The sequence below is a fragment of the Onychomys torridus genome, chromosome 5 (genome assembly GCF_903995425.1).
Source record: "Onychomys torridus chromosome 5, mOncTor1.1, whole genome shotgun sequence".
NCBI classification, from domain to species: Eukaryota; Metazoa; Chordata; class Mammalia; order Rodentia; family Cricetidae; genus Onychomys; species Onychomys torridus.
The window spans coordinates 92,046,407-92,107,807 of record NC_050447.1 but is presented as its reverse complement, the minus strand read 5'-3'; the positions used below and the strand labels follow the sequence as shown (position 1 = coordinate 92,107,807).

At 42.8% G+C, this 61,401-nt stretch overlaps 2 protein-coding genes across 9 annotated transcripts; one reads left to right on the top strand and one right to left on the bottom strand.

The window, feature by feature from the left end:
• Positions 1-909: 909 nt before the first annotated feature.
• On the bottom strand, positions 910-25,926 carry Taf5l (TATA-box binding protein associated factor 5 like). 4 transcript variants are annotated; one of them, XM_036187850.1, is made up of 5 exons: positions 25,669-25,926; positions 14,372-14,516; positions 9,833-9,937; positions 4,766-5,490; positions 910-2,747 (listed from the first exon to the last, which is right to left on the bottom strand). In XM_036187850.1, exons 2-5 carry the CDS (start codon positions 14,511-14,513, stop codon positions 1,950-1,952), a joined length of 1,770 nt encoding a protein of 589 aa, XP_036043743.1. In that variant the 5' UTR covers positions 14,514-14,516; positions 25,669-25,926; the 3' UTR covers positions 910-1,949. The 4 variants fall into 4 exon arrangements, with proteins under 4 accessions (XP_036043743.1, XP_036043744.1, XP_036043741.1 ...); XM_036187851.1 differs by lacking the exon at positions 25,669-25,926 and adding an exon at positions 25,309-25,587; XM_036187848.1 differs by having other exon boundaries at positions 941-2,747; positions 4,766-5,493.
• Urb2 (URB2 ribosome biogenesis homolog) lies at positions 25,684-57,261 on the top strand. 5 transcript variants are annotated; one of them, XM_036187842.1, is made up of 10 exons: positions 25,684-26,168; positions 28,031-28,167; positions 30,057-30,233; positions 32,392-35,719; positions 37,696-37,856; positions 45,067-45,177; positions 47,624-47,866; positions 51,767-51,854; positions 54,715-54,854; positions 56,903-57,261. In XM_036187842.1, exons 2-10 carry the CDS (start codon positions 28,042-28,044, stop codon positions 57,098-57,100), a joined length of 4,572 nt encoding a protein of 1,523 aa, XP_036043735.1. In that variant the 5' UTR covers positions 25,684-26,168; positions 28,031-28,041; the 3' UTR covers positions 57,101-57,261. The 5 variants fall into 5 exon arrangements, with proteins under 5 accessions (XP_036043735.1, XP_036043739.1, XP_036043740.1 ...); XM_036187846.1 differs by lacking the exon at positions 56,903-57,261 and adding an exon at positions 52,705-52,803 and having other exon boundaries at positions 54,715-54,776; XM_036187847.1 differs by lacking the exon at positions 56,903-57,261 and adding an exon at positions 52,705-52,784 and having other exon boundaries at positions 54,715-54,769.
• The last annotated feature ends 4,140 nt before the right edge of the window (positions 57,262-61,401 follow it).

Below are 61,401 nucleotides of genomic sequence, written 5' to 3'. Positions count from 1 at the left end.
CCAACCCTCTTTAAATTCTGAACCTTTAATACTTTACCTATAAAGAATTAAAGTCAATCTATTTTACCTTTAGGATTACTTACTGGTTTTTTTTTTTGTTTTGGTTTGTTGTTGTTTGTTTGAAGACAGGATCTTACGTAGTCCAGGTTAGTCTCAAATTCCTGATCTTCCCAAGTGCTGGGACTATAGGCCACCATACCCATCATCTTGGAATTGTCTGTCAACTTATTTTTGGTTTGAGACAGGTTTCTCTGTGCAACTGCCCTGGCTGTCCTGGAATCTGCTCTATAGACCAGGTTGGCCTGAAACTCAGAGATCCTCCTACAACTGCCTCCCGAATGCTGGGATTAAAGGCGTGTGCTACCACTGCCTGGTCCAACAACTTATTATTAATATAGCTTTTAGACCTCTTATAGTTTACAATGGGACTTCTTTTTTTTTATTTTTTATTTCTTCTCTCTCTCTTTTTTCTTTTGAAACAGTGTCACATACCATGTATACCCTTGGTTAGCCTGGAACTCACTATATAAACCAGGCTAGCCTCAATTTCATAAGAGATCCACTTTAATCCGCCTCTCAAGTGTTGGGATTAAAGGCGTGCAACAACATGTTCAGCTACAATGGGATTTTTTTTTTTTAAAGGAAGTTAAAGTTGGACCCTCCTAAATAGATATTCATCTCTCGTCAGCAGCCAGCAACATTGGATGTGTTACTGCTGTAGATAATCCAACTGGATGCCACGAAGAACATGATGAAAAGTAAATTGAACAGAATACAAGAATAGAAGAATATACCACCACGCCAGCTTTGTGGCTGATCTGGTCTATGCTCTGGCCACTACTCTGAAAAAAGGTAAGACATACCCTTCCAGGACCAGTGTATAAATGAGATGCCACACTTTTTTTTTTGGAAACTAAATACATTTTAATAGAAAACAAAATACAAAATAACTCTTTCCAGAAAACAGAAATATTAAATCCTTTTCCACACATCAGAACTTCCTTTGTCCTTAGAGCATGGTTTGATACTCGTGAGTGTGCACTCATGATTCATTCCTGTGTTCACTATACTGGTACTGCAGTGAGGGGTGGAAGCAGATCATTGAGGGAGAAAAAGACACCAAAAAAGCCACCTCTCAGAATAAACAGTCATCTGGAAATCCAGCTTTCTTACGTCTATCTTGTGACTTATTCAAAATTAGTCTTGATCATAATTTTGTTGATGGCGCTAGGATGGAAGCGTGGCCAACTGGCTCAGGTGCTGAGGCCCACCCTCTGCCCACCACAGTCTTTCCTTCCAGGGTGGAGAAGTCCCGACAGTGCAGCCAACAAAACAATCTTTCTCCCCCACCATCACTCCAAGAGCCCAATGTTCAGTTAAGCTACCTGCCTGCTTGCAGAAGCACATTATATGGTGCCCCTTCCTCCTGATACACCAGGCTACCAAAGTCTGAATTCCCTGAACCTCAAAATTCCAAGTATCATAGCCAGTGCCAGGAGTCAAACCTGCAGATAAAAGCAGAGACATCTCTGCCAGTGCTAGGTTTCCTCTTCTCAATAATAATTATTAATTATAATAATAATAAAATCCTGGTTCTATCATTATGGAAAAGAAAGACTGCTAGACCATCCCTTCTTTTCCTAGTTCCTGTCCCCACTTCCCTCGAGGGGTAACCACAGGAGACACTGTCTGCAGTTGCTGCAGGGAAGTTCTGCAACTGTCCAGTAACCCTACTGGGGAGAGACAGCTGCAAAAGCAAGGTGCCTGCACAGAGCCAGGAGGCCTCAAGTCTGAGCATCCGGTTCACAACTGGAGTCTAGTGCACCAGGGCTGTGTTGGGTGAGTGTGGGGAAGGGGAGGGCTCTTTTGCAATCACTGATTCAGTTTTAGCAAGTCCTGGACTGCGACCAGTCTTCCAGCCCCACCCAGTCTGCCACCTGAATAAAAACTTAATGTTCTTGATTTTCTTGTGTGATTCCAGTCACCAGGAGGAGGTTGCAGGCCATGAACTGTACACTCAGGACGTTGCTCATCTGTCCGGTGTACACGCCCACGAGCTCACCCGAAGAGCCATCAGCAGGTGTGTTACAGCACGTGCTTCTGATGTCCCAGACACGCACAGAGTTGTCCATGGAGGCAGAGGCAACCAGACCGCTGTCTGGGCTAAAGGCCAGACTGGTGATACTGTCTGTGTGGCCTCTCAGTTCTTTAAAAAGCGTCCCAGAGGCCAAGTCCCACAGCTTTAACCGCTGGTCCTCACCAGCAGATGCCAAGTACTTACCGTTGGGAGAAAAGGCAAGGGAAAGCACGGGACCTCGGTGACCTGTGAAAAGCCGCACTGAGTTCCCCTGCTGGGCACTCCAGAGCCGGACAGTTTTGTCAGTGGAACCTGTAGCCAAGTAGTTTGAGTTGGGGTGGAATTTGACACAGTCCACGTCAGCCAGGTGTCCTGCATATATCCTCAGTGGGTACGTCCGATCAAAAGACCACAGCCTTGCGGTACGGTCATGGGACCCACTGGCAAAATACAGGCTATAGGGGCTGATGTCCACGTCCCACACAGGGTAGGCATGTCCCTGATACAGAACAGTGTTGGTGAAGCTCCCCAGGTCCCAGTACCTGATGGACATATCTTCAGAACAAGAGAGTAGCCCCGAGCTGTCTGCGAGGAACCGAGTGCTGTATACTGGGCCACAGTGTCCCCGAAGGATCTTCATCTCTGTGCCTGTATTATCTTCCTCATTCTCCTGGAACATGGTTGGTGGGGTGGTAAAACACACAAGAAAATATTCAGTGGTCTCACAAAGAATGGAAGCCCAAGAGAGGAAAAGGAGAGAATGGGGCCTGTCTGGAAGCAGTACCTGTCAGAGGGCATGCCCTTCATGGCCGCTTACAATGCCCAACCATAGGCCACATTGAATTAAGATAAATACTTTTTGAATGAGGATCTGACTGAAAGGCAAGCCTATAGGACATCCACTACTAATTCTGATCATTTCTATTCCATTTAATGAAACCTAGAGATAAGTCTGGTAGTATACATCTGTCATCACAGTACCGATCCTGAGTTCAAAGACCAGCTGAGACCAAATGAGAGCCTGCTTTAGAGGAATCTGAAGGACTTGAGCCAAAATAAAACCTAATTGCACAGGAACTTTAAACCAGAGTATATAGCTACCAAGTGATCAAGAACACAGATAGGTGGATATAGTGACTTATGTCTGCAATGCCAGTACTTAGTACCACCATCAAGATTTTGATATTACAAAGCCAGGTGGTGGTGGTGCACGCCTGTAATCCCAGCACTTGGGAGGCAGAGGTAGGTGGATCTCTGTGAGTTCGAGGCCAGCCTGGTCTACAGAGTGAGTTCCAGGACAGGCTCCAAAGCTACAGAGAAACCCTGTCTCAAACCCCCTCCCCCCCAAAAAAGATTTTGATATTACAGAGACTTGGGTGGGGGTGGGACAAAACAAAGGAAAAGGATAGGAAGATGGAGAGTCTCCAACATGTCTTCTGACTGAGAACGACAGCAAGGCGTGGTGGTGCACACCTTTGAATCTAGCACTCAGGAGGCAGGGGCAGGTAGATTTCTGGGTTTGAGGACAGCCTGGGCTACACAGAGTGAGAGAGTGAGGAGGGGGAGCCAAGTGATTCATGTCACTTTTGGAAAATTTTTTTTCTTACATGGAAATAAAGACAAGTCCACAGCAGTACTTGGAGAGAAAGTGTGCTCCCATAGCCCTTTCCCAAAAGGCTGCAGCTATGTATAAATCCATTTCTCCTCCACTCCCTCACAGGGGAGCTCCTGACCACTATAGCTGTGATTCTTCACTACAATGGGTTAACACTAGAAGACAATCGAGATTTTTTGACACTCAGCTTTGCTGGTTTCTGCATAGGAAAAACACCTTTTTAGTAGGCGTTGTTTCTTCTTCTAGAAAACTACTAAGTCAAAGCAAAATAATTGCTTCCAATGTGTATGAAACTTGAGTGAGTTAAGCACTGGTGTCTGTCTGAAATTACTCAAAAAGGCTACTGCAGACACTTCAAATTAGAAATGCAAAAGCATTTCGGGGCTCAAGAGAAGCTGATCACGAAGACTGTCTCTCCCAGCCCAAGTTTTTATACAGTAGTGACTGGTGACCGGAACTCAGGCCACTGTGCTTGCACCTTTCATGGCCATCCCAGAATAACAGCCACTCCACCTGACAACAGGTTGCTGCATTGATTGAGGAGACACCAGTTCTACAACCCATGTCCCTTTTCAAAGTGGGGCGGAGACCACTCTTGGCACACAGAGCTAGGACAGGTGCTAGCCTCACTAGTGTACTTTATGTTGGACAAGGCCGTGAAATAGCCCAGATTTCTGCAGGGGAAGACAACAGTCACTACTGTTTAAATGTAGACTCCTAACTAGCAATCCTGTTTCTCACTATGTGAACCTGCACAGTGCACATTTGAGTGCACACAACAACAGACATGTAATATAATCCCTAAGTCATTATCAGCTGAAGATCTGTTAGGCTCAATGTGCCACCTGCTTTTCAGACAGCGGTAAACACTGTCTACTCATAAATAATGCTGAGAGTTGGGAGAAGGGCTTTAATGTGTTTTTATCAGGCATGAGCCAGACTCAATGGCTCTATCATTTGGCACAAGTCCAGCTTTGGCTGCTTAGCAAGGGACTACAGAGTACTGTTTGGTGGACAGGTCAAGAGCACTCTAATAGCAAGGAGATACAAGAAAGAGTAAGTGGCATCCCTACCTCCTCTTCCAGAGTGTCACAAGCTAGACGGATACGAGATGTGTCCACTTGGTGGGGCTCTGATTTCAGCTTTTTGGACCGCAAGCTCCAGAGCTTTATGCAGGAGTTGTCAAACCCAGCAGCCAGAAGTTTGCTATCAGAGGAGATCTCTGCAGTATTCAGCAGCTGCTCTGTGTTATAGAAGGCATAGAAGCAGATGGTGGTGAGGGAGGGAGGTCCATCCTTGACCCTCTTGATACTCTCCTGCAAGACTTCCAGGGCAGCCTCATTTTGCAGAATTGGATTGGGCACATCTGGTGGCTCCAAGCCGCTGCTCTCACTTCGGGAGGAGCCACCACTGGCATACAGCTGATAGTCTGTCCTCTTGGCAGGCTGAACATCCAGGTGAATGTGCACGGCAAGCACCTTGCACAGGGCAGTGTTGTTATCGCTTTGGAGGTAGCGGATAAGGTAGTTGTAGCTGTCTTCCTGGAGACGGACCACGTACTTGTTGTCCAGGAATGCACGAAGCTGGAAGTTTGACAGAATGTCCTGGATGGTCTGTGTGGTTTGCAGCTGCTCAATGATGTCCTTCTGACTTGCATTCTGTAGGAACATTCCATGGAAGCGGCTATAGAAGCTTTCCACTGTGCTCTTGGGGCCACTCTGGACCAGGTTGAGGTGGAGGTAGACAAAGAGGGGGTAGAGGAGAGGCATAACTTCATGGCTGTGCTGGGAGTCAGAATCTGCTATGAGAAACAGCAAAAACTCACTCAGTGACCCGAGAAACAAGAGGGTCCCCCTAGAGCCAGCTGCCCAATACTTCCTGTCCACAGAATCTAGAGTTCTAGTCTCCCCAATCAAACAAGAAACAGCAGACTCTGAGGTTCAGTAACGGTTGGGGGGATTTGGCCATGCCTCGTGCAGCTGCAGTTATGCCTATAGTCCAGCATCTTCCCCATGATTTCTCAAGTCAGAAACCCCTGCCTCTGAGGATCCTTAGACGGGTTCTAGGCAGACTGCATTTTTCACAAAAGCTTTCATCTTGATAAGCTTCAAGCTAGGAACACAAGTATGTTTAAAATCTTCCGGGTGGCAAGCCAGGGGTGGTGGCTCATGCCTTGAATTCCAACACTTGGAAGGCAGGTGGATCTCTGTGTTTGAGGCCAACTTGATCTATATAGCTCCAGATTCGTCAGGGATACACTGTAAAAGCCTGTCTCAAAAAAAATCTTCTGAATGGCACTTAGCCTTGGTTCTGTGAGCACTGTAGCCAAGAGTAAATCAAAGCTCATTGGCTATCCAGGCTGATGTGTCCTATGTCATGATGACAATATGCATTTAAAGCTTTGACTTTTTTGGTGAAAAATATGAAACTTCCCTTTCATGGTGATAAATTACAAATAAGATTTATAATTTGTTGCTGAGACCACTTTAATGTCATGAAACTTTGATAAAGAATGCTAAGTCAGGCTTTAACTGTCGCCAGTGGATGAGCAGAGGTGCATACAACATCTAGGTATGTGTGCAAGTGAGTACAGAGTGTCTAGGAGTAGGGCTCTGCAGAACAGTGTGAGTGGAAAAGGGCAGCCACCTCATGGCACAAGTACCACACTACAGAGCCAGGCCCACTCGCTCAGAGCCACAGTAATGTTTAAATACTTGAGGGCAGCAGAGATTAGTCTTAGCAAAATCCACCTGTTAACAGCCACCATGAACTTGAACTTTACTGCTTTTTTTGGGTTTTGCTTGTCCTTTATTGTAATAGAGTTTGAATTTTATACAGAAACTGAAAGGTTTTATATTTAGTGTAACGTTTGCTTAGTGCAAAGCAAGCCCAGTACTTTTGTTCTGCTAGCCTATTTTTTTTAATGAAAATGAGCTATTCCATAGCAGAACCTAGGTAGATACTAAGATGCAATCATGAAAATGTGCACCGCATAAACTCCAACAGTCCCAACTCAATGTGAGAAGGCTTCACTGATAAAGTAGCCTGGTCTGTGATAAAATTATTAAGAAATTATTCTATAACTTTGTGACTAAAAACTACATATTGTTACTGGGTCATCCCAAGATCATTTATCATGGAGCAGACCACATTCAGAACAAGAGCACACAGAATTCCCTTCCATGACACAATTATATGTGTGTGGCTGAATTGTGCCCGGCTTCCTCACTGGACAGGATCTTCCACAAAGGCAACAGTTGTGTCAGAAATCACATCACCACCGAGCCAGTGCTTAACCTAAGTATATGCTGAATAAATGCAAGGCAGGCTGGAAGAAGTTCCCTACTATAAAGGCAAGAAAACTCCATCGCAGAGCAATAGATATAACCATTTAAAAACTTAATAAACCAAAGCTAGTTAAGAATAACCTTCAGTATTTCCACATACTTGCTTACTACAATACCTTATCATAAAGGCTCTGAATTCCTGATGTTCCTGGCTCTACCTCCCAAGTGTTAGGATTCTAGCATTGGACCACCCACCCAGCTCTATTCTGAGATATAATGGAGTCTATTCTTTCAGTTTAAACATAATGGATGCTTTTTACTAAATCTTTACTTTCTGTAATAGTGTGACCCTCCCCCTAAAACACTAGACCATGCAAACATAGGTTTATTATGGGAGTCAAACAACAGGGTGGCTCTACACACAGAATGGATGGAGACTTACTTTATTTTCATCTGTCTCCTCATATGCATCTTTGTCATTAGATTAACACAAGGACTATTCACTTGAGAAGAAAATTATTTTAAAATTTATAAAGTTTTTATCTATATTTGTGTGTGCAAGTATGTGCATGCATGCAAGCTAAATCTGTGTGGGTGTCCATGGAGGCCAGAGACAGGTCTTGAATTCCTTGGGGCTGGGTTATAGGCAGCTATGAGCTGCCCAAAGTGGGTACTGGGAATCAAACTTGGTTCCTATGGAGAATAGTAAAGGCTTTTAACTGCTTGCTGAGCAAGCCATCTCTCCAGCACCCAAAGTATTTATTTATTTATTTATTTATTTTTGTTAATCACTGGGTTTTTATTTTTTTAAACACAGCTTTTAAATATTTTTTAAATGATTTTTAAAATTTTACGTGTATGGGTGTTTTGCCTGCATGTATGTCTGGGTACCATGAGAGTGCCTGGTGCCTTCAGAGGCCAGAAGAGGGTACCCCCTGGAACCGGAGTTACATATGGTTGCTGGCTAGTTTGTGGGTGCTAGGATCTGAACCTGGGTCCTCTGGTAGAGCAGCCAGTGCTCTTAACCCCTGAGCCATCTCTCCAGCCCCTAATACAGTTTTTGAAAATAATATTTGTTTTGTATGCATGTATCAGGCAGGGTACATGTACAGAGGCCAGAAGACAACAGGCAGTTGGTTTTCTCCTGATACCAATGTGGGTCTCAGGGATTGAGCTCAGGTTGTCAGGTTTCTAATAAACCATCTCTCTAGCCTTTTATTGGTTTGTTCTAACATAGGGTCTCATGTAGCATTGGCTCACCTCAAATTTGCTATGAGGATGTCCTCAAACTGTCCTTGATGTTCCCGCTTTCCAAGTACTAAGGTGCCACCATTCTTGGATAAGTTCAAATTATATATATTTTTTGTTTTTTTGAGACAGAGTTTCTCTGTAGCTTTGAAGCCTGTCCTGGAACTTGTTTTGTAGACCAAGCTGGCCTTGAACTCAAAGAGATCTGCCTGTCTCTGCCTCCCTAGTGCTGGAGTTAAAGGTGTGTGCCACCACCACCTGGCTATTTATATATTTTTTGAGACAGGGTTTCACTATGTAACCCTGGCTGGCTTGGAACTCATCATGTAATCCAGGCTGGCCCCAAACTCACAGAAATCCATCTGTCTCTGCTTCCTGAATGCTGAGATTAGAAGTGTGTGCCACTAAACCATTATCTACTAATTAGTCTCCATCCTTCCAGGGTAGAGAGTTTGTTTTATTTCTTATAAGGTGTTTACAGAAGTGATTCAATAAGACTGATTAGTATTCACAATCAACATGGTTCTTACTGCAGCTCCTCAATTTTAAATTAATACTGGCCATCTCAGGACCAGAAAACATGATTTGATTTAGCTGTCCAAACCTCTTCACCTCATATTCAAGGATAATGAGGTTCCTAAATGGGGTAAATGGCTCTTTTTTTTTTTTTTTTTTTCTCTGAGACAGGGTTTCTCTGCTTAACAGCTCTGGCTGTCCTAGAACTCATTTTGTAGACCAGGCTGGTCTTGAACCCACAAGAGATCTGCCTGTGTCTGCCTCTCAAGTGCTGGGATAGAGGCTTGCGCCACCATCAGCGTGCTAAATGGCCCTTAATTAATTTTTTTGGTTTTTCAAGACAGGGTTTCTCTGTGTAGCTTTAGAGCCCTGTCCTGAAACTTACTCTGTAGACCAAGCTGGCCGTGAATTCAGAGATTCACCTGCCTCTGCCTCCTGAGTGCTGGGATTAAAGGCAAGCGCCACCACTGTCCGGCTAAAAGGCTCTTCTTAAGCGACTGTTTTTTAAAAACTCACATTAATATATTAAGAAGAAGCAAATGGAACATATAGTCATTGATTTTGTGTCTCTGTGGTCATTGTATCTATGGTATGCCTAAATTGACAACAGCTAAATTCTTCACTCAACTCATGAGCACTACTCTGAAAGACAATGTACACTTCAAACTCATTTCATTTAAAGGATGCTTTTCTCCATGGCTGACTTGGCTTTCATTTATTCAGAAGTCATAAGCCAAAAGCCACAAACAGTGAATAGGACACACAGAGTTCTCTCTATCCTTAAACTTCAACCTCAAGATCTAACTCTCATAGAGACTCTGTATACAAGAACTAGTTAAAAGTGTGGTGGCGCACACCTTTAATCACAGGACTTAGGAGGCAGAGGAAGGTGGATCTCCGAGTTTGAAGCTAGCTTAGTCTACAAAGCAAGTTTCAGGACAGCCAGGATTATACAGAAACACTTGTCTTGAAATAAGAAACAACCAACAAACAAACAAGTACCTGACTCTCTAGAACCTAACACTATGCTTGTAATACAAGAGGTTCTGAGGGACGTCTACATTATTTGGTTTCTTAAAAAGAACTTACCAGTAAGAAAGCTTCTCAGTCGTCCAAACTGTACTTCATATTGCTGGGGTTCTGCCTGGCAAGGAGCTGCAGACACCGCATTGGCACAACCAGATTCTGATTGGACTAAAGAGGAAGACACACAAGACAGAGGCAGGAAGGCAGTTACTATCTACCATGCGGCAGGATGGACAGAGGGCAGACTGGTAACACTTGTCTGTCTTCCTTCTCTCCTGAGACTCCACAAAACTAAGACAGAAGAATGAAAAACTAGAAAGCACAGGATAAATTAAGTGAAGAGAGGATAGGCACATACTATTCCTGAGATTTATCTGGAAATGTCTAACCTATGTTGACATGTTACAATGTGCTATGGCTTGGGTTGGTCAATCTGAGAGGTCATGCCTTCCAGTTCAGAGAAACAGTCTCCACTTGTTTCTGATCATGCCTTCTAATTTTCTAATTCCCAATTTCAAAGTTGGATCATCTGAAAATCATTATCTTTTCTCTACTCTTCATCTTTCTGCTTTACTAATAGGAAGGTTTCTTTAACTTTCAATCCCCCCCAGCCCCCCCCCCCCCCCACACACTTTTAAGACAGGTTCTCTGTGTAGCAGCTCTAGCTGTCCTGGTACTTGCTCTATAGATCAGGTTGGCCTCAAACTCAGAGATCCCCATGCCTCTGCCTCCTAAGTGCTGGGATTAAAGCCGTGTGCCACCACGCCTGGTCTAACTTTTAACCCTTTGTTGATTTTTTTCCTTTTTTTATTTTTTCCTTATTTTTTTCCAAAGGAGGAAAGAGTTATTTTGGCACACATTCCTTTGTAACACCACACAGAAGAAAGGACAGCAGAACTTTGCCAAGACAAGGTAGGACAGCCCTTTAGAATATCCTGCTTCACAGAAAAGTCTGTCAGAGGGAAGCCCCAACATTACAGAGGAACCTTGGGTGACTACCCAGGCAGCCAGCTGTTTGTCATTTCTCACATTTTTTTTTGGAAGTCGCTTGCTTGCACTTCCTGCTTACTCAGGTAATACTGTTTCCTTCTTGGGTCTTTGATGGAGTTGAAGACTTTACAGTTATAGTTTTCCTTGTTACCAGATTCAGAAAAGAAATTTACTAAAGAGGTATAAAGTATATAAGGTTGAGAGACATTAAAAGATAGTTTTAGTAATGCAAGTTAGAATACAAAGTGGATTAGATACAACCTTTTGGACTCACCAAGATAGGATAAATAATGGAGTATTTTCTATGAATTTGTCAAATGTTAATGGACTAGACATTATTGATGTATTTATTGCCTGTATATATTATATATAATTTCTCTTAGTTATAGCCTTTTTTAAAATTTTAGACAAAAAAGGGGAAATGTGATATTTTGTTTGTGCTCTAACAAATAAATCTTGCTTGGAGATCTGAGTACAGAGCTAGCCACTAGGGGCCAGGCAGTGGTGGCACACACCTTTAATCCCAACACTTGAGAAGAGGAAGCAGAAAGTGATATGGCTGGGTGGAGAGAGGAAGTGATAAGGTAGGGTGGAGACAGGAGCTCAGCCCTTTCAAGTCTGAGGATTCCTAGAGGTAAGAAGTCTTTCTATTCTGGGGAAAAAAAAAAAAAAGTCTTTCTAGTGGCTGGATGCTCTGCTTCTTTGATCTTTCAGCATTTACCCTGATAGCTGGCTCTGGGTTTTTATTATTAAGCAGGTTTTTATTATTAAGACCAACTAGCATTCACAACACAGGTCATTATGTAGTCCCAGCTGACCTGGGAATCTCAATCTTTCTGCTCCTTGTGCTAGAATTATCGTAGCATGCCATCACACTTGGCCTGAGGTTATGCTTCCTAAAAAAGAAACTCAAGCTTTCTGCACTACCCATTGAAGAGTCTGCACCATATTGTTTTGATTCCTATTTAACTTAAAGGCAGACTTTCAGTGTCCAGAACCCTTGGTGCTCTGCAAATGGAGAAGGTTGTCCTCAAATTCCTTGCAGCAGGTACTCATTTGGGTGGCACCAACGTGACTTCCACATGGAAGCCAGGGGCCAAGGGCTAAGGTGTCATTTCCACAGTGACCTGAAGAAAATGCTGCATCTAGCCATGAGAATGTGGATGGAGAATGGTAACGAACACAGTAGAACTGAAGGAATCAAACATGGTGACAGAAAAGGGGGTGTGAAGAAGAGTTCCTGCCCTCTAGCAGAATTCAGATGGCGAAAGCAGCAGGTGTTCTCCCTCCCCTTCATCTGTCAAATCCCTTCAGATTCCTGCTATCCTCTGACTATGCTGGTTCTTGACTGGTGTATCTAATCTAAACTGGACCCTTTAACTAGACTTAGCGCCCAATCACTGTTCTGAACTCTATCTCCAGATGTCTCAGGTCCTCCTTTAACCTGACAGTAAACAGCTCATTCCTTCTGCTACTGGCCAACCTGACCATAAGCTAGGGAGTGCAGCAGAATATTACTTTAAGGTATGTTACTTTTGTTTATGCTGCGTTTGTTTAACTCTATGATGCTGTGTTACTTTGCCTGTCTAAAACACCTGTTGGGCTAATAAAGAGCTGGCCAATAGCAAGGCAGGAGAAAGGATAGGGGGACTGGCAGGCAGAGAGAATGTATAGAAGGAGAAAACTGGGAGGAGAGAGCAGAGATCTAGGAGTGAGAGAAGGGGAAGACATTGGGGCCAGCCACCCCACTACAAAACCAGCAAGCCACGGAGTAAGAGTGAGATTTATGGAAGTAAGAGAACAGGAAAAGTACAGAGGCAAAAGGTGGAGGGGATACTTTAAGATAAGGAAAGCTGGCTAGGAACTAAGCCAAGCTAAGGACAGGCATTCACAATTAAGAATAAGCCCCATATTTGGGAGTTGGGTGGCAGGCCCCCTCCAAAAAGACCAAAAACTCCTAACAACAAGGGAGTACCAGGCCATTCTACTCCCTGACCCTAAGGTATCCGTCAAAGCTCAGCACACCATGGTTCTCTACAGCTGTATTATAGTATGTATTCCCAGCATCTGGAATCTTAGCAAGTTCTAGGGTTGTAACCATCTGCCTAAAGCAGATGTGCAATGAAAACCTGCAGAGCAAAGACCAATGATTCAGATCTTTCATGAATCAGAAAATCCAGGATTCAATAGCACGATCAGCCCACTTCAACTTCTCTCTGTTCCTGCTGGCCTCTGGAAAAGCCACTGCATCTAAACTGCAGAGTGATGTCTGGAGATCCATCAGTAGTACTCCCTTGTTTTCCCACAAACAGAGTTATTGCCCAGGGTCCCATGGATGCACAGCAATAGGAGCTATGAGCCCTACACTAGAGACGGGGAGATAACTGCTCACCCGGCTATCTCTGAGGAGCTGAAACAGACAACAGCCAGCTATCCCTTAAAGGAACATGGAGGTAGACTTCTGACAGCTTCTGTTATCCCTCCATGAAGCCAAGACTCTCATTTCAAGGACGTCCTCAGGTTTCAAACATTCCATCACTTTCTCCATAGCAAAGGCAGTCTACCCTAAAGCAAAACAGGCCACTGACTGACAGTGCTGTGGAAAGGAACCAAGGAATCTGCTGCTGCTAGGATGGAGCAGTGGCAGTATGTTCAAGGAAAGCAGAAGTCCAGGGACAAAGAGGGGAGAAGAAGCCACTTTGGGTATGTGAAGGAGGGCCAGAGCTGGGTCATGCCAACAACGAGAACTCCACACCACACAGCCATTAGCGTGTCCTTTCACAATCATCCAATTTAGTGAAATATATCAAATCACCAGCATTAGAAAATCAGCTAGGCATGGTGGAATATACCTGAGGCTTGCTGAGAGTTAAGGCCAGATCAGGCCTTGTGAGAACGCATTTCATAAATACCAGAGGGAGATGAAAGGACAGAAAAAGTGTATTACATAAACCCTGAACTCAAAAAACAGCTAGGTGATAACCTCTGCATATGGTAACAATGATTTGATATTCCTGATGGAGTCACCCTTCCTTCCTTCCTTTTTAAAATCCCCCTATGGCTGTTTAAGATGGTCTTACTCTGTAGCCTAGTCTAGCCTGGACCTCACTCTATAGCCCAAACTGGTCCTAAATTTATGGCAACCCTCCTATTTTGGCCTCCCAAGTGCTGGGATTAAAGGTCTGAGCTGAGCCATTATGTCCAGTTTTGAAATATTGATTTCAAAACAAATCTTAAAAATTTTAGAAGTACTTATGATACCAGTATTTCTGACCATTAATCCTACAGTATGCAACCACCTTATAGACCTACCTGACTTCTATGAGCAAAGTTCTATGCTAGAAGAGAGAATCTATTACTTAAGAGTCTTGTAAGGTAAAAAAAGTTACACATACCATCAGGTACATATAAAACAATCTGGATGCTGAGGAAGGAAATATGGCTCTAGCCAGGGGTCCAAAAGGCTCAGAAGTCCAGCTCTGACGGACAGGAAAGGCCTAGAGGCCAGAGACCCAAAGAGTTGCTCACTGAGGCGGGGTAGCCTACCCTTTGCTGAGAACCTATTTAGATACTGACAGATCCTGTTCTAGGCTAGTCACAGGATCCTGGTACCTGTGAGGTTGGCTGCCATCTCCTCAGGGGTCTGTGATAGTCTCAGGCCTTGCTTCAAGGGGCCTTCTGAGTCCACGTACTGCCGACGTCTGAGGTAGCAGGCCACTGCCACCTGAACCTGCTCCGTGCGCACTCGTTTCATGACCTGTGGAGAAGAGACACAGGAAGCAGACTGTAAGGGATGGCAGAGGTATCACACAGCTGGAAAGATGGATACTGAAGTGACCCAAGAAGACACAAGTCTGGGTTCCCTAATTCTGAGCCTGCTATTCTCTTCCATTTTAGCTATTTTTCCAAAGGGCACATCGCCAGCTCCTTTGATGGAAAACAGAAACAGCATGGGTAACACATCCCACAGATTACTCCCCAAAACACTGTCATTCATTCAGCCAGCCCCACCAACCTTTTCATTAGTGCTCCTCGCGTCAAGCAGGCAGGCCTAGCTGAATTTCAGGCTATTCTACTGCTCTGTCAGAGAGCTATTCCTTAGTGTAAGATCAAAGGCCTGAGAAACCCAGACACTGGGTAAGCAGATGCTGACAAGGTAAGACCCTGGTAACAGGAGGTATTTTGTGTGTCTCTGGGGATGAAACCCAGAGCCTTGCACAAGTTAGGTATAAGCACTCTACCATTGAGCTGTATCTCCCCGAACCTATAGTTGATTTGATTTTTCTTTCTCCCTCCCACGCACCCCCCCCTCTCTCAAGGGTCTCACCGTGTAGTGATGGCTGGCCTATAACTTGATCTGTAGTCCAGCCTGGCCTTAAACTCAGAGATCCACCTTCCTCTGCCTCCCAAGTGCTGGGATTAAAGGTTTGTGCCACCATACTCAGCCCATATTTCTTAACAGTCAAAAAGAGGTGGCACCCTACTGGGCATAGTGGCACCTTAATCCTAGCACTTGGGAAGCAGAGGCTGGAGGCTCTCTGAGTTCCAGGCCAGCCTGGTCTTCAGAGGGAGTTCCAGGCCAGCCTGGGCTACACAGAGAAATTCTGTCTTGAAAAAAAAAAATCTTTTAAGAAACGCTTTAATTTTTTTTAATTAATTAAAAATATGTATGAGTGTGCTGCCTGAATGTATTATCTACACACCACTTTTATGTCAGGTACCCATAGGGACCAGAAAAGAACACTGGATGCCCTAGAGTACAGATGGCTGTGAGCTACCTCATGGGTGCTGGGAATCAAACCCAGTCCTCTGGAAGAGCATCCAGTTCTCTTAACTGTGGAGCCATCTCTCCAGCTGTTATCTTTTTCCTTAAATGCTTTTCAAGACTTTATCTCTAACTGTTATCCATCTGCAATTCCTTTAAGTGTATTATGCATGAACAGCCAAGTACATTTTCCCCGGTTATTTGGCTAAGACACTGCTTCCAGAGTATTTGTGAATGTCTTTTTCCTTCTAAACTGACTTGTGAGATACTCTGAAGACCAACCCTCCAATTTCTTGAAAGTCACATAGCAAGAACACATTAGGCTGGAGTCACAGAGACAAAAGTCTATGTATGTCACAGACAAAATGTTACTGACCCTATAAACTATGAGACAGAGTTATGCTGTCCATGAATTTCATTCCTGGATTACTACAAAGAACCCAAGACATTTGCCAGAAAGGAGGGGTGATAGCTATAAAGACAAGGCTGAAATCTGGTCATGTAACAAAGCAGGAATAAATTCCCAATACTGACATTCCTTTTCATGATGGTTTATTATTCTTTCAGTGTATTGATGAGCTATTTTAATTAAGCTTTTCATTTTTTTATTTTGTTTTTCAAGACAGGATTTTTCTGTGTACCTTTGGAGCCTGTCCTGGAACTTGCTCTGTAGACCAGGCTGGCCTCGAACTCACAGAGATCTGCCTGCCTCTGCCTCCCGAGTACTGGGATTAAAGGTAAGCTTCTTTTTTTTTTTTTTTTTTTTATTGCTAGCACAAGGGCTCTGATACTTTGAGAGACACTTTTCCCGTCCATTAATGAGGCCAAAATCGTTTCTCTGTGGCCACTATTCAATATCATCATTCATTCTGACTGTATCAGTGACTCTCTATGGCTCATCTAGCTCTACAAAAATCCTGGCAGTGTGTGTATGTGTAAATATAAGTAACCTCAGCCCCGGAAATTCTGGTTTGGAAGGGGGGAAATCAAAACACATACAGCAGCTGTGACTCTATGATCCTTTCCAAGTGTGGCTCAATCAGAACAGTCAGGATACCCAGCCTTGCCTACATTGTATTATATATACCTGCTGCTGCTGTTTTCCAGAGTGCCTAGTTTCAAACCCTACTAAACTAGTCCAATTCTACACTTTAAAAATGAAGACCTTTTCAGATTTTCCCACTGTGAGCTTTCAGTGACATGGGACTATGGACATGTACCCATGTGAATTCACAAGTATTCCCATCAATTCTATTTTTTTTTAATTGCCCCCAAGACAGGGTTTCTCTGTGAGCCCTGGCTGTCCTGGAACTCACTCTCTAAACCAGGCTGGCCTTGAACTCAGAGAGCCACCTGCCCCTGTCTCCTGAGTGCTGGGATTAAAGGCGAGTACCACCAACACCTCGCTCCAATCAAGCCCTTCTGACAGGGAAAAAAGTACTGCCTGTGAGACACAAGACAAGTGACTGGAGAACAGACCAAGAGATGAGTGTTCCTGATACAGGACAATACATATGTGTCCACAGATGAGAAGAGATGCTAAAGCTGTGAAGAAAACCAATGTCAAGGGTGGCGCCCTGAATTTGTAATCCTAGCACATGAGGGGGTGAAGGTAGGAGGATCACAGGAGGTAAGTCAGCTTCTGGGCCAAAGAACTCAAGGTAAGAATTCAGCAGGAACTGTGTTTATAGCCTACATGGAACACTAATAACACAATCATGATCCAACCAGCTTAGCTGGTTCTATTCTAATTTTTTTTTTTTTTTTTTTTTTGTCGGAGCTGAGGACCGAACGCAGGGTCTTGTACTTGCTAGGCAAGCGCTCTACCACTGAGCTAAATCCCCAACCCCGCCAGTTCTATTCTGATGCACATATTTCAAGCAAAATAATGAAATAATGTCTCAGAGCAATTGGATTTCCATGGTAAAATATCCATAAATGGACATGGCGGGGGTGGGTGGAAGGGTTCCTTAAAATAGAACCAAGTCTCTTAAGACCCAGATATAAGACTTACACTGCAATTTTGAGATACCTGCTCAGTTTTCCATAGATCATAATAAAACACTAATAAAATAAAAAGGGCTTGTTTATATAATTATACAATCCTTAGTTAAAATTTCAAGACTTCTCAATTTTCTATTCACACAAACCTGATGCCAAATACCCTTCTCTTCCTGCATCTTTTTTTTTTTTTTTTGGAGCAGAGGATCGAACCCAGGGCCTTGCGCTTGCTAGACAAGCGCTCTACCACTGAGCTAAATCTTCCTTTATCTTAATGGTTGCTTCTGTTCACTAACACTCAGCAAAGTTGCAATGCAAAATCTTACATGATCACTCCAAGTAATCGTCAGGAAGGACAAACTGCACTTCCCTAAAATGAGAATGTTGGAGCAAGGCCTGGTAAACCTGGTCCATCATTATACACTGCATCTCAGCCTTACCCACTTAAGGTCAAATATAGTGGGTAGAGAACATACTGAATCTACTAAGACAAGACAAGTAGTAACTACTCAGCTCTGTGAGATGCCGACTAAGACAAGATAAGTAGTAACTACTCAGCTCTGTGAGATGCCAACATACTACTATATAGACATAATCCATTCCTTTAAAATGGAAGCTTCAAGTAGAATAAGTTTAAAGTAAGTCCAAGGAAGCTAACTTCTACACAGTCCTTGAATTAGTTCCATAAAAGTTGCTGACCATGGCCAGCCAGTTTTGGGGGTATGGAGAGCTGAGTATTTTTTTCTAACTGTGAACCTATTAAAAAAAGTATTTTTCTCTAATTGTGATTTTATGCTTTAAAAAGCCTGGAAGTTTACACTTTTTGTTTGAGATGTCATATAAAGTACTTGTTAAGGAACACAATCTAATTTAGTCCCCCCTTTTGTTTTGTTTGGTTTTGTTTTTTGTTAGGGTCTCATGCAGACCAAGTTGACTCTATATTCTCTGAAGATGACCTTGAACTCAGCCTCTCCTGGCCTATCTCTCAAGTACTGGAATAACAGGTATGTGCCATCACATGGAGCAAGAGCTCTATCTAGAGGTCATCTAAGTGTATATGCAACGCCCTGAGAGTATATTCAATTAGCTTTGTGGAAAAAAAAAAAGTCAAAGTTGAAAAATAATTGAGGCACACTATGTAGTCTCAGCCAGGTCTCATACAATTTAAAAACCTTAGACTCTTTCCTTGAGACTATGTTTCATATATCCCAGGCTGACTCCAAACTCACTCTATGTAGCCCTGAGTAGAATCTTGAACTCCTGATCCTATCTCTACCTCCAAGTATGACCGCCTTTCAAAGTGATTCTTTGCTCAGACATTGCAATACACTTCTACAGTAGTTGTGCTTTCTCCCAAGGTGTCCCTAAGAAATAAAAGATCTTGTAAATGAGGCTATAGCCAGGGCTCAGGATGAAATGGAAGGACCTGGAGTTTTGGTGGTGTTATCTACATAAATTCATACTTAGGAAACACAACACCCAACAGACAACATCAGTAACTATTTTTTTGGGCTGGAGAGATGGCTCAGAGGTACTCTTCTAGATGAACAAGGTTCAATTCCTAGAACCCACAAGTCAGTTCACAACTGTCTGTAATTCTAGTCTCTGGGGGCTCTGCCACCCTTTTCTGGCTTTTAAGGGCACTGCATGCATGTGGTATGCAGACCTCATACACATAAAATCTCAAAAGAAAAAAAAAAAGCTGATTTCTCCATCACCATCTTCAAGATTTCAATGTCTTCTCTGGTCAACTAGCTTTGTTTATAACATACTAACCTAGAGATTCTACATCGGTCTCCTTTCCCAGCTCACTGACCCTGCCCAGCCTCACTGAGCTGCAGAGAAAGATTGTGACTCCTCACCTCTTATTAATGCAAATTATGTTTCCCTTCTCCTTTATGGTCCCATGACTGGGCTAGATATTGCTAACTCACCTTTTGAGATACCCTATAACCATGGCATGTCTCAAAACTGGAGCAATCCTCCTACCTCAGCTTCCTCCTAGGCAACTTAATGGTGCTAATTATTAGCCATCATTAAAGCAAGAAACCTAGTTACACTCTTAAGATACCGTGGCCCCTTTAAGAAATCTCTAATTCGTAGCCGGGCGTTGGTGGCGCATGCCTTTAATCCCAGCACTCAGGAGGCAGCGGGAGGTGGATCTCTGTGAGTTCAAGGCCAGCCTGGTCTACAGATCAAGATCCAGGAAAGGAGCAAAGCTGCACAGAGAAACCCTGTCTCGAAAAAACAAAAAAAAAAAAAAAAAAGAAATATCTCTAATTCCTATTTTAAATGAATTCTTTCTAAATAGAATCATTCTTTCTTTCTGCTGACAGCACAAAGCACTTTTCAATGGGACTATCTCAATATCCACCTACCCCTGAGTTCTCTTGTTCCAATGCGGGCTGTCCATGCTTACCACTACTATTCCCCAGATGGGAGTCTACCTTGGACAGTGTTTTTTTTCTTTTTCTTTTGAGACAGGGTCTCACACCATAGTCCTAGCTGGTCTAGCACTTGCTTTGTAGACCATGTAGCCCTTGAACTCAAAAAGATCTACCTCTGGGTGGTGGAATTAAAGATGTGTGCCACCAAGAGCCGGGCGGTGGTGGCTCACGCCTTTAATCCCAGCAGAGGCAGGTGGATCTCTATAAATTCAAGGCCAGCCTGGGCTACAGAGCGAGTTCCAGGAAAGGCTCCAAAGCTACAGAGAAACCCTGTCTTGAAAAACAAAACAAACAAACAAAAACCCCAAAACCCCACCAACTAACCAACCAAAGACTGTAGCAGGAATCTTAGGTGGTCTTATTAATAAGATCAAACCTGAGCCAGGTATTGGGGTGAAAGCTGGAAGATCAGAGAAGCAGAACAAGCCATAGCTCCCTGACCTCGCCAGTTCCTCAGCTGATCAATTATGTTTCTTCAGGCTGGAAGCCTTTGAGTCCTCATCCCAATGGGTCTCAGCTGAACTGCTGCTCAAAAGCCTGAAAGCTTAACCAGCCAAATGCTTCTAGTTTCTGGCCCTCACACCTTATATACCTTTCTGCTTTCTACCATCACTCCCTGGGATTAAAGGTGTGATTCACCAAGCTTGGCTGTATCCCTGAATAGATCTGTATCCTTGAACAGATGGATATCTGCCTCTGGAATGCTAGGATTAAAGGCGTGTGCTACCACTGCCTATCCTCTATGTTTAATAGTGTGGCTGCTCTGTCTCTGACCCCAGATAAGTTTATTAGGGTGCACAATATTTTGGGGAACACAATACCACCACTATGCTCAGTGGGAGGGTTTTCCTTAACTTTTAAACTGACATGAAAAAGGGGGGGGTGTCACTAGGTGTGATGGTGCATGCCTGTAATTCCAGTCCTAGGGAAGCTAAGGCAAACTGCACTGAGGCCAGTGTGGGATACAGACATAGGCCAGCCAAGGGTAGAGTGAGACCATTTTTTTACAATGGGGGAGAAAAAAAAAAGTGATGCGCGAAATAGCTGGTGATGATGCCCTTTAATTCCAGCATTCAGGAGGCAGAGGCAGGTGGATCTATGCACAGCCTGATCTACATAGCAAGTTCTAGAACAGTCAGGGCTAAAGACCATGTCTCATACAGAAAGGGAAAAAAAAAAAAGCAATGAAGGGCAGAAGAAACAGATAGGAGTATTTCCATATTCTGCATTATAAAGACACATATACTTCATATTGTAAAAAGGAATCAGTGTACAATGTTATTAATGCTTAGTTTGTTCTGAGTTAACCCCTCCCAGCTCAGATGCTTCCTGGAGTACAAAGTTGACATTAGCAGAAATTAACTTGACTCCACATATCAAGAAGTAACACCCATAATAAGAGAAGAGGGAAGGGACAGTAAGAGAAACACAGGCATCATTAAGTCTTAGAAACGTGGCTGACCAAAGGGTCAAGACTGAGCTCTGGAGTGACTGATGCTTTGTGTCCCCAACACACTCTTCTTAATCTGCTGGTTGGAGATGAGATTTAAGACAGACTATGAAACCTCAGAATATGAATCTTTGTCTTCTCAGATTGTTAACACACTAAATAAGGCTACATTAAGATTCAATTCCTATCCTGCTTACTGGCTTCTGAAAGGACAGGTAACATGAGCTATATTATGACTTAAAAAAAGTTAGAGTGGTGCTGTCTAGTTTCTGCTTGGACTTATTTTAGGCTTATGACCTTTTGTGATTTCTAGGATCCAAGAAAGCCACATGTATTTTATTTCCACTTTAATACTGTTTTTCTAGCATGGGAAAAAAAAGACCTATATTATTGTGGTGACTTTTCTACTGCTGTGAAGAGAAATCGTGACCAAGGCCAGCATTTATTGGGGGCTTGCTTACTGTTTCAGAGGATGAGTCTGTGGCTCGATGCTGAGGAGCAGCAGACAGAAGAGCAAGGACGGCACTGGAGCAGTAGCTGAGAGCTTGCACCGTACCCCCAAGGTGGAGGCAGAGAGACTGGGTCTGGCATGGGCTTTTGAAACCTCAAGACCTACCCTCAGTGACACACCTCCTTCAAAAAGCCACACCTCCTAGTCCTTCCCCAAACAATTACACCCAGGGACCAATCATTCACATACATAAACCATGCTGGATATGGTTAATCTGGCTTGTGGTGATGCACACTTTTAGTCCCAGCACTCAGGAGGCAGGCCAACCTGGTCTATCTACATAGAGAGTTCCAGGACAGCCAAGACTATGTAGAGAGACCCTGTCTCAACAACAATAACAAATACACAAAACTCATGAGTCTACGGGGCCATCCTCATTCAAACCACCACATATATAAAACTTCATTGACATACATAAAAGGGCATGCCAATACATATATCAAATTGTGGTACAATTTTGCTCCAACTATTTATACACATCTTAAAACAACAGTATCTATGATCAACAAAACCACTATGGATTATCAAATTTTATTTTCAAGCTGGACATCTTGAAGCGCTGAGGAGGCACAGATGGGAACACTGTTGCAAGTGAGTTCCAGGCCAGCCAAAGATACAGTAAGACCCTGACTCAAAAAAAGCCAAAATAAGTAAGACATGTAATTGACTTTCCTTATCTACCAAGTCACCACAGACAACCTTATAAATTTTTCTTTGGGGAGGGAGTAGTGGAGGGGAAGCAATAGAGATTATTAAACATAAGGCTTCCCATATACTAGGCAAGCATTCTACCATCAAGCTATCCTGGGTCCTTACAGCACTTCTTGAATTTTCAAATCCATCCAGCTTCTTTCCAAGCTATCATGTTTTTTTCAAGATAGGGTTTCTCTGGGAAGCCTTGACTGTCCTGGAACTTGATCTGTAGACCAGGCTGGCCTCGAACTCAGAGATCTGCCTGTCCGCTTCCCGAGTACTGGGATTAAAGGTGTGTGCCACCACAGCCGGCCAATAAGCATTTTTTCATTCATCAGCTACAATATTTTTTTTCTTGAGTCCGAATCCTTGCTATGTAGCCCACGATGGCCTAAACTCTGTACACAGCCAGCCTGATCCTGAACTTTCTAACCTCCTGCCACTGCCTCTATTATACTTGGATCACAAGAATGAATCACTATCTCCCGATGATTTTCTGTGCATTACGTGTGATCTGTACCTGTGCTCTCAGACATGGCCCCAGCAATCATCGGTCAATATTTTTTGTGTTGTCGTTCTTTTATTAACTGATTTGATGAGACTGAATGAAAGTCCTAAACCAGCACCTCTGGGCTTGCTTCAGCCTGGTATGCCCTCCTAAAATCATCTTGGTGTTGGAGAAACAACCAAATGTGCCTGGTGCAGAGACCATAACATGGAATGACACCCTCTAATCACAGGGAGACTTCTCAGAGAAACCAGCCTTCTGCCCTGGTACATGGCGTTCACTAAAATATGGCTTTTAGGAAAGAACACTGTCCAGAATAACCTATAGTTTCTTCTTGCCTTGTCTGAGTGTCCTCTAGGCTTTGAAATTTAGATTAAAAAGTCTATCTGTACTAAGCTAGATACAGAAGTAGGGATGGCCTTCTCTACTTCAACCTAACACCACTCTACTGTAGGCATTCTTCCCAAAAAGTCAATGTGATACACTCATTTAAAACCTACTGCTGCTGGGCCCTCGGGAGGCAGAGGCAGAGGCAGGCGGATCTCTGTGAGTTCAAGGCCAACCTGGGTTACACAGTGAGTTCCAGGACAGGCTCCAAAGCTACACAGAGAAACCCTGTCTTGGAAAAAACAAACAAACAAAAAAAAACAAAAACAAGCAAACAAAAAACTTACTGTTGTCACTGGTGTGAAGGATAAAAAAAATAAAACCCAACTGTGTCATTTTGAGGTTGCTCTGAGCTGCCTCTGTTTACACACTTGAACCGACTTTCAGTTCTCACTTTACTGGGGCTCCACAGGCATTTTCGTCTTGTATGAAGGCTTTGGCCAATCCCTCTCTAATGGCTGGAGGCACCCTCACAAACGCTCACCCTGGCTTGAACAATCTTGATGTTCGGTCTGGCTATCTGTTCCTGCCATGGCTTCCTCATCCTTGCCTTTCCACCTGCTGAGCCTGGGGCGCCATCATAGTGTAAGTCCTATTACTGAGGTTCCCCGCTACCATCATTGATACCTAGCGTTGGGTTTCTCTGTGTAACAGCCTTGGCTGTCCTGGATCTCGCTCTGCCTGTGCCTCCCAAGTGCTGGGCTTAAAGGCGTACCACCACCTGGCTGCTAGACAATGTCATAACTACTTCCCACATACTATCTGCTTTTACGCTCACAACTCTATTAGGCAGGCAGGTAGTATTTTTCAGTTGGAAGAACTGAGGCCCAGAGTAGTCAGACATCTTGCACAAAGTCATGTAGCTCCTGGATGAGAACTCAGTCATCTGGATGCAGTGTCTGAACCTGCACTCTTTACAGCAAGCACCCCACAATCCACTGACCCCACACTGGATGCCTAGGGAGAGTAGAAGGGCAAACACTCAAAGGCGCTTGCTCTGAGAATAAGCGCCTGAAGTTAAGCACTCAGAGGCTGATGGCTATGTGGAAGGCTGGAAACGTGACTTCAAGTCCTGTGAATGACCAGTGCCGGTATCAGACAAGATGAAGCTACAACTCAGAAAAATGTCTTTCGCAGATTCTTACAGAGTGCACAAATAACGAAAACAATCAGTTACTGAGCAGTCAGGAGAGGCCTTCACTTCTCCGTACACTCAAATCTCGTAGTTGGAAAGGACTGTCCCAAAACACAGGAACCTAATTTGTTATTGATGGCAAAAATACTGAAGGTACGAGCTGACTTCGGTTTTTCTGGTTTAATATTCGCTTTATAATCCATAAAACAAGGTTCACATGTGTGCGAATATATATTTAGTTCAAGTCTCACTCCGTAGCTCGGTCTGGCCCAGAACTCCCTTAGTACACCAGACTGGCCAAAAACTTGCAGCAATCTTTCTGCCTCAGCCTACAGAGTGCGCCGCCACTACCATTTGAGTCTAGTCTTCAACCACCACCCCATTTTACAGGAGGAGAAACGGAGGCAGCTAACGAGCTACACGGTTGCAATCCTAGTCTCCGCGGTCACCAACTTCATCCGTGACATTCAGCCCCTCTGAGCTTCAGTAGCCAAGAAGTCTTTAACCTGGAGTAGGCGGACTCCCTACTTCACTTTCCAGTAGGGCCCGCCAGGCTTGGAACGGGTCTCGGGACCCCCGATCCCGACTCCCGGGAACCCCCTGAAGCCATCCACCTGCGAGTCCGGGGTCCGAGCAGAGGACTGGGACTCACCTCTCGACGCCGGAGCCACAGCGCCTGCGAGGTCCGCGGGGCGGCGACTCACGGCGGCAGCTGCGAGCCTGCCGTCTGCTGCCCACTTCCGCCGAGCGCCCTCGTGAGCTCGCGGCGGGCTGCGCGCGAGGGCGCCCGGCGGGGGCCGCGGGGTCTCCGGGAGCGTGCAGCCGGGGCCGCCACGTGCGGGGTCGCTCGGGGCCGCGCGCGGAGGTCGGGCCTGCGCAGGTAACCCGCGCGCCCGCGCCCACGCGCACCCGCGCCCCCGCGCGCGGGAGGCGCGGGGCCGCCCGCCCGAAGCCCCCCCCCCGCGTCCCCTCCCCCCTCCCCCTCCTTTCCCCGCGCCCCGCCCGCACTCACTGAACATCCCAGGCGGCTCCCGCTGCCCCGCCGCCGCCCGGCACCGGCCGCTTCCGTATCGGTTGCCCGCCGGAAGACTTCGTACCGCGGCCGGCTAGCCGGGTCCCCGCGCCCTACGTCCTACCGCGCCCGCGGTTCTTGGTGGCCGCCCCATGACCGCCTGACGGAGCGGGCACGCCGGGCTAGGCTTGCGGACGCGCGACGCCGCGGCCAGGGCGCACTCGGCGCTCCGCTAGCGATGTCTGCGTGACGCCCCTCCCCGCCCCGAGCCGTTGGCGTCAACGTCTGCCGGAAGCGCCTCCCTCACGTGTGGCTAGTTGCTGTGGAGGTCCCAGGTGAACGCCGGGTGGAGTTTGTTTTTTTTTTTTTTTGGCCTTGAAAGGGCACTTGGCCAGATCCCAGACACCAGCCCCAGCTGGAGGGAACCCCGCGGGAGAGACTGGATCCGAGGAAGCCCTGCCTGAGGGATTTCCTGCCATCAGAGGGATCCCCAGACTGAGGTAATCCCTCCGGAGGGTTCTCCCCACTGGGGGAGCCCTGCTGAAGAGGAGAGCTCGGACCTGAAGGAGCTCCTCTTAGGAGAACCCTGATCTGAGAACCTACTTTAGAGAGCCCCGATCTAAGGGATCTTAGGACTTGACAGCCAGAGAACCCCGATCCGAGGTAGTAGGCTTTGATGCTATCCATCGAAAACCTTGAAAACATTTTATGTGTGTGACTGTTTTGCCCGTACGTATCTATGTACGCCTGCAGAGGCTAGAAGAGGGCGTCAGGTCTGGAACCGGAGTTACCGGTGATTGTGAGCCACAAGGTGGGGTGTGGGAGTCGAACCTAGATTCTCTGGAAAAGCGGTAATCTTAACCGCTGAGCCATCGCTCCAGGCTCTAGAGCATGGTTCTCAACCTTCCTAAGGCGACCAAAGCTTTAATACAGTTGTTATGTTCCTCATGTTGTAATGACTCCCCAAGCATCAAGTTACTTCATTGATACTTCATAACCATAATTTCCCTTGCTGTTACGATAACGGAAAGAGCTGATATACGAGCCTATGTGTGTGTGTGGGGGGGGGGGGGGTCGGGACCCGCAAGTTGAGAAGTCGCTGCCTTAGATCCTCAAGAGGAATTTTGAGGGCGACAGCGACAGCAGGAAGGGATGCTTCTCCCTTCTGAAGGCAGGAAGTAAGTTCTCCACATCGGACATTCTCGCCTTCACACAGCAGGATGGTGAATGTTTATATTTTTTGAGCTAATTTGTTTAACGAAAATGACAACTTTTTATGACTTTTAAGAAACTCAAAAGCTTTGTCTGGGTTTCATAGTAGTTGTAAAGTTGTTAATGTATATGCTTTCCCTTTGTTGCTTAGGATTTTATTTTTACAGTTTTTTAATCATGTGTATGTTTTGTCTAATGTAGCTCTGCGTGTGTAAGAAGTTACTTGTTACAGTAGAATAATACTATACCTGTTATAGTGGCATTTTTATTGAAATTAAATGCTTTATTTATTTAGGTAGTTAGTTAGGAGCCTGGGGAAGTTAGAAGATGCAGAATTCCCATATAGACAGTTGTGAGCTGCCTTGTGGGTTCTAGGAACTGAACTCAAGTCCTCTATAAAAATAACAAGTGCTCTTAACTGCTGAACCATTTCCTCAGCCACAACACTTGATTTCTTTTTCCCTTGAAGAAACATTACTTCCTTCAAGTACTGTATCGCTTTTTTATTTGCTTAATTAATAAAGCTAATCCTGATACACAATACATTTTAGAAGCTATGTGCTGAAACTTCTTTCGATCTTCAATCATGTATGGTGACTATCATTCTGTGAGTAATTTACACATTCTGATTTTGCTTTATTGAATACCTGTATATTCTAAGTGTGTGATGTGTAATCACAGCAGGAGTATTTATAATCATCTGCCTGCTTTTGCTGAAATCCAGGTTCAAATTAAATATAAACACACACACACACACACACACACACACACACACACACACACAACTGAGACAGCATCTCACTATGTATTCTTGGCTGGCATCGAACTCCCAGAGACCTGCCTGCCTCCTCTGCTTCCCAATTGTGCCCAAATATAAGGTATATAGTGAGGGATTGGAGAGACGGCTCAGCAGTTAAGAGCACTGACTGCTCTTGCAGAGGAACTGGGTTCATTTTCTAGCACCTATGTGGCAGCTAGCTACAACTGTTTGTACTCCAGTCTCAAAGGATCTCTTCTTACCTTCTTGGGCTCTTGCATGCATACACTTAAGCAATACACGTAAGTATTTTTAAAAAGATAGTGTTCATTTTCTGATGCCTGTTTTGTAAGGTCTTATTATAATACTATTTTCCCTTCTTTTTGATTGTAGAAGACGTAACTATGGCTGCTGTTTATTCTGGCATTTCCTTTAAACTTAAAAGCAAGACAACTTCCTGGGAAGATAAACTAAAACTAGCTCACTTTGCTTGGATTTCCCATCAGTGCTTTCTACCAAATAAAGAACAAGTAAGTTTAGTGTAAAACTTAGATTTTTATGATCTCAAATCAACTTGGATATTGACATTTATTTAAAAGATTAGAAAACAAGTTAGGGAGGAAACTTCATTGGGAGTTACAAGTAATGTCAGTGAAAAAATAGTGAGATCTTTCAGTTTGCTAGGTTGAAGGTTGGGAACTTGGAGAGTGTTTGTTTTTTTATGAGGCCAAGCTAGAAATAGAGAGGTAACAAGTATAATGTTGTTCTATTAGTATTTCTTAAGCTTTTGTGGCTAAAAATTAGGTAATTGAAACAGTAGTAGAATGACAAGCTCATGGAGTTGGGTTGACATACATCCCAATGCTGGTTTTAAAGGAGGCTCCTCGAGATGTATCAAAACTGTATTATAATTGTTAGAGTAGTTAGTTATGAGATGTAGTGTGTAGAACAGTTGACCTGCTAGTGTCCATACCTACGACACATTTGAATCAGCTTAGCAGCTTGTTAGTTCACTGATAAGCACTGCACACTATGAAACAAAAGGGTAATCCTGGCAGGCTTGATCAAGACCCAAGATGTCCTTATCCTTTTTCCTTTTAACATCAGTCAGCCTTCATACATATTGACAATTCTGGAGAGTAAAACTGAGTTGGGGCTTGGGCAGAATAAGTGTAATTCAGTGTCATAGTATTTGCCAAGCTTGCCTGGAGCCCTGGGTTCCAGCATCATCATCCAAAACAACGGTATCACAGACATGCACACAGTTTTGAGAGCTGAGGACTCACCTTTTCTCAGTGTTTTGTGCTTGAGTAAACATGTTGTAATAATGGAACCTGCGTGTGTACAACCCTCTTTCTCAGAAAGCCCTCGTGCATCTGTTTGCTTATGTCTCCTGAGAGATAGATTTAGAAGGTACCCTGCCTGTGTCTTGGGAAAATCAGGACACATATCCTAGTGTTCTGACTCCTATTCCTTTTCTCCCTTTCTTCCTTTTCTTCCTTTCTTTCTTCCTAACTTTCTTTTCTTTTCTTTTGTTTTTTTTGGTTTTTTGAGACAGGGTTTATCGGTAAAACTTTTGCGCCTTTCCTGGAACTTGCTCTATAGACCAGGCTGGCCTCAAACTCACAGAGAACTGCCTGGCTCTGCCTCCCAAATGCTGGGATTAAAGGTGTGCACCACCACCACCTGGCCCTTTTCCTTTTCTTTACTGATCCCTCATTACCATTTTGATTTGCATATGTGATTTCTTCTGTGGTCATTGTGGACATTTTTTGTGTTCCTCTTAGAAAAGGCCATTGAATAATGTTAATTTCACTGAAATTTTTCATTGACTCCATACTAAGACAACATTGTTTTTCCTTTTTTATTCCTTAATAACATTTCAAGATTTCAAAATATATATTATTATGTAACATACAAGTGAAGATTTTAAAAAAAAAAAACGTGCCAGGTGGCAGTGGCACATCCCTTTAATCCCAGCACTCGGGAGACAGCCAGGCGGATCTCTGTGAGTTTGAGGCCAGCCTGGTCTACAGAGTGATATCCAGGACAGGCACCAAACTACACAGAGAAACCTTGTCTCGAAAAACCAAAACCAAAAAAAAAAATAAGGCTTTCACTATACATTTCATGCTGAAAATGAATTAAGATCTTTTGGCCACATCTTCCCAAGTACTGATATTAATAGCCATGTGTAACCATATTCAGCCTATTTGTTTCAAATAGGCTCTTGTTATGTTGTCCAGACTCATCTTGAATTTGTAGACTGAAGTGCTCCTCTTGTTCCAACCTCATGTTTTGAAGAAAGTTGTTTTGTTTTTCTTGCAATAGAATTTGGTCATGGCTGGATGTCCCTATAATGTTGGAAATCTTTCTCTCATGTAAGTTCATTTACACAGTATGTTTTCTACAAATCCAGGTTTTACTTGATTGGGCAAGACAGACATTGGTTGCATTTTATAAGAAAAAACTTGAACTGCAGGAAGATATTGTTGAAAGGCTCTGGGTCTATGTAGATAACATTCTACATAGCAGGAAATTGCAGAATCTCCTTAAGAATGGAAAGACTGTAAATCTTCAAATCTCTCTTGTTAAGGTAAATAATGGTCTCTTCTATTGACTTACGTGCATCTTTGTTAATTTCTTATTACTGCTTAAACTTGTTTCAGAATCACTTATGTGACTGTGAGAAATTTCAAGTTAGGGGAGGGAGGAGCAAGAAGAAGGAATAATATCCAAAAATAGAAAATGTTATTTCTGAAACAGGGCCTCTATATGTACCCCTGGCTGTCCTCGAACTTTCTATGTAGACCAGGCTGGCCTTGAACTCATAGAGATCTGCATGCCTCTGTTTCCTGAATGCTGGGATTAAAAACATGCACCACCATACCAGGCCTGTGAACAAGTCTTTATTACCATCTGCTCTCACACTCATGGTCTTACTGCTTGTATACCCAAGTGCTGGGATTACAGGTGTGTACCATCAGAACCAGTTTTATTACTTCGTAACTGGAAAAGGTAGCTACCATATTACAACCACACTGACACACACAGACATTTGATGCAATTTTCTGGAGGGAGATCAAAGATAATCTAGACAGGAATTATCTCAAAAGTTTTTTGTTAAAATCACAAAAGTTTGAACTTCATTGTCAAAACAATATTTTCAAATGTCATAATAATTGGCATTAAAAACCAGTACTAATGAGCATTTAGTACATGACAAACTCAAAGGGCGTAAGGATATAACTGGCCATCATATGATGAATAGTAAGTTGCAGTATTGGGATTTGAAACTAGATGTGCCTGGTTGTAGAGCTATTCAGCCAGAGCCTCACAGAATGGAATGGAACAGAACAAAGAACAAGGAAGTAGATAACCTGCCAGTAATGCTTAAGATCACATCCTTCATTGTGACACTGTTAAATAATGGGGTCATTCTAAGTGGTCCTTCAAGGCAAGACAGGAAAATCAAAAAAGTAGCTTTATATTTAAGAAATGATACTTACGACATTTAAAATAAATGTATGTTTATAGTTATGAAATATTACTAAAGGACACATATACAACTTGAACACAAATTATGCTTTGGGGTCTGTGGAAAATATTTTTTTTATTCTATTTAATAAAATATCTGGAGGCTACTGGAATATGTTGACATCTTAGGATTCAGCACATTTGCTATAACTTACTTTTTAAGCCAGTACTTACTTGACTGGAAGTAATGATTGTTTCATGTGGTTGCTAATAGCTTACTTAGCACCTCAGACAGCTTTGATTCTTAGATCTTGTAAGACCAGGAGCAGGTCACTGGCCTAACAATAAATTTTGAGATCTACCTGCTTTTGTGTCTGAATTTGGAATTTTGAGAGCTGAAAATAATGTATGTGACATGGTTTTTACATTTACATTTAAAAGAAAGGTACTCATTTATCATAGGCTGGCATCCAATTAGCTATGTAATTTAGGGATAACCTTGAATTTCTGGTCTTCCTGCCTGTTTCTCTTTGTAGTGGGATTACAGACATGCACTACCACACTCAGTTTTTGTAGTGCTGGAGATTGAACCTAGGGCTTTAAGCATGTTAGGCAAGCACTCTACCAACAGAGTTACATCTCTAGCCCTGCTATGGTATTTTTAATAGGGAAATGTAATGACTATAAATATGTATATAGGGCCACAGGGTCATGACTCAAGTGCTGAGATGAGTTAAAGATTTGGGGTCTAAACCTTTTCCTCCTATTGGGTTGCTTCATCTAGTCTTGATATGAGGGTTTGCCTAGTCTTTATTGCATCTTATTATGCCATATTTGGTTGATATCCCTGAGATGCCTGATTTTTTCTGAAGGGAAACAGAGGAGCAGTAGATTTGGGGGGAAGGGGAGGTCGGGGGTGAGGGGGCTGGAGGAGTGGAGGGAAAGGAGGCTGTTGGGATGTATAAGAATAATGAAAAGAAGAAAAAAATTGGTTGCTGACTTTTAAGCTTTGCAAAGCCTTTTGGAATTGGGTGGCAAATTTACAAAGGCACTAAACCTTTTCGGAATTGATATTGACAGGAGATGGATGTGTGAAGGAATTAGAACAGACACTTTACCTTTTATTGATGCATTAAATAAGTGTCAGTTCATGTTAGAGGTAGAAAAATCTGGGTGTTTCTCATCAAAATGAGAGAGGAATGATTGATTCTTTCATACTTTCTGAGTAAGTGTAGCTTCAGGGTAGTCATGATCTTTATTTCTTTCTTAATACTCAGATCATAAATGAGAGAATAGCAGAGTTCTCACTTTCGGGATCCCAGAGGAATATCTGTGCCATCCTGAGCTGCTGCCAGGGCATCCTCTCAGCACCTGCCCTTGCTGTCATCTATACAGCCAAACCGGAGCTGATTGTGGCCTTGCTGAGCCAGCTCTGCTGGTCGGTCTGCAGACAGCCAGAAGGAGCCATGACAGCCCAGCTATTTGAGGTCATTCATCTGGCTCTTGACCATTACCTCAAGCTTCAGCAACAACAAGCCAACCCTAGACGTGTCTTTGTGGATATGACTAGCCACCTCCTCCAGCCTTGCCTAGTCCTGAGACATTTGCTTTTGGGGGGCACATGGACACAGCCTGGTCAAGGCCAGCTACAGCAAGTACTGAGCCGAGATATCAGGAGTAAGATGGATGCTCTTCTTCGAGGCGGTGTTTTTCGACATGATTTACTCTCATCCTATAAGGAGGAGCTCTTGGAACAGCGCCAAGGGAACATAAAGATGGGGGTTCTGAAGAGTCTCCTCACTCCAATGGAAACTGTGATTACAAGGCTGGTAGAGCCTGACTATATCAAGTCAGACCTACATGCTTTGGTTGTGGCCAACTCAGTGTCCTTATTGTACAAACTCTTTCTGGATTCATACCTTAAGGAAGAAAACCAGTTTCTCTGTTTTCAGGCTCTCCCCAGGTTGTTTGGCTGCTTGCAAATTTCACACCTGCAAGAGGGGCAGATGGAAGCCCTATCCTTATCAGATTGGACCACAGAGCTTCTGGCTGTAGAGCAACTGCTAAACTCAGTGGCCACCAACAACATCTACAATGTGGCTGCTGACAGGATCCGGCATGGGGAGACACAGTTCCACTTCTACCGCCGTGTGGCTGAGCTGCTGATCAACCATTCACAAGCACCTGTGCCAGCTTGGTTTCGCTGCCTCAAGATTTTGATGTCTCTGAATCATTTGATTTTAGAGCCAGACCTAGATGACCTGTTGTCTTCAGCTTGGATTGATGCAGAAGTAACAGAATTTCGAGCCAAAAAAGCCCAGGAGGTACTTATTAACACTATCTTCCAGACATATTCCAAGCTCCGACAGGTGCCACAGCTGTTTGAGGAGATTTTGGGGGTGATCTGCCGTCCAGCTGCCGAGGCACTGAGGCAGCCTTTGCTTGCCTCAGGCCCCTTCATGGCTCTCTGCGCATGTCTCTTGGAGTTGCCACTGAGTCAGATCCTGGATACATGGTCCCTTGTACTAGATAAGTTCCAGTCTTTAGTCATGCCCTGTTTGCAGAGTGATACTGACATGGCTTTGAAGGCACTGTCACTGAGCTCTCTGCTACATTGTATCATGTTCAACATGCCAAGTTTGGACAACAGCATGCCTCTGCCCATCATCAGACGGACACAGTGCATAATGGAGAGGATGCTGAAAGAGCTTGTGAAGCCCCTTTTGGGCCTTCTCCTGGACCTCTGGAGTCCAGAGCCTGAGCTGTGGCAGCAGAAGGTGAGTGACTCTGCACTCTTACTCTCTTACACCTGGGCTCAAGTGGACACTACCCTCAGTTTGCACTGCAGCCAGTATCATTCTCTGGCGGGGCCCCTAGCTGGGGCTGCTCTGGATATCTCAAACCTCCCTTTGTTACTCCCAGGTGTGGAAACACAGCTTTGGAAGAAGGTGGAAAAGTGTATAGCCCAGTCTAGGTCTCTGAGTAGGTACTGCTTAGAACAGCTGTACCTGCAGAAGGTGAAAAGGACTCTAATGCAGACTAGTTCCCAGTCCAAAGAAGCCCTTCAAACCTTGAGGTATGACACCGCCCACATTCTCGATTCTAGCAGAGACTGCTCAAGTCAGAAGACAGTAGTTGCCTGGGATAGGCAGGTGTCGACAATGAATGAGTCCACATATCCTGTAGCCCACTGGCACTTGATTGTATCAAACCTCACAGTTTTAATACCCTACCTTTGTTTGGATGATGTGAGATACGTGGCTACTGTCCTATTAAGAACTATACCAGCAAATAAAGCTCAGGAAAGCTTGGCACATGGTGAGCCATATATCACATTTGAGAAAGTATCCACAGCCCTCCTCCACAGCCCTCTCTTTCCGGAGATGCAGTCCCTCTATTCTGCCTTCCTGATGTGTATCATTGCAAAATGTTCTAGCATACTATGCTCTGGTGCCCATAGTGATCTGAGTCTTATTAGTCAGCAGCTTCCCTGGCTTTTTGAAAAGGACTACCCCACATTGGTGGCTCATTGGGAAACCAAATTGGCAAAAGTTGGACCTGAAGGTATAGAACCAAGAGGAGAAGTTGCCCAGAATTTTTTATCCATGATCAAGAGTGGTTTTCCTATCAAGCTGGATGAAGAGCAGCTAAAAGGCCTCCTGGAGCTGTTAGAAGTCATCTCTACCCTTCGCCTGGACAGCCTCTTGCCATCTTACCATGTGCATTTTTTTTTTCTGCTCCTCTCCATGGCTGTCTCCACATTGGGACATTGCTCTTGCCCACTAGCCCTCCAGTTCTTGGTGACATGCTACCGGCTCCTCAATGGTCTGCAGAGGGGAAGGAATGCCCGCTCTGTGTTCAGAGTCATGTATGTTAGTGACATCTTTGAGGTTGTGCTGACCTCACTGTTGCAAGCCAGTACTGAGTTTCAAGTTAGAGAGGATGACCCTGCTTGGCTGCAGCTTCTTGAAGTGTCAGGGGTGTTCTTGGAACAGCTAATGCAGATGCTTATCCAAGTAAAGCTTAGCTTGGTGCTCAATTTTGGAAAAATCACTGCCTTACTCTCAAGGTATAGTAAGGGTGCTTCTAGCAAAGAATTGAAAATCCAGAGCCTTCAGGGCAGGCAACTGCTTCTGGTGGCTTTAACCAAATTGTGTCAAAGTTTGGGGCCTTATGTTAAGGGGCGGAGGCAGGTCCTGGAGGCAGCGGCAGCACTGCCTGAGCTGCTACGGCAGGCCATGATGCACATGGGTGCTACACTGCAGCTCTGCTTAGTGCCTGGGACTAGAGGCCGCCGCCTGCCTTCAGTCTTTCTCTCAGCCGTCCCCACACTTCTAGAAGTAGACCTGAGCCAACACCTCAGTGAAGGGCAGCCCCAAACTGTTCAAGTGGTGGGTACAGATGGAACACTGCTTTCCCACATGACCCTTTACCAGGATGTCTACGTTCAGTTGCTGGAGGAGTTGCCAGCCCTGTCGGGGAATACTCAGTCTTTCCACGCAGCCTTGCAATTTCTAACCTTGTTCCTTTTGGCCCCAGAGCTTCATTCCAAGGAAAGCTCTGTTTTTGCTTCCATCTTTCATTCTGTGCGGAAAGTTCTTACAGGTAAGGTGGTTTTGTTTTTGTTGTTGTTTGTTTGTTTGTTTTGTTTTTTAAAAATTTATGTGTGTGGATGTTTTGTCTGCATGTATGTCTGTGTACTATGTATATGCCTGGTGTCTTCAAGCCAAAGGATAGTGTCAGAGTCCCTGGAATTGAAGTTACTGATGTTTGTGAGTTACATGTTGGTGCTGGGACTCAAATCTGATCCAGGATCCTCTGAGGATGTAGCCAGTGTTCTTAACCTCTGAGACATCTCTCTAGGCCCAGTAAGGTGTTTCTTTCTGATCTGATTCTGTGCTGCAGAGGCTTAAGTCAATGGGAGCTCCATAGCCAAGTTACCATGCTTCATTAAGATTCACATGCCTGTCTCTTCAGCATATCTTACCAGTGTGTACCACCACAACTGGCTGGGCCATCCTCCTTGAACAGGGTGGTACCTGGCAATTCCAGGTCCCACATGAGAAAGCTTGCCCCCTAGACATGCATCTGGGACATCATTTCCTCCTTCTATATTGGCATATGTAAGCAGTCACCTTTCCAGCTTTCCCTTCCCTGTGCACACTGGACCCTTCTAGTCTTCTCAGGTCCTCTCATATTTTAGGGATTATTTTGTGTATATCCATGCTTGTCTTTTGAGGCAGAGTCTTACTATGTAATGGCTGGTCTGGAACTCATTATATAGACCTGGCTCATCTCGAATTCTACACCTACAATTTTTTTTTTTTAATCACGTATATATTTGTGTGTGGGTTTGTGCACATGTGAATGAAGGTACCTGTAGAATCTAGAAGAAGGTTGCTGATTCTAGAGTTACACAGCTGTAAGCTGCCTAACATGGATGGTGGGAACTTAATTTAGGTAAGCTGCCTAACATGGATGGTGGGAACTTAATTTAGGTTTTCTGTGTGACCATTATGTGCCCTTAGCCATTGAGCCATCTCTCCAACCCCCATTCATGGCTTTAAGGTTTACTGTTCTTGTTCTTGGCCTTTAATTTGCTCTGGCCACAGAGGACTCAAATGGATCATCTCGCCTGGGGGAAACTTCTCTGTATCAGGCTTATAGTGCTATAGATTAACTTTGAAAATTACATGAAATCTGCTTTCCTCACCACCCCAATTCAGTGTGCTCAATAACTTGTATATATAGTAAAATAGGTTTACCTAGTATGTTATCTCTTAATGAGATATAACCCTTTGAGGCAGTTAAGACCTCAGACACAGACTAGTGAGAGAGCTGATGTCTTCTGGCACAAAACTGACCCTGAGGTTTTATAGATCAAAGGTTTAGGGATTCCTGTGTAGCCATTGAAATAGTCATGAAAATTATTTAGAAACATCTAAAAATATTAATGCTAAGTAACAGTATAAAGTTATTCTTTTTGGCAGGGAATGGTGATGCATGCTTTTAACCCTAGCACTTTAGAGGCAGAGGCAGAAGCTATTATGGTCTGCATAGCCAGTTTTAGGCCAGGGTTACATAGTGAGACCTTGTCTAAAAACCCAAACATAAATAAATAAAATCTTTAAAAAAAGTGTTAAACAGAGTTACTCCTCAAAGCAGACAAAGATAAACAGGCCCGATGTCTTCTTGTATCTAGTCAGTACGTATCACAGGTGGCAGAGGTTTTCCTTTAAGTTTTTGGGGTTGCTGGGGGGCTAGGGAAGGAATTAGGTATCTTTCGAGGTTAGACTTCACGGGTGTTGGGGAGTGTTGTAAGAGTACATGCTGAGTAGAGTTTATGTTGTGTTGATTTGCACAGAGAAGCTACAAGGGTATAGGACCTTTAGGAAGTGAAGCCACCTGGTGTGCCTGGGCCAGTACCAGATCCAAGTGTGTGGACTAAATAGTGCTGCTGTTGTCTTTCTGTCAAAGACCTTTCTGTCTCAGATTCAAGAGTGAATGAACTGAAAAGACACTGACTGTGATGGTCTATCTTTCTCTGTTAATAACTCCGGGACTGTCTTCTTTTCCTCCAGGTCCAGGCGTTACTGCTCTAGTCACTCAGGACACTGAGCCTCACTTAGAAGCCCTGCTTACCCAGATGTTTGAGACTGGGACAACAGAACACTTTAGGATCGTACTGCAGTCTATTCTTCAGGGACTGGACATCACTCAGGCGTGGAAGTCTGATCTGCAGGTGGACAGCTTCTTTCTTTTGTTTAGGCCTAAAGTAGTGTTCACTCCGGGTGAAAGGAAGGATTGTTTGAAATTTTGTGTCACTTTTAAAACTAGGCAGACAAATTTGGCTGAGAGTGGAGACAGAGCAGGAGCCTGTGGGAGGGAGTCCAGTTGTGGACTTTGTAGCTTCCACTGAAGAGTCTTTATTTTTCACAGGGCAATTTCTTTGGAATTACAAATGTATGATCTTATTATGTAAGATGCTAAATATTATAAAGACCAAATATAAAAGTCTATAAGTTCATCTATCACAGTTTTTGGGAAACATTATTAAGAGTTAAGAATGAAGATTAAAAGAGACACTTATGAAAAAATAAGATGTGTAAGAATGGGTTTGTGGGCTTCTCAAAGAATTGCCCTCACACACTTTTGAAAAGTACTTGCTATGGTCAAACAGGTATAGACCAGAACTTAAGAATTCTATATGTGTGTGTGTGTGTGTGTGTGTGTGTGTGTGTGTGTGTGTGTATACTCACACACTTTGGGTATATAGCTCAGTTGGAATTGCATTCATGAGGCCCTGGGTTCAAACCCCAACACTGGGGAAAAAAAAAAAAAAGCATTTGGGTAACAGGTAAGTTCTTATACACGCAGAGCTACATTAGACTACAAAACATATACACAATTAAAAAAAAACTAATAATAAAATCCTAATTAACATAGGGAAAGCATATACATTAACAACTTACAATTAATATGAAACTTTTGGGAGGCTCCCTTTTGGCAAGTTATATCTGATAAAATGAGAAGCATTTGTTAATCTTATAAATTAGTTTAGATTGAATGGCCATGCTGTTTGATGAACTATCATCTCTTCTAATTAAGAGGTCTCTTCTTGTTCAAATTGAACCTTTATCAATTTTGATGGTATCCACAGCTTTTCTTCTGAAGAAACAAAAGCAAAACCTCTTCTCCAACATAACACATACCCTGGTCCCCATTCTGAGGTCAGCACATCTTTAAAGTATACAGGCTGATTTAATTCCACAGTTCTTCTATTACCCAATGTCTCTCGTTCCTTTCTCATTAGCATTTAGAAAATTCAAAGTTAATAAAGCATTATGCAATCTATTTCTGGGGGTCTTTTATTACCCCTTTCTGTTTATTTAGCTTTCCATGACTGCTTGCCCTGTAGGGTTGTGTTGTATACCTATAATATGCTTTATATTGTAAAAAGCTAAAAACTTTCATTTTACCAGAGACATATGCTGGATCAATGTCAGTTTTAATTTGTACAGGTATACCCATGATGGCCACAACTTCTATCAAACATGTGAATATAGAATCAGCCTTTTTAAAACTCAAAGCAGTCACTCATTGAAATCCTGAATAGGTATCAATTGTGTGGTATACATAATTTAATTTTCCAAATCCTACAAAATGAAACATATCCACCCACCAGATATCATTCCTTTGAGTACCCTTTGGTACTCCATTCCTACAGGTAATGGAGTTTGGTTTATAAAGAACAAGTAGGACATTTCCTTATAATTTTGACTTGTTACCAAGTGATGGGAAAATCCCTTTTCAAACCCTTGGTATTCACATGATGTTTCTTATGAAATTCTGAGGCCTCTAGCACATGTCCTATCAATAATTGACCAGTTTTTTTCATTACTTTGTGCTAGAGAGCCTGGCAGACCCAAATGGGATCGGATGTGTGTTATATATAAGGGATGTGTCCTATTCCTGATTATTTCTTGTAACTGAATAAATAACGAAGTTAATTCTGACCCATCAGGAATAAATTTAGCAGTTTTAATGTGTAAAACAACTCTTTCTGCATACTGAGAGTCAGTAACTATGTTAAGAGGTTTTGAAAAATCCATTAATACCATCAGAATAGCATATAATTCTGACTTTTGGACAGAATCATAAGGGATTTGAGCCACTTAAATTTCCTGATTTATAACCTGCCTTCCCTGATTTGTTTGCGTCAGTATAAAATGTGGGAGCTCTAGACATTGGTGTTCCCCATACAGTGCAAGGAAGGATTCAGTTCTCTATAAATTGAATTCTCTTTCTTTTGGGATATTTGTTTTTAACCTCTCCCTTCAAGTTCTTTGCCAAGGTTCACTTTCTACCTATAATTTGTCAGTTTCATCGTTAGTAAAAGGTACTACTTTTCTGCTGGGTCTATTTCTGTTTATTGACAAAGTCTCAAATTTTCTTTTAGAATCAACTCAGATATTTTCCACATAAGTTTTTATTTATTTATTTTAACTCTTTATGTGGTAAAAAGATCCATTTTAAGACATTATCTTCCCTCTGCATTAATATTCCTGTAGGAGAATGCTTACAGGGGAAGATTACCAGAATGCAATCAAACTCTGGATCCAAATGATCCACATGTGCATCTTGTAGTTTCTTTTCTACCAAAGCAAATTCTCTCTTAGCTTCAGCTAATAATTCTCTTGGACTATTTAAATCCTTGTCCCCATTTAAGGTTTTGAAATTAAGCAGTTCTTAATTTTCTACTCCAATAGTGGGCTGTAGATAGGAAATGTCTTTGAAAGCTATTAAGAGTCCACAATCGATCTCTCCTAATTTGCATCTTTTGGGGTCTAGTTTTTTGTAGACCTATTTTATATCCTAAATAATTAATAGAATCTCCTCTTAATATTTTTTTTCAGGAGCAATTTGTAATCCCTAACAAGGCAAAATTTTCTTTACTTCTTCAAACATTCTTTCTAAAGTATCTACATTTGAATCAGCTAGTAAGATGCCATCCATGTAATGGTAAACTATAGATTGAGAAAATTGTTTATGTATCATTTCCAATGGCTGACTTACAAAATATTGGCACAGGGTGGGGCTATTTAACATTCCCTGTGGGAGAACTTTCCATTAATATCTCTTAACAAGCTGGAAGTTATTATAAATAGGCACTGTAAAGGCAATTTTTTCTGTCTTTTTCTTGTAAAGGTATAGTGAAGAAACAGTCTTTTAAATCAGTAACTATCAGAAGCCATTTTTTTAGGTAACAGAGAAGGCAAAAGAATTCAAGACTGTAGAGAGCCCATTGGCTGAATCACCTTATTAACAGCTCTTAGATCTGTTACCCTTCTCCATTTTCCAGATTTCTTTTTAACAACAAATACAGGAGAATTCCAAGGGCTGGTTGATTCTTCAGTACGCTGAGCATTTAGGTGCTCCTGTACCAACTATTCTAAAGCCTGCAGTTTCTCTGATGTTAAAGGCCATTGCTGAACCCATACAAGCTTGTCTGTTAACCATTTTAAAGGTAGGGCTGTTGATGCCTTTGAAAGATCAGCAGCTGTTGTGCCTTGTTCTTGTACAACCTGAATGGTTGGTGACTATTCTTTATAATACCTTCTAAAAATTTCCCCAGAAACATATATTAATTTATGTTTTGTTTCGGAGATTGGAGGTATGTTAATCTGGGTTTTCCATTGCTGTAACATCACGTCCCCACAAATTCATTGCTGTATTACTCACATATGGCTTTAATTTTTCTCTCTGTCCTTCTGGCCCTATACATTCAATTAGAACCATCTCACACTCTGTTTTACCTGAGATAACATTCCAGTTCCTAAAAGCTGAACATTTACCTCCTGAAGAAGCCAATTGGATGCCAAGATTTTGGTACAATTATTATTACATCTGCATCTGTGTCTACAAGACCTTCAATGATGATATCATTTATTCTTTTTGGTTTTTCGAGACAGGGTTTCTCTGTGTAGCTTTGCACCTTTCCTGGAACTCACTTGGTAGACCAGGCTGGCCTGGAACTCACAGAGATCTGCCTGGCTCTGCCTCCCAAGTGCTAGGATTAAAGGTGTGCGCCAGCACTGCCCGGCTTATTCATATTTTTAGTTTTGGTCTTTGTTCATTTATAGAAGTTTTGCCAAAATGTAGCACAAATCTTAAAAGTTCTTATTAATAAAAACAAACCCAGAGCCAGGTATTGGTATGAATGCTGAACGACCAGAGAAACAGAACAAGCCACAGCTACCTCATCTTGCTAATTCCTCAGTTGTTTCTTCAAACTGGAAGCCTCTGAGTCCTCATCCAGAATGAATCTCAGCTGAATTGTTGCTCAAAAACATAAAAGTTTAACCAGCTCTAGTTCCTGGTCCTCGTGCCCTAAATACCTTTCTGCTTTCTGCCATCGCTTCCTGGGATTAAAGGCATGTGTCAGCATGCCTTGCTGTTTCCAGTGTGGCCTTGAACTCAGAGATCCAGATGGATCTCTCTGCCTTCGGAATGCTAGGATTAAAAGTGTGTGTGCCACCATTTTCTGGCCTCTGTATCTAGTGGCTGTTCTCTTCTCTGACCCCAGATAAGTTTATTAGGGTGCACCATATTTTGGGGAACACAATATCACCACACCAAAATATTTGCTTTTTGGTTTCTCCTGAATTCTTTGTTCTCTCTTCTCTAACTGTTTCATCATCCAGAGCAGTGTGGTCTGTTCCATCATCCAGAGCAGTATGGTTTTTACAATAGACGTTAGGTTCTTAAATTGCTCTGGGAAGGAGTTTCCTTCATGATGACAGGAAATGACTGAATGGAATTTGACATGGGGGCCTTTGAGAGGCCCCTCAAGGTGTTTCCTGATAGCAAAGAATTACCTTGACTGTCCCTTGATCTATATTCATTAGTCCAATGTCTGCCTTTGCCACACCTTCTGCATAATCCAGAAGGGAAGGGTGTTCTGTTGAGATTATTCTTAGAAAAAAACATTGTTTCTAGGAACACCTTGTTTACCTCTATTGAAAAATTTGACATTTTGATTTTTTTTTCAAACCTCTGGAAATCACCATACCTATACAAGCATCATCATAGTCATTAGATTCAATATTGATTGTATCTCATATCCATTCCTCTAAGGGTACTGGTCTTGCCTTTAATGGCCCAATTAACCTTTTGCATTGTGCATTAGCATTTTCAAAAGCCAGAAATTCAATTATTATTTGTGTAGCTTCTGAATTTGGTATCATTCTATTTACTGCTGAAGTCAATCTTTGTAAGAAGTCAGTGAAAGTTTCTTTTGGGCCCTTCATAACTTTAGTAAATGACTCGATTTTCTTTCTTACTTCATCAATTCTGTCCCAAGCATTCAAGGCTGTTGTGTGGCATAAAGCTAGGGTGTGGTCATGTAGAGATTCCCTTTATACATTAGCATAATCTCCCTCTCCAAGAAGTTGGTCTTAGGAGATTTCCATACCTCTAACCCTACTTTTTTGTTCAGTGGTCTTAGCCTCATTTTTCCACCAGGTCCTCCACTGTTATTAAGGACCAGCCTCTAAGACTGTTGTAACAAAGTTTCTCCAGTCCCGAGGGATAATTTTATTACAAGTTGTCCACGAGTTTAGCATCTGCTTCACAAAAGGTGGATGCATGCCATATAAGATTATTGCTTCCTTGCAAAGTCTAACATTTGCACAGGAGTCCATTCAGCTCTTATACTGTCTTGAGAGTACCTATAATTTGGCAATTCCTGTAAGGTTACTGGATAAATTAAGGTTGGCTATTTGAAAACCTTAGTCTGTTCTTCTCTAACCTTATAATGCAATGCTGAGATTGGTTCTCCTTTAAATTCCTCCGTCTGGGTTTGAATATCTCTATGTTCTGTTTTAATAAGTTTTTCTTTATCTTGGCACTCATATTAACCAACTTTTTAAATGATAAAACAGAAGTGATCAAACAGATAATATTTATAATTGACATTACATAAATCCCATCTAAATTAATTATCCTCTCATCTAATTGTTCCATTTTCAAACTGTGCATTGTGTAATCATAGAGACCTAACTCTCTCTATTGTAATAGTGTTTCCCAGTTTTTAATGTGGAGGAAAAAAATCTCTCTCTTTTACTAAATCTCCCCTTTAAGAATTCCCAGTTGTCTCACCAACTCTTCCAATGATGACGATTCAGATGTGAGGCTGACTGTCTCTGTAGAGAACAGTAGAAGCTTGAGCAGGTTTCAAGGCAACTACCTAGTGTGCCACAACCCACCGGGAGAGAAGAAGCCAAAGAAGAAGCTGTCTGCATGGGGGAATGTATGAAAGCAGCTAACTCCTGCAGTATTTGGAGCGCAAAAGCCTATGGAGTTTGCTGCAAAAGGCTGCAACAGAAACTTAGCCAGGCGTGGTAGTGACTCTGGCCACGTGTAGCTATGCTAGTGCTAGTGGCTGTGCTAGTGGCTGCAAAGCCGCAGGCAAGCAGCTTTTTTTTTTTTTTTTTTTTTGTGAACTCATGCCCCAAATATTAGACACCAGATATAGCATGAATCCTAATTGGTCTTAATAATAAAAACCTGGTGCCAGATATGAGGGTAAATGCTGAAAGATCCGTAAAGGAACCAGCACTAAAGAGACTTCTTACCTCTGTGGAATCCTCAGCCTGAAAGGGAAAGAACTGAGTTCCTTTCTCCTCCCTCCTTAACTTGCCTGCTTGTGTTCTGATTTAAAAGCATTGCCTGACATCACAGCATCTCACCCAGTATTTCCTTTAAACTTCTTTATGTTGTTTTTTTGGTTTTTAAAATTATTTTAAGATTTTACTTTATATGTATGGTTGTTTTGCCTTCATGTATATCTGTGCAACTTGTGCATGCCTTGTGCCAGTGGAGGCCATGAGAGGGCATCAGATACCCTGGAACTGGAGTTAAATGATTGTAAGCCATGGTGTGGGTATTGGAAATCAAACCCAGGTCCTCTAGAAGAGTAGCCAGTGCTCTTAACCACTGAACCATCTCTCCAGCCCCCTTGTGTAGTTTTTTTTTTTTTTAGCTGAGGATCGAACCCAGGGCCTTGTGCTTGCTAGGCGAGCGCTCTACCACTGAGCTAAATCCCCAACCCCCCTTGTGTAGTTCTTGATCAGTGAAGTAATAGCATCCTCTGTGGACAGCATCTTGGCAAAATAGGGTCTATGATTAGACTATTCTTTGTCCTTCACTGAGCTTGCTGTCCTGGACCAGTTTTGTGCCTGAAGGCTCTATTTCAGCTTGAGTTATGTTCATCATCATTGCCTCCTTTCTGTGCACAAATGTGAAAGATGGCCCTTTCTCTTAGAACTCAACCCTTACCAGGCCTTGTCCCTGTCCCCAATAACAGGGTTCCATTTTATCAGTACCAGTAAGAGGATCTCCTCTCCTATGGGATTTGCTGTTTCTGTTCTAAAGTTTGCCCATTGTTTCAGGTTGTTTTGTGTGCCATTAGACTACTCAATCTACTACTCAAATGCCCACTCAGTGGAGAAAAGGCGAGTTTGCTGTGGCGTACATGCCCCCAGATAGTCACGGCTCTAATGGTGAGTAGCTTCTCGAGAGGTACCCTCCAGCTCATTTGACATTCCCTCTTCTGTAAGACAGCTAGTTGCTTGGGATCTGTCATCCTCTGGTTCTGGGGCTGTTTCTTGAAGGTGGCGAGAACAGGTAACCCCTTTGTGTTTTCTGTCTGTATACACTGTTAGACAATAGCACCCTGGCTTGGAGGTGGTGAGAGGGATGGACACTGGGAACTGTCAGACAAGGAGTGATGAGTTGAATGGCAAAGACAAGGTGAGGCTACTGTGGGCCATATACTCAAAGTAGGTGAAGGAGGAACCCTGGGGCTGATTCCCCACAAAACTGTGTGGCCAGGTATCAGGAGGGGTACATGTGTGTAAGGCATGTGATACAGTGACTACCAAAGTATTGAATTGATCTGGCAGTGACTTGGTTTCATTTTATACTACAAAAGCCTGGTTCCACCGGGCAGTAGTGGCACACACCTTTAATCCCAGCACTTGGGAGGCAGAGCCAGGTGGATGGATCTCTGTGAGTTCGAGGCCAGCCTGGTCTACAGAATGAGATCCAGGACAGGCACCAAAACTACACAGAGAAAACCCTGTCTTGAAAAAAAAAAACCAAAAACCAACCAAACAAACAAAAAACCCCAAAAGCCTGGTTCATTGAGGCTGGTCTTAGTGTTTGCACCCTTCATTGAGCCTGACTCAAAGGTTCTTCTTACTGAAGATAGGAAAGAACAGTGCTTGTTTGCCATCATTACCATCTGGATATAACTTTTGCTATCTGAGAGAATTGTCATGAATCAGCATATTTCCAGAGCTAAAGGGCATGTTTCCTCCTGTTTTCTAATTTGCTTCTTTGTCTTTGACCTAAAAATATGTAAAATCAAAAGGCCTATGCTGCATATGTATATGTTGAGCAGACAGTGGAGAAGCAAGTTGTTAAGTGTGGTATGGAACATACTGATGGGTAGCCATAATGATGACAGTGTGTGTGTTGACTACCTTGATATGCACCAGGTTGGAACCCACTTGATGCCTCTGCAGAGCCACGTTCCCTGCAGAATGATGGCACTTGTAAGATCATGACCCAAAGGCCTCCTTAGATACTTACTGTCAAGCTAGAAGCCACAGGGATGCTCTCTAAATGACCCAAGGATATAGTTTGGTTTTTTGTTTTTTTACTCTTTTGGCTCTTTGTGGGGTGGGGCACCACCCAGCTCCCAAATAAATCAGACATGGAGGCTTATTCTTACTTACAAATGCCTGGCCTTAGTGTGGCTTGTTTCTAGCCAGCTTTTCTTAAATTATCCATCTATCTTTTGCCTCTGGGCTTTTGTCTTTCTCTATTTCTGTATACCTTTTTTTTTTATTTCTTACTCTGTGGCTTGCTGGGTAGCTGGGTGACTGTCCCCTGATATCCTCCTTTTCTGGTCTTTGATCTCCCTCTTCCCAGATTTCTCCTATTTCTCTTTGCCTGCCAGCCCCGCCTATTCTTTCTCCCATCTTGCTATTGGGTCTTTCAGCTCTTTTTTTTTTTTTTTTTAATAGAATTATCTGGGGACTTTTTAAAAATTTTTATTTATTTATTATGTATACAGAAGAGGGTGCCAGATCTCATTACAGATGGTTGTGAGCCACCATGTGGTTGCTGGGAATTGAACTCAGGATCTCTGGAAGAGCAGTCAGTGCTCTTAACCTCTGAGCCATCTCTCCAGCCCGTCTTTCAGCTCTTTATTAGACCAATCAGGTGTTTTAGACAGGCAAAGTAACACAGCTTCAAAGTTAAACAGATGCAACATAAAAGAATGAAACACATCTTTTCATCATTAAACAAATGTTGAACAGCACAAACAAATGTAATACATCTTCAAATAATATTTCACAACACAGAGAAGTCTCTTATCTTGAGTCTGTTCTCTTGTTTTCTAGGATAGTAACTGAAAATCTTTTTTGTTGTTTTTTTTTGTTTTTCAAGACAGGGTTTCTCTGTGCCTTTCCTGGACCTTGTTCTATAGACCAGGATGGTCTCGAACTCACAGAGATCCACCTGACTCTGCCTCCCAAGTGCTGGGATTAAAGGCGTGCCCTACTGCGGCTGGCATAACTGAAAATCTTAATGAGACCTGTTTTATAATCAGAGGCATTTGGAACTGATGATCTGTTTTGGGAAAACACTGCTACGTGTGTCTGACATGCAGCTTCCTTGTAAGGAGTTGGGTGTGTCTGTTCCCTTTTAAGAAATTGCTTGTCTCATTGTAGATGCAGTCAACAAAAAGTGAGAGGTGAAGCAGCCAGGGCTGTGGGAGACTTGATGATAGCCTCCTTGTCCCTTTGGATTGTTGCTGGTCCTCACCACTTCCTTGTAGAATATAGGTAGACGTCCTTTATCACCTAGAGCTTTAGTGGTTTTATTTCTTTGGAGGATCACCCTCACTTTCTTTCCTTTGTCTATCTTGCTTTGTAGCTGCAACACCACGAGGCCTGCCAGGAGCAGCCTGTGGCCCTGGTAGTGGTTGAGCCTATTCTTGATGTCCTGGCTGTTCTGCTACGGAAAGGGGAGGAGACCATCAGCAACCCTCATCATGTTAGTCTGGTTTTTAATGTCTTGCTCACAGTCCCTCTGGACCACCTGAAGCCACTGGAGTTTGGCAGTGTCTTCCTGAAGATGCACAGTGTGCTGTTCTCCATCCTGCAGTGCCACTCTAAGGTGAGAGGAAGAGCATGCAGCTGCTCCTCTGTGAGCTGGGGATGCCAGCTTCTAGAGGAGCAGCAGAAGGGCTGGGGGCTGCTTGGTGGTGTGTGAGAGAAAGGCTCCCAGGTTATCCTTACTGCCACTAAAAATAAAGCAGACAGACAGAAAACTAAAGAAAAGCAAACTCCACTGTTACAGACTATGCTTCCAGTAATTTCTGGTATGTAAACATAGAAATACTTGACCTACTCTTCAGGCCAATTGAGTTGTTTTTTTTCATGTCTGATACTCTGAGTGGTGTCATATATTATACAGAGAAGGCCCATTATTTTGTCTTTGCTGATGACGTATTTAAATAAGTCGCTACCTTGTTTAGATATATTGGGTTTAGAATTCAAGTGGTAAAGGGAAAGAGGGTCTTGAGTTTATAATCTGCTACTGTTATGTTATGCAGAGGCTAGAAACACAGATCTCATAGAAGAGTATGGCCAGCTACCATTTTTTGAACATTTGCTGCTTTACCCCCATAGTAAGGCTGTAAAGCATGTGTAATCCTATTTTAGTGATGAGGATACTGAGGCTCAGTGAACGTTTTGACTAGTACCACATGGCTGAATCTGAGTGTTAGGCTAAGCCTATTGATACCTTTGACCAGGGTTCTTTTGGTTCTTTGACTAGGCACCACCACTAATATATGTGACCAGTAGGAATTCATAGATATATGTTTATGTACACATACATGTTGAGATATTTCTAAGTATTTTGATAATCTAAGAATAGATAGTGTGCATACATGCTATGATGTGTGTTTGAAGGTCAGAGGACAAATTTATGGAGACAGTTCTCTTTGTCTCTTTTATATGAGGGTCAGTGTCCAAAGTAGGGTTACTATTACTGTGCTGAAACACCGTGATCCAAAAGCAAGTTGGGGAGAAAAGGGTTTATTTGGCTTATACTTCCGAATAATAGTCCATCACTGAAGGAAGTCAGGACAGGAACTCAAGCAGGGCAGGAACCTGGAGGCAGAGACCATAAAGGGTTCTGCTTCCTGGCTTGTTCCTCATGGCTTGCTCAGCTTGCATTCTTTTTTTTTTTTTTTTAAAGATTTATTTATTATGTATACAGAAGAGGGCGCCAGATCTCATTACAGATGGTTGTGAGCCACCATGTGGTTGCTGGGAATTGAACTCAGGACCTTTAGAAGAGCAGTCAGTGCTCTTAACCTCTGAGCCATCTCTCCAGCCCCAGCTTGCATTCATACAGAACCCAGGACTACCAGCCCAGGGATGACACCACCCACAGTGGTCTGGCCCCTCCCATCAATCACTTATTAAGAAAATGCCTTGCAGCCAGATCTTTTGGGGGCATTTTCTCTCTCTTTTTATTTTTTATTTTTCTTTTTCCAGAGCTGAGGACCGAACCCAGGGCCTTGTGCTTGCTACCTACCACTCTACCACTGAGCTAAATCCCCAACCCCAGGGGCATTTTCTCAATTGAGGCTTCTTTCTCTCTGATGACTCTAGCTTGTGTCAAGTTAACCTAAAACCAGCCAGCACATTCAGGGATTGAACTCAGGCCACCAGGCATGCATGGCAAATACCTTTACCCACTAAGTTATCTTCTCTCTCCAGCAATGCCATTTTTAAGAGAAATGGGCTGTTCCAAAGACTTTTTCGTCTGTCACCTTTGGCCCTGCCTCCCATGTCACTACCTTTGATAAGAAATGTTTTGACTAATTATTAAGGTTGTTATGTGACTGTGTAATATAAATGCAGCACAAATCCAACACAGTCTGAGATTTCAGATCTTGCTAAAAAGTTATGAAAGTAAGAATAGAAAACTGACTCCTGCAAAGCTACTAACACATGAGTATTTAGTGTGTTTGGACTTCAATATATAGAGAACGTCAACAGCATGATATTAACAGGATGATGGGAGTTACTAAAGTAGCTAACACTCACCTGACACTATCAGGTCTCATGAGGGAAGCCAGTGCTCGGTTAGAGCCACATACATGTGAACACCCAGCTAGAATCCTCTCACATATATCTGGGTGATATATGTGAGAACAGGTGGCCAACATCGACAAGACCTAGGAGGAGACTATGATGAGAAAACTTCACGTTATAATTATTTCCTCATGATGACCTGTTTTCTTCATTTTGCAAATGAGGAAAATGAGGCACACGCAGATTGTGAAGTTACCAAAGTGTCATTGTGGAGCTAGGTAGTTTGGTCTGGATTTGATAACTTTTCATCAGTATAACAAGGATTCAGAGAGAACTTAGAGCATTGATGAAGCTCTGGGATGCTTTCACAAAAATAGCCTCTTGTTAAACCTGTTGCAAAAAGCCAGTATGAAAGGTTTGCTGTGATGTTGTGTGAATTTTGTTAGATTAATTATACTAGAGCGAATTTTTCTGGTGTTCTCCTCTTTTTTTCAGTCTAACATATAGACCAGTGTGGTCCAGTAGTGAATATTCAGTGGTGCTTACATTGTCAGTGTAGTACTCATTGGCCTCAGAACTGCATGTTGAATTTTGCTTAATTCTGATTCGATTTACATGAGCTCATTGCTATTTGGTTGGACATTGTGGTTGTGTTTCTGATGTCAGGTGTAAAGGAAGTATGTTTGGGACTGGGGGAGATGTAAGCATGAGGAGCCCAGTTTGGATCCCCAGAATCCATGTAAAGCTGGACATGGTAGCCTGTGTCTGTAATCCCAGTGCTTTTATGGCAAGATAGGAGGTGGAGATAGGTGAATCCCTGGGAAGTTGAGGGTCAGCTAGCCTGGAGAACACAACAGTGAACAACAAAAATAAGGTAGAAGGCAAGGACTAATACCTGAGGTTGTCCTCTGACCACTACATGTGTGCTGTAGCATACATGCAGCCACACTCACATATATGACCACACATGCACAAAGATACAGAGATTAAAAAAGCATATTTTGACATTTTAGCCTTCTTTTTCTTTTTCTTTCTTTCTTTTTTTTTTTTTTTTTTTTAATGAAATAGAGTTTATTGAGAAAAGGTTTTAACTGCCTGATGTGGTAATGAATGCCTGTGGTCTCAACACTTGGCAAAGGCAGGAGGAATGCTGTGAGTTTGAAGCCAGTTTGGTCTACCTAGGAATTTCGGGTCAACCAGTGATACATAGTGAATCTTTGTCTCAAAGGAAAACAATTTGTTTAAATGTAAGAAAGTGAGTGGGGAAGGGAGAAGTACTTGGAGGATGGTTTTTAGACACTAAAGGAGGTTAGGAGTAAGCTTTTTAAAAAGATTTTATGTGTAGGTGTGTTTTATCTGCATATGTGTATGTGCAGCATATGCATGCAGGGCTCATGATGTCAGAAGAGGGTGTCTGATCCCTTGGAACTGGAATTATAGACAGATGGTTGTGAGCTCCTATGTGGTACTAGGAATTAAACCCAGGTCCTTGGCAAGAGGACCAATTCTTACCCACTTAGTTATCTCTCCAGTTCCAGGAGCAGGCTTCTTAAAAGAGTTCTTAGACTTGGTGTTCAAAGGAAAGTCCTAGGCAGGCTATTCATCACTGTTATTTGAGATGGTTTGGTCCTCATTTTAAGTGAGTTTATGTAATCCTTTTTAAAAAAAATACCAATTCTATGTGTGTTCCTAGGGTGTATTAGAACCAGTGTAGAGAAAACACAGACTCGGCAAATTTTAAATCAAGGTTTCCCACAAATTTTAAATGTATGCAATATGGAACCCCTACTCCCTAAAATGTTAAAACAAGAATTAAGGAGCCAGATGTTAGCCAGGTGCTCAGTCATTTTAGCAAAAAGATAGAAGTGTCTGTGCTGCACAGTAGGGTATACACCTCTCTGTATGGCCTTCCAGGTAAGCAGACAAAAGATCATTGACCTACTTCTATGTTCCTTTATTACCACAGGTGATGCTGAAGGCCATTCCATCTTTCTTGAACTCATTTAATAGATTATTATTTTCAGTTATGCATGAAGGACGGCAGAAAGACCAAGGTAATTCAGAGTAATGGCATTGGGTGCACAGGTTCAAGTGTATTTATCATGCAGTGTTTCTGGCCATAAATATTATTGAAAATAAAACCACCAAACTGAGTTCACATGAGAAATGTTCAGATTATCAAGTGAATATTCAAGAAAGAATTTATTGAAAAATATTTTTATTTGTGTATGTGTGTAAATTTTGTGTACAATGCTAATGTTAGTGGAGACCAGAAGAGAGGCTACCCTAGAGGTAAAGTTAGAGGTAGTTTTAAGACACCTGGTATGGGTGCTAGGAGTAGAACTTGTGTCCTCTGGACCTTAACCACTGAGTTCTCTCTCCAGCCTCTTGTCTTCGTTAGGATTTCTATTGATGTGATGAAACATCAGGACCAAAAGCAACTTGGTGGAGGGAAAGGGTTTATTTCAGCATACAACTCTCAGGCTACACTCTGTCACTGATGGAAGTCAGGGCAGGAACTTAGAGGCAGGAACTGAAGCAGAGGCCTTGAGGAATGCTCAGCATGAAAAAATACAACTTAGTACCAGCTGCCTAAGGGTTGCACTGCCCCCTGTGGCATGGGCCTTCCAAATGAATCATTAATAAAAAGTGTACTGATTTATTAATGACTTGCCTACAGGAAATATGATAGAGGCATTTTTTTTCAGTTGAGGTTCTGTTTCCCAAATAACTCTAGCTAAGGTCAAGCTGACCAAAACAAGAACACAACCCAGCCAAGGCGTTTCTCAAGATGACTTTTATTTGTTAGAGACAGGGTCTCACTATGTAGCCCTGGCTGGCTCAAACTGGCTTCAAACTAACACCTGTCCTCCTGTCTCAAGATAATTTTTTTAACTATTTCAGGTCATCACATTTTACTGTATCCCAAACTGTGGATGTACCTGGCATCCATCTCTGATTGAAACTTCTTTTTCTGGAAAGAAGTGAGTGGGGGGAGAAGAGGTGAGAGGTTGGGCACTAATGACAGATTTTGCAGTTCTCCCTTTACTCTGCCCAGCTGTGGACAGCTAGCTAGTGGCATAACTGTCACCACCTCCCATGCATGGCATAGTGCATGTGTTGACCTAATATTAAAAATCTACTCATGTGCAGGGCTGATAACAAGTTCCTTCTCTTTAGTAGCCTTCGCTGGTATATGATAACTGTCTGTGGTTCTAGTTAAGGTTCTTTAATATCCCAAAATGCTATTCTGATGGTGCTGTCCCTTGGTCTACCCAGGGAGGCAGACAGGCAAACCCAGGCCTTCCTTGTTGTGGACTATGGAAGTGCAATGTGACTGTATGCTACATCAAGATTGTCCCTTGTCACATGTTCTGAGCATGTATGGAAGCATGTGCTTCATGTTGGCCTAACTTGGACCTCTTTAATCACAAGAACATTCTCTGTACTTACTGCTTGACCCACAAGGGTTTAACAGTTCTATTCTCTTTATTGGGTTTTAATGTACTCTTTGGATTATGAATGAAGTCAGTAGCTGCAATAATCAGTGTCAGTTACTCATATTGTCTGAAAAGAGAAGCAGTAGAATGTTAGGTCATGAAGCACATGGCTACAATGTGGGCTTTGTGAAATACTTCCCAAATATTAACTTGATTTCATAGAATTACATTGATCTAGAGAACTATATTTATTAAAGATGTCTTTGTGTTTATTCTAAAAAAACTGTTGTACATACTAAAAATAAGTCTTACTGAGGTTTAATGTATGCACGAGGAACTTCATCTGTTTAATTGACAGTTAAGAACAAAGTGAAACCACACCACAGGCAAAATGTAGATTGTTTCGTTTGAGTTCTGTGCCTCTGTATTAGGCCTGACCCTGAGCAACCCCCAGTCTGTCATTTGTTCCTGGGTTTGTTTGCATTTTCCAGATTTATAAATAAAATTATAGCTATCACTGTGCTCAGCAAAGCTTGGGAGGTGCTGTAGCATGGGCCAGAGCTTCCTACCAAGGCAGAGCAGGCTTGGGCAGCCCAGGAACTAGATGATCCTACTGAATAGCAAGGGAGGACTGGGAGTAAGAAGTGACTCTGGGAAGATAGGAGCAAGGTGGGGATTATTTGCTGATGACATTGTGTCTTATCTCCATTGGCCTATGGAAGGAAAACCTTACACAGACAATTTCTAAAACTGATGGAGGCAAAGACATCATTTGGAACTCTTAAATCCTCTCAATAAACCATTTCTCTTGAAAATAATCTTCATTTGATCCTTTCTTATAGCAGTCTATCTCCTTTAAAATAATGATAGCAATCATAGGTTTCATCCTGAGGAGAATTGATTTTTCTAGTTAGATATTGTATTAGTTATTTTTTCTCCTGGCTGTGATAAAATACTGACAAAGGCACCTTAAGAAAGGAAAGGTTTATTTTGGCTCACAGTTTGAGGAGATACAGTCCATCAAAGGGACAGAAGTATGGGTTGGTTGGTTCCATTGTGTCTAGTCAGGTAGAAAGATGAATGCTGAGGCTCATTTGGCTTTTCTACTCCTTTCCCCCATTTTCAGCTCAGGAGCCCAGTCCATGGGATGGTGCTGTCCATTTCAGAGTGGTCTTTCCTGCTCACTTAATCCTCTCTGGAAATAGCTTCTTAGACACTCCCCAGAGATATGTCTGTTAGGACTGTTAAAATCCAGTAGGTTGACAATGACAGACCCCCTAGAAAAACTCATAGACTTGAAATATTGTTTTTACTGTTGTCATGTTTGGATATATCTTTCACCTTATTTTTGTATACAAAATAAGCCAGTTAGACTCTGGAAAGAGAGGGTTGCAGCCAATTCTATTTATCGTATGATTGTAGGGCTAGAAGAAATGCTCTTGCCATTTCAAAGTTAATCATTTTCTATCTGTAGGAAGTGTGGATGACCTGCCAGTGGTCCTTGAGAGTGCACGCCTGGTGGAAAGGATGTATAGTCACATTGCTACTCGAGCTGAGGAGTTCACTGCATTCTCCCCATTCCTGGTGGCTCAGTATGTGACAGAGGCACAGAAGGTAAAACCCAGGCTGAACATGCTCATCAGGGGTTTCCATTCACAGTCTTAGAGCTTTTTACCAAAAATAGCAGTGACAGGCCCACAGTAGCGGGCTTTCCTGTACTTGGTATGTGGGGTGGGATGGGGTGGGGTGGGGTGGGGTGTGATGGGGTGTGATCAGCTTTATGGAGTTATGGTCAGGATTGAGGAATGTGTGTCATGGAGCCCCTCACTGAAGTTGGCTCAGGACTTCTAGGTCTCTTGTTCCAGTATAGACTTGGGCCTATTTCCTTTTCTTGTTATCCAACAGGCAAGTGAAATGTCCCCCAGGACCAAGAACTAAGAACTCTTATGGATCCAGACCAGCAGAGGCTAGAAAAGAAGGGTCTGGGGTAGTCAGCACATTTAGCTGCTCCTAGACACTCAGAGCAGCCTATAGATTAGACACACTGGGAAATTCATTACTGGCGATTTTTGTCCAAATTTATCTGACTTTTGGAATTGTTTTAAATGATTAATTTATCATTAAGATTTACTTGTTTGCATATGTCCATGCACTGTTTTCACACTTGTGTAAGCTATTGGTGCCCCATAGTCAGGCCACTTTAGGACTATAAATGACATTGGAACTTTACTTTGATTAATGAATGCCAGTGTGTCAGAGAGTTGGGGGAATATAGAGTATATGTGTTTCCATTTGTTTGTATTTGTATAAACACATTTACATGCTTTCTGTCAGGGAAATAGCCAGTCTAGTGGACTGGCTTGGTATTGGGGTCTCTTGCATGCATAGTAGTTGGATCTCTTGGTGGGCACTGTAGTGGAGTATCTGGCTAGAGAAGTCAGCATTTCTTTAGGGAGGTTTGGTTGAACAGCCTTTCTAGATTGCTTCCTTCCCTATTTCTTGTAACTATAACTGTTGAGTAACTTTCTACCCCACAACCTTGCTGACATTGGTATTAAAGCTTCTTGTCATCCTAGCAACTTTGGCTGGGCTGGGGGGTGGGAGGGGGCAGCAGTGCTAAGTAAGTATATGAGAAGATACTTCTAGTGGTCCTAGAATGACATGGGGACTTGTAATTTGATTTCCTTACGAGTATTTAGCAGTTTTATCGAAGTTTGATATTCCCCAAGCATGTGAGTCATTAACATATAAGCTTTTGCTGAAAGAAAAGCTTGTACTTTTTAACTGGAGAATGAAATGAGACATAGTAATTTCACTTTGCTGAGGGACAAAAAGGGAAGTGATAATTGGAACCCTTAAGTTATATTATTCTAAGATTTACTTTATGAAATCTCTGGTTTCCTGGCTTCATTATTCATCTCTAGTTTAAACGTCTATTTTTTCTTTTTCTTTTTCATTTTGTTTTGTTTTTTAATCTTGAAAGCAAAAAGGCCCTGTGGGTTATTTAAGGCCATTACATCCTGGAATCCATTGGCAGAAGTCTAGGTCTTATCTTTCACTTATTTTTAAATTTAGTAATGAAGAAAATACTTCATATGCATTAAAGACTGCTACTGAAAGCCATAAATTCTCCCAGGCAGCATGTTTAGCTTTAATTAAATGCTCAAGAGCAGAGACAGCCTGAGAGATCTCTGCATTCATTCCCTGTGCTAGTCTACAGAAGTAGACTAGGTGCTGTGGGAGGACCTGTGAGAGACAGGCAGATGTCCTGGGAAGACCCTGATGGTCAGAAGATGCCACAGGCCACAGGCCTGCTTGTTTTGTCTGCTCTGTGTGGTAATGAGTCCCAATGAAAACATACAAAGATGTTTCCAGTGCTTTGCTCTTTTACTTCCAGATCAGATTTACAACAGTCTCTTCATATTGCTAGCTTGGGATGAGTAGTGTTAATGCTCATCCCGCCCAATGAGTTTTGAAGCTGCTGGAATATATTTTCATTCATTAACCATTGATTCTAGCTGTAGAAACTGCCTTTGTCAGAGAGTCTGAAGGTCGGGGGTTTGTGGCCTCACCAATTTCATGCTGCTTGCTCAGCTCTGGAGTTTTCAGCATGCTGTCTGATCTGTCCCTGGTTTGTGCTTAAAGCTTTCCTTCTTTCCCAGGTTACCTTGTACCCAACTGTGAAGAACCTGCTACAGGAGGGAATTTATCTCATCTTGGATCTCTGCATGGAGCGTGATATCCAGTTTCTTCGGGCCTCACTGCAGCCCGGAGCACGAGATGTCTTTAAGGAGCTATACAATGACTACCTCAAGTACCACAAGGCCAAGCATGAAGGAGAGAAAAGATATACAGCCTAGGCCATACCACAGAAGCACAGTTACCTGGGACACCATGCAGAGGCTTCATGGTTCAGAGCCATAGAGGATGTAAGGCTTCCAACGTTCTCATGCACATTGTCAATAACCATGGGAACTCCCCTCACCCCAAAACACACACGCACACGCACACGCACACACACACACACACACACACACACACACACACACACACACACACACACACATACACACGTCTCACCGTGTATCCCTGACTGGCCTGGAACTTACTATGTAGACCAAGCTGGCCTTGAACTCATAGAGATCCACTTGCCTCTGCCTTCAGCATGCTGGTGCTAAAGTCATGCACTACCATGCCCACTTTGGGAATTATATATTTTTGTAGCTTTTTAATTTTTTTTAAAGCTGAGAGTTCTTTAATATCCCTTCCTTTAGGATGTTAAGAATTGAACCTAGGGCATCACATATACTAATCTCACGCTTCTGCCACTCAGCTACACCTTTAAGCCTCAGTACATCTTTTTGTAACTAAGTGTGGCATAAGAAGCCTGTAAATAGGTTCTGGGATGGGATGAATTTAATGGAAAAATTGCTTACCATTATGACTGTATCTAATGTGGTCCTTTTCCTTTTTCCCTCTCCTGGCTGGAAACTGTAGAACTGGTGTTTTGCTTCTGATACATGGGTCTGTAATTAAATCCTGTTTGAATAATTCTGCCCTTCAAATCAAGTAACACAGAGACACTTTAGCTGCCATTCTTGTGTCTTCCCTCTGAGAATTCTGGTGGTGCTTGGAGGAGCAGCCAGGGCCCTGGGTAGGGCAGTATGTACCTGTCTGGTAGTAGGGGAGGTGTTCAAGCACAGGAGCCAGGGCTCCTGCTTGTTCCTGCTTCAGTCGCAGAAGTTCATTACAGAACTTCCTACTCAGTTCAAGAAGTACTGTTAATTGTTCTTATTACCTAAACAATATATTTTAATAGTCTCAGTTACCCAGCCTTTATTATCACTTAGAAATGGCTTGTTTTAGTCTTTTTGTTGTATATGTATAAATATATAAGTATATAGTAAATTGATCAAAACTTGTTTTAAGGTTACTTAATGTTTTCTTTTGTAATAGTTGTCATATCTTAGCCTCAATAATAAAGATACTTGATATTTTTAATGTTACATAGTATTCTGCTGAATAGACATAGCTGCTTCATGTAATAAATCCCCCATTGTCAGACATACGAATCATCTACACTTTCCTTTTGTGAATGTTGCCTGTGGCTAGATTATTTCCTAAGACAAATTCACATGAGCTGTTTGTTTATTTAGTTTTAGAATACTGTGTCTTGCATTTTGAGATAGGACCTTATTTCTATCGCCCAGCTGGACTTGAACTTGATCTTCCTGCTTCAGCCTCTTAAGTATTAGGATAATATGTATGTACTACCAGTTAGCCTGACTAGAAAGTCATATTAGTTTTAACAGACTTCTGTAAGTATTGCCAACTTACCCTCTAGAAAATATACACATTGATTTTCCCCAAGTGAATCTTTCACCACTTGGTTTGTTCTACACAGATAGGAATTGTGGGTAGGCAAGAAGTTCTGGTACTGGCAGTTACTTGCCCTTGAGTGCCTGAGGCATAGGAAGTAGATTGGCAGACCCAGAAGATTATGGCTTCAAGCCTAGAGAGCCGGAGACAGTAGGCCTTACAAGTCTTACAGTTCTGCATCTCGGCACTTGAGTTGAAGGCTTACCTGCTGTGGGCTTAAGCCCTTGCCAGCTATTACAGTCCTTTGCTTCTGGTAGCTGTGAGCAGTAGCAGCAGGCAGTGGGGGCTGCAGCACTTGCTGAATGAGCCTTGGCTGTTGAGACCCTTAGCTCTCACAGTGACCGGTGTTATAGCTCTCCGACCCAGGGTGTCTGAAATGCTTAGCCCCTGACAGTGATGAGTTCTATGGTTCTTAAGACTCTTGGTATTTAAGCCTTGGCAGCTTTTTGAATTGTCAGTCCATGTGTAGGGCCTGCAGTTCTTCCTTTTCAGCTCTGCACTGATTTTGTCATCACTGCCCCCTCTACTTCCCATCCCCAGGTCACTTTCTAGAACTCTGGCTACCCTTTCACTTCTGTTTTGGTTTTTCGAGACAGGGTTTCTCTGTGTAGCTTTACGCCTTTCCTGGATCTCGCTCTGTAGTCCAGGCTGGCCTTGAACTCACAAAGATCCACCTGCCTCTGCCTCCTTAGTGCTGGGATTAAAGGCGTGCGCCACTACTGCCCGGCTACCCTTTCCCTTCTATTGTTGCTGCTTTATTATTATGGCACAGCTACTGTTCTACCTCTGCTTCCATCTCTTACTTTACCAGCTCAGCCTATTCTCTTACTGATACTACCAAAAACAAGGAAGAAAAGATTGAGCTGAATGTGGTGGTGCATGCCTGTAATCCCAGTATTTGGGAGGTAGAGGCAGAGGATCAGGATCAATTTGTCATTCTTGGTGAATTGGAGGCCAGCATGCACACTACATGAAATCTTGTCTCAAAGAGAGCAACAGCAAAAGACTGCTTACAAGAAGCCTTCTGTTGGACCTAGTCTTGATTGTAACACTAGGGTGCAACACAGAAAGGTGTCTTAAAGTCAGCTGAATAGCCTGCAGTGTTTGTATAGCCAGAAAAGAGGTGGTGGCAAGTATGTCTGTACCAGTCACAGGCTCTGGCCAGCAGGGGAGGTGCTCTCTGACTGGTCTAGGTGAAAATAGCTGTTGAAGCTCACTGAGCCTCACTGAAAAAGTTCACTGTAGGGTGCTTGATGTACAGGTGTAGTTCTTTCTGGAGCCAGAGTTATGTGCAATAAGCACATGTGTATTCATAAAGTAGGAAGTAGGTAGACTGCCATAAACAGGGTTGGGCCGACTGCTTGGCTGATAATACTCTGCTCATGCCAGCTGGGTCCCAGGGAAGGCTCTAACAGCTGTCAATTAGGGAATAAAACATCCTGATCAATATTCACAGCACTATTTAGAGTGTTTGGGTTGGGGGTTTTTGGTTTTTGGTTTTTTTGAGACAGAGTTTCTCCGTGTAGCTTTGGTGCCTGTCCTGGATCTCGCTTTGTAGACCAGGCTGGCCTTGAACTCACAGAGATCTGCCTGCGTCTGCCTCCCGAGTGCTGGGATTAAAGGAATGTGCCACCACCACCCACCCGTAGAGTTTTTGTTTTAAAGATTTACTTGTTTTTGCTCTATGAGTAGTGTTTTGCCTATATACCTTGTATATGTCTGGTGCCCTAGAGGCCAGGAGAGGGCACTGGATTTCCTGGAACGGGAGTGACAGATGGTTGTAAGCAGCCATGTAAGTGCTAGGAACCGAACCCAGATCAAGTACTTTTAACTGCTGAGCCGTTTCTCTAGTCCCACAACATTTTTATTTATTCTTTGATAAGAGAGCTATGTCATTTTCTTTTCAATTGCTTTAATTGCTCAGAGTATATATTTTTACATTGTCTATTTAAGTTTATGATGTAAATTTTTACATGTTTTCTTACATAATAGTCTGTTTCTTACTTGGACTTTCTTTCACTGACTATAGAATTCATGCTGTAAAAATCTCCTGATTCCCTCTTTTCATTGTAAAGATGTAGACTTTTTAAAATGATTTTAAGGATGATCCATAAGAAAATTTCTCTCTCACCTTGTTTTTACAGGTCTTACGGCAGCCTAGGCTTGTTTTGAGCTCCCTTGTGACATATGCACTGGTCCTGAATTCGCCAGTGTGTTCCACTGTCTCCCTAGTGCTGGATTACCCGTGGGCCCCACAATATCACACTCCTATTTTTCATACACTACTTTTTTGAGTTACTCTGCTTGGAACAGACAATATGAACTAGATATTTTGGGAACCTATGAAAAACCTGTGCTTTATGCCTCAAGTCTGATTTTATTTCCTGCTCTGGCGGATTTGAAGGGAAACAAGTATGCATGGCTGTCTTGTCTCTTCTCTCCTTCTGCTTAGGTCTTCAGAGCTAACTAGAACTGGATTTGAGTGGGCTGGTGCACTTTTGCTTCTTGCCCTGTACTGGCAGATTTTGTTTTACTTAGGAAGTTGCTGCAGGAAGGAGGTTTGGTCACCTGGAGATATGGTACAGGGAGTAATAATAGGTCTTTCAAGGCCTCCTGCTATAGCCAGATGGAACCGAAGCTAGTGTCTCTGGCCTTCTCTGCTCCCCAACCTGGTAGAGCAGTGCCTGATTCATCCTCTCCTGCAGGTTCACCAGATGACACAAGGCAGGAGTTAGCCAAGCTAACTGGATTCCAGGTTAATCCATTTGCAGGCACAGCAGTT

Coding starts and splice junctions, on each gene's coding strand:
- Taf5l (XM_036187848.1), bottom strand. CDS start 14,513: ATGAAACGAGTGCGCACGGAGCAGGTTCAGGTGGCAGTGGCCTGCTAC. Junction 9,938..14,371: donor GATGGCAGCCAACCTCACAG/GTACCAGGATCC, acceptor CTTCCTCTTTAG/TCCAATCAGAATCTGGTTGT. Junction 2,748..4,765: donor GTGACACTCTGGAAGAGGAG/GTAGGGATGCCA, acceptor ACCATGTTCCAG/GAGAATGAGGAAGATAATAC.
- Urb2 (XM_036187842.1), top strand. CDS start 28,042: ATGGCTGCTGTTTATTCTGGCATTTCCTTTAAACTTAAAAGCAAGACA. Junction 28,168..30,056: donor TTCTACCAAATAAAGAACAA/GTAAGTTTAGTG, acceptor CTACAAATCCAG/GTTTTACTTGATTGGGCAAG. Junction 51,855..54,714: donor AGGACGGCAGAAAGACCAAG/GTAATTCAGAGT, acceptor TTCTATCTGTAG/GAAGTGTGGATGACCTGCCA.